This window comes from Echiichthys vipera (assembly GCF_963691815.1).
Source record: "Echiichthys vipera genome assembly, chromosome: 2".
Taxonomy (NCBI): domain Eukaryota; kingdom Metazoa; phylum Chordata; class Actinopteri; order Perciformes; family Trachinidae; genus Echiichthys; species Echiichthys vipera.
The window spans coordinates 23,122,838-23,176,598 of record NC_139827.1 but is presented as its reverse complement, the minus strand read 5'-3'; the positions used below and the strand labels follow the sequence as shown (position 1 = coordinate 23,176,598).

The 53,761-nt window shown below is 40.0% G+C and overlaps 1 protein-coding gene across 1 annotated transcript; it reads right to left on the bottom strand.

The window, feature by feature from the left end:
- Window positions 1-17,348: 17,348 nt before the first annotated feature.
- cxcl12b (chemokine (C-X-C motif) ligand 12b (stromal cell-derived factor 1)) lies at window positions 17,349-32,282 on the bottom strand. Its single transcript, XM_083935123.1, has 4 exons — window positions 32,170-32,282; window positions 28,825-28,942; window positions 23,522-23,605; window positions 17,349-21,040 (listed from the first exon to the last, which is right to left on the bottom strand). The coding sequence occupies exons 1-4, from the start codon at window positions 32,234-32,236 to the stop codon at window positions 21,001-21,003; spliced, it is 309 nt and encodes a 102-aa protein (XP_083791249.1). The 5' UTR covers window positions 32,237-32,282; the 3' UTR covers window positions 17,349-21,000.
- Window positions 32,283-53,761: the final 21,479 nt, after the last annotated feature.

Below are 53,761 nucleotides of genomic sequence, written 5' to 3'. Positions count from 1 at the left end.
GACCAAAAGTAAGTGGACACTCACAGCATTAAATGTTATTGCAGACAATGGGCTACAAAGTTTGAGGAAGATGAATCGGTCCTCAACCACTACGGCCAATGTTTTAAACATGGGAAACACATGATTAACATTATGAATTCAAACATAACTACATCATTAGGTGTAGGCAACAAAACCGCTTGGTTATGGTCAAGAAAATATCGTCAGTGGGGTTAAAATAAGTGCGTTTGTAACGTAATTACAATACGCATTTAACATGAACAGAACATGAACTGCGGCCTCCTGTGTTTGTTTGACCCATCCACGACCCTGACCGCTTCCCTACGTGGATTTGACGCTGAGCGTCTAACTATATGCCTGCTGCGTTCAGATGCAGGGGAGACCCACTCCTGTTTAACAATGACAATTCCCCTGAGCACAAAGCTTGGCCCAGTAAGAGATGGTTTTTCCAATTTGATTTGGAAGGCCTTGGCTGGCCTGCACAGAGCCCTATAATCAACCCCGCTCAACACAGTTAAAACGCCGACTGCAGCCAGGTCTTAGCGCCCAACATCAGTGCCTCACTAATCACACAAATGCTCTCGTGGTTGAGGTTCAGGCTCAACCAATTCCACATAATTGTGGAAAACTTTGCAGAAGAGTGGAGGCTGTTTTACCTGCAGATGGTTTTGGAATGAGAAGTTCAACAATCATATGTAGCTGTACCGTTCAGCTGTCCACATACTTTTGGCCACAAACCTACATGATCACTACACAGCAGGATTAATAACCTGTCTTCCATCCATCCATCTGTTCCATCTCTCCTAATGCAAACAGTGAGTATAAATGTCCTTTATCTCCCTCCACATCTCCCCCACTTTCTATCCTGTGACCCTCTGCTTTCCTCCTGTGGTGTTATTTGCTCAGCTGGCAGCAGACGCCTGGACTCTGAGCTAGGTAGACCCACACAAGTCCCTGCTGGCTTCATATGTTATGCTGATCGACATCTGAAAAGCCCCCCCCCCCCCCCCCCCCCCCCTTGTACTAAAGCATGTTTCATATTTTCTTTTACACCTTCAACACACTTTAGGCTCATTTAACTTCACTTAATGGCACTTGTTCTTTCATGTGTATATTAGGCGTGTCTAAATAAACAGTTCAAACTGTGAAGTCAGGCTGTTTTGGGGAAAATCATCCTAGAGGTGATTACTAACACTATAATAAACACTGTAGGGCATGAAGGTCTTTTCACTTTTTAATATAAGACCATTATTCATGGGTTTAAAAGCATCTGCATTGCATTGTCAACTGCAGGTAGCTAAGTCACATAAGGCATCGGCTTTGACTGTGAAATCCACCGTTTTCCAGCTGAGATCAAGTTCTTAACTAATGGCTGATGCCATCTGGTCCTGATGAAGAAAGGAAACACTACATTACTATTTGTTATTTCACCATTCATGGGGTATGAGTCAAACAGAGGCATGGTGTTAGTGAGAGATTCCAGTGATGATTAGGTGGTTTGTTTTTACGATGACATTAGCAATCTCCTGTTGATCTGAAAGCAGACACGAGCAGCGATGTGTCATCTTTTTGGAGGGCCTCTGGTCTTCAGTGGACATTACAGTAAGCTTACTTCCTAAACATTAACAGATTCTGATAATCCTCATTAATAGAATGTAAACAGCCATTGTCACACATTATTCACCCGAGGTAGAAAAGTGCTCAATGCAAAGTAAGTCAGGTGGAAAAGTGAATTTTCTAGAATCCCACTGTAAATGATAATATTGATTTCTGTTGCATTTAATAATGAATTCCACTCACACACATCATTTTTCATTCATGCCATATTGTAAAAAGTGAGATTTCCATGGCTTTCTTAAAAAAATATAAAGCAGGCTGTGGTGCTGTATAAATACTGAAAATATCACAACACTCACAGAGAAACGCACACAGCCTGAATCCAGAAACTGTGTCTTTAAACCAAGCCCCCACCACAGCAACTTCCTGGTTGATCCAAAGCAGAAGTGCCAAAAATTGCAGTCTGTTGAGTGTTCACTAGGGGCAGGTTTCATAATAGAGAAATTTCTCATTGACCCCCATGTTAAACAGGCTGTTTTTACAGCATAATTAAACATGTTTAAGGCCTGGTACAAAAAAACATTCTAGACTGTATGGTTAGGTCATATCTCCATGACAACACTGAGGGGGGTGAATTCTTTTGTACCAGACTAGTTTTCATTGTATTGGAGGTTAAAGTGTATGAATAATTAGGGGCGTGGCCTCATGTGTGACAGCTAGCTGCTGGCCTTCACTTCACAGCAGAGGTATCGGTCAACCAGAAAGACGTATCTCCCTCCCTCCAACATCACATCAATGCCCTTTTTTGGTAAGAGGAAATGAGGTGAAGCCAAAGTCTGACAAGATGAAAACTCCCGTAGACGAGGCAGGTTGGATCCCGTCTCCTCGACCATGCTTTAAATGAAAGTGCGTTCCGTCATTCTTTTTCTCATTCAACTGGTGCAGTGTTGGCGAGGGTGCAGATGCAGAAGACCTGGAAACACTGACCGATCAAGCTGATGTTTTGCAGGTATAATGTTGATTATGTTCTCATGAATGTCTGTATTTCATGGCAACCCACCTAGTTGTCAAGATATTTCACTCGAAAACTACAAATGTCAACCTGCCGATGGCCAAGAGAAAACGTCAGAGAGGATTCATCATCTGGGAATCATAAACGTCTCTATGAACTTTTGTGCCAATCCATCCAGATATTACACTGGATAAGTGAAAATTATCCCAGTTTCATTAGGACACAGCTAACAACAAAGGCGCAACTAACCGACATTGACATTCCTGACATCCAGCCCACACTTCATTAGCACTGGATTAAACATCCTATTATTTATCCTTTTCTTAGACCACTACCACCACAGGCCGGATATTGGCTGCTCTGATTGCAGATCTTTGTTGCTTCTGACAGTGAACAGGACATTTTCCTGAGGCCGTACACCCTCCAAACCTGAGCCTCAGGTGACCTTACATCAGTCAGCTCAATCAGAAGAAATCACAAATACATCTGACAGGAATGTACAATGATGAATCACTTACATGCTCACTCATTACACATAAAGACAAATATACATTTCTGCAGCGCATGTGTTACATCCTGTCAACAGAAGAACCCCACTTCCCATGAAAAGTCCTTGGAAGTTGCACTCTAATTTAATTTGTAACAGCTTGACCCTCTTTAGTCTTGAGATCTCTCCTTCAGTGTCCAGAATGGGCTGACGGGGACATGAACATGATGTATCTGCCGTCGGTGGATTTGAGCCTGCGTGTGAATAAAGTGGTTTCGCATTAACAGCAGGGTGCAGCACTCCTGGGGGGACGTAGAAACAAAGGCGGATGTGTAGGCAGGCTGTTTTTGTGAACCTGACTGTTTTCAGATCATGGAGTGGAAAGTTGGAAGTTGGCGCTCAAGATATTTTAGACTCATTTTAACGCACAATTTCACCGACCCTTCTATAAGATATTTCAAAATTAGATCCATTTAAGTTTGGGATTATATACTCATTCTGTTGCTCCCCAGTGTGCTGAAGGATGACATGACCATATAATATGGATCAAAGATGACTAACAAGGTTCCCAATCTCTGATCTAGTAGCACAGATTCGGTCTTTTTGTGTGTGTGTAGTGTTGCCACAATAAATTGTACAAATGGGGATAACAGCGCGCACTTTCAGACACTCCTTGATTGCATTCATGCTGCGCTGCAGTTTAAAAGAGTTGTATTAAAAATGAAAAGTTAAAACTCTGTGTATTAAACAATCCCACAAGCACTTTGTTCTTTGTTTTAATGTAAAGGACAGACTATCTGATGATGATGGCAGCCAAGAAGGAGATTGAAGTTACCATTTAAATTGTATATAGTGGAATTATTTTAATTGCCTTATGATATATTATAAAACATCAATCCCCTCAGGAGATTTGCTGCTGAGGGCACCAAAATGCCCAGAAACGGTGATGCTGCACTCAGCAGTGGTGGTCCGACTGAGAAAACTCTTCACATTATGTCAAAACTGAAGTTTACTCAGCAATTATCCCACTGCTCTGGCTCTCTTCGTACTTATATTTGATACCGCAAAAACATGTAATAACAACAAGAGAGCGAAGGAATGTGTTTAAACGTTTATCCATTCTTGTTTAATAATAATTTGATCATTTATCTTATCTTGTTAACATGTTAAGAGGTTTAAATTGGCTTCTTGAAATATTTATCTGAGTGCATATACTTTGGCACAGCAGCAACTCCTGTCAGCAAAAAAAATAGCAAAGAGTACACCAACTTGTCTTATGTCTTTTTCTCGACTTTACTGTGCTTTCAGTCATTCCGATACGTCGGTCACCAAATAATAGTCTTTGATTTCAAATGTTGTGGTTGATAAATACACAGCAATGTTAACTTTTAACTTGATTTGAGCTGTTACTTGTGAGCTGTGGCCAAATTAATGTAAATTAAAGATAAACTAAAGTAGACTGCAATCAATTTGCAGAGTAAGCGTCCGTCTTTCTTCGTGCCAGAGACATTTAGCCCTCCTGCACCTCCATTCATACTGCAGCGTGTCTCTTGAAAACAGACTTTGCTCTGTTTTTCAGGCTTAAAACTTGCAGCAGTTACCAGACCAGATGGCAGCTTTTGGTTCTGGTCATTTTAAAATGAATCATTTTGAAGATAGCTAATCAAGACTAATGACTTTTTAACACTGGATTTTCTCTTCAGAAGTGTTCCCTCCCTCCTCAGTCAACAGATAAAATGCGGCGTGAACGGTCATGCTGTGTTGACAGAGCTGTCGACAGAGACACCGAGCCCTGGGAAGACATCCAACGTATGGCTTAATGCCCTGTTATGCTGGTGGCAAAATGCTTAACACACACACACACACACACATACACACACACACACATGCATGTATAAATGTATAGGACACACATAGGAGAAGACATGAATCACTGGTTAATTGGCCTGGGAAGAAGTGTTGGACAAAACAGTGGGCGTTCAGTGATGAAAAAATTAAAATAAAAAATACAAATACTTGCTCAGCATGGTTCGGCATAATTTATCACCTTTGGTGGTAAAACAAAACAGAGTGTTATCTTTAAGATCCCTTTAACATATTTTACGATAACAGACTATTTTAATGTAAAACAAACTTTGGTGATAACGGGTATGTCACCCAGTTCACAAAAATCCAGGGTGTTTGGAGGGCCACAAAAGTCCTCTTTGTTGTCTTCTTCAAACTTCTGGCTGCAGAGAAGTCATTTGCTACCCAAGAAGTTAAGAGGCAAAATTACATAGAGAGCATGAACTAAAGCATTAATTACTAATGTGGAATTTCTTCAATCACATTTCACTATGACACCTCCAAAGAATAGTGATAACAATACGTTTGGTAATCCCTTAATTTTGTCATCTAGTGCCATCATCGGAACAAATTTGAATTGCTCCAAAACTTTGATTTATGACCACATACCTGCAAAGCTAATGACAGTCCCATCACCCTCATCTCTACTAGTATCGATTTTGAGCCAATTAGCAATTGTTATCATGTTAACGTGCAAAACAAAAAAGATATGAACATCAGCATGTAAGTATTGTCAACATGACAATGATAGCATGCTAACATTCACAGCTTGCTCAGCCTCACAGAGCCGCTAGCTGGCAGCATTTTGCGTTGTGATTCAGCTAATTTTTTTTTTTGTGAAAATCATGACAATGTTTTGTGTGTCTTTCTTTATTGCACAAAACAGGAATCAGCAGTGTTATTTAAGCACAAACAAAGCAAGAAGGGAAGCAACAGAGTTGTCTCTTGGGTCTGTCTGTTGGGTCTTTTTGTTATTGTGGATCTACATGAGGTGTCATGTTTGACAACTCCAGTACATTTACACAGTGATGTTTATCTACTCTTCACACAGCAGTCAAATTCACTATTAATCACAAAAAAACATTTAATTGATAATTATGCTGATATATTCAAAGAACCTCCCATTATAATGTAAAAATGTGGATAACTCAGACGTCCTGTTTCTCAGCACGCAGCTCTACCTTTGGCCAAAACAAACTGCCTCTGGACTTGTATCTGATGCTTCCCAGATACAATCCTCAACCACAGGCAACCCGGCAATTGAAAGACTGGTTCAATAATCTGGAAAGTATGTAAAATGTAATATAAGTTGAATTGGAAGCTAAAGATTTATGATTATAATCAAGTGAAGACAATAGTCTCATCTTGGAACAAATAACGGACAGGAATCACACACTTCCAGATCCCTGTCTTTGCTTACCACACATGACTCCGATGCATCTGCCGACTTCAAACGCCATTTTTTTCCAAACAAAGAATGCTCTGTTTCAGTGACTATGGCAGCCGTGACCCTAAATTCTCATTTCTCATTCAGATTCACATCTTCATTTGCTGTTCCCAACCTAATCTGCCCCCCCTGTCCCCCCCCCCCCCCCCCCCAATTTATCAAAATGCTTTGTGTGTGGCGGCAGCGGGCCACGACTATTGCTGTCTGTGTCTGGCCATTATGGATCTACCAGCTGTTTACAAACGGCTATCACACCATCTAGTAAAGACAGAACACGGTCTGAATGGTTGGGGAAAGCACCAACAGTCCTTTTTTTGGTTTAGTGGCCTCCTGTGGCCCCTCTGAAATCCCCTTTAGACCAACCTTACCCCGCCTGCAATCTCAATATCTGAAAGATTGTCTGGTTATGTCCTGTGTTCTCTAAAGTACTTGTTGTAAACCTGTGCTGTTGAAAGCACTTTAAAAATACGTCTGATGTGAATCACTTTATGTTCGCTTACACACGTACACGCATACAAATCATACAGATATGCATCACATACAAGAAGGTTGCCATTTGTAGCCTTATGTACAGTAAGCAGTAGATTTTGTGCTTGATGCATATTAGAATAACACAGGTCAGTCATTGTTATTGTTCACCAGATTATTTGTTACTGGGACTGAAATGAAAGATGCAAGACTTTTAATTGAACACAAAACATAAACAATACACTACTTTGATGTGGATTGGATATTTTTACTTCAAAGTTGCTTTACACCAAATTTAGTATGGAAAAATAGATTTTTAAAAATTCACACAGATTATCAATGAGATTCTCTTTTGAATTTCATGTAAACCTTTATGTTTCAGGCTTAACCAAAGCAATGTATTATTTTTGCAATGTCAATGAAACGCTTCAATGTGTTGTTGGCCATGGATCGTCTCTAATTGTCATATCAACTTGTTTTGGACGTAAAATGTAAAATTAAAGATGGCAAAGGATTTCTTCTTTGTTCATTAACTGAAGTGTTTCTCAGCAGATTGCCTATCACATTTTCAACATTTTTGCTGTGACAACATTTTCAAGCCAACACAGGAGTATGGACTGGCTGCATGAGTTAACTAATCCTATACTCCTATACTAATGCCTGACTATTTCAACAGTCTGGATTCTGACTGTGAAAGGTAGTATGACGGTCTGATCATCATCTGAACAGAAACAGAAAACTAAGTCGATCAGAAACCGGAATTTCTAACCACCTCAACCTTACCAGAGGTAATAAACACTTTTGTTCTTTATCAATATCCAATAAATCGAAAGAGAAGGAAAAAGAAGAGGAAGAGGACGAAGTATTTGATGTAAAAGTTTTGGAATTTTTAAAAAACTTTGTGTCCTAAAATGTATATCCTCAAAGTCTCCCATGATGACATGTGCCTAAAAAGCCCTTCTGGGCCGTGGTCTGTCCATCTGATCTATATACTCACCGTCTCTAACCAGCTCTTTCCCAGTGTACCCTGATATCTAACAGGGGAATAGTGTGTAGATTTGAAGTTGCACTGAGAGAACAACATGAGTTTGTCCCGGTTCACATCTATTATAAATCTCCTCATGGCTCCCTGTGGGAGGATTTTTCAGGGGAAAGCTAAACTCTGCCACCCAAGGTAGTTCCACAACCTCTGACCTCTGTGACATCCCTCTCTGGCTGTCAAATCATGTGACCTGTCGCTCCACAGGAGGTTGTCATGGCTCAGCTCTTTTTCACTGCAGCGTTTTATTGTATTTTCCCACTAATAGTGAGCGGTTATTTGCTTACTGTATATTTGTGAATGTTAATGCATGTTTGCGTACATAGCCTATATGTGAGTCAATGAATGGGTTCTTGTGGTCAACAAATGCTTCTGATGAGAAGAGGGACTTCCATGATATGAATCAAGTTTGACCAACATGGCAGACGGTCGATATATTTCACTCGTCATTTTTATGTCTGTAATATAAAGCTGTCAAGCCATCAGTTCTGAGAAATGTTCTCATGATTGATGGAGGGGAAAAAAGGTCTGTTCTTATTTATAGCTAGCATTTCTTGAATGCCATGTAAGGAGGTGCTCTACATTGTTGCTGCAAAGCTAAAAGCCAACAGAGAATGCCAGGGAATATTTAGATTTAGATTTTTCATTTAGTTTTAACCCCCCATGGCTGAACCCTGAAGCTAGAGAGCCCGATGACTGGCTGTGTAAGTATGGAGTGAAACGAAGATAAGATAGCAGCTGACTTTCCCACACTACAGAACTCCTTCCTAATCATCTGCTGATTCTAAGCTATGCTAGTGCTACTGCCAACAGGCCAATTACAAATACAAATCACTTTGCTGATTAAAATAAGCTTCATAGTCACTGACTATGGCATTCAATCAAAAGGCCATAACAATCATTTATTGACCTGGGCTGAAACTGTCACTCGACGACAACCGTTATATTATCAGGGATAGGGACAGGGTATTAGCTAGCTGCTAGCTAAGCTCAAATAGCTAATGTTAGCGTTGCTTGATCCTAGTGATAATGGCATCACTATGCCTCTTTTGTTTTCTTTTCGTCAACTTCCTTTTTCAGACTGCTTGATCTCTTCTTTATTAATATATAAGAAAAATGTTTTGATACTTTTTTCCGAATCTGACTCTTCTTCACCTGTTTGTTTTCCTGTACTGCATCTGTCTGCTAATGTGGGCATATCACGCCCACATTAGCAGACAGACGCACACACACCAGACAAACACTCCAATCTTTTAGTTCAAAGTGACTTGGCAAAACCACAATAACAAACACATTTCTCTTAAAACATGAAACAATACAGTCCTTAAATGCATTTAAAACAAAAAAGTTCATATCCAGATTTTTTTGTTCGCTTTTTCTTTACACAAATTATAAAAATGTGGGTAAAGGCGGATCTCCTTGCACAAGTACAAAACAAGCGTCCATTTTATTTTAACTTCTTCTTCTTGACAAATTTGGATTCGGAGCATGCACAGCCACGCTTGCAAAGTTATTAAAGTTATTTATCTAGGGAAATGTTTTCTTGTAATGCCTTCACCATCATTTTTCAGCACATGCACAACTACAAGCTGACCTTGACAACACACATATTGGCGGCTGACCAGCTCTTTTGTCATAGACGGGGGTTAGGAGTATTGTTGATGAGGGAATAGAGAAGTGTCAATGTGTTTCCCACCCACTTTTCTCAGCCAGTCTGGGGATTTAACTGACGACCTTACGGTTAACAAGCTTGCATCTCCTAACTCCATGCTACCGCTCCCCTGATCAGATGAAGTCAGAAGAGAGCAGTAATACCAGAGGAATCCATCCAATAGTTGCATTACAACCCTCACATTTGCATAATTATGGTTCACATAGGAATAATTCTTGGCAAATACACATTGTGACCCTGCCTCCTGTCTAAGCCATGAGAATTTCTGTACAGTGTCTACAACATCCCAAAATGACGTAAATCTAAGCCTATAACGCTGTGTTCAACGCTGAAGTACATGTGTTAACCTTTGATTTGACATGATTAAATAACCGTTGTACCGCCATGTCAGTTGTGTGCAATTTATCTTTAGTTACGTTTGGTGTTTGTGTCCCGCCCATGTGTCATCTACATCTACATCTACATCACACCTACAAAATGAGGCCATGGGAGACAGAAACTTATGAAACACATTATGAGGATTTCACTTTGCCCTTTTTCCAAGTAAAGAAAGTTCACGATCTGGACTCCATACTGGGTATGAGAAAAACGTAACCTCTCGAGGGTCAGCCAGGAAAGTCGTGTCCAATATAATCTGATGTCTTACTCCAATAACCACACTGAAGAGAAAATGTTGGGAGCTTGTTTGTGTTGTACTTTGGGCCAAAGAAACTACATGTGCAGTACAGACAGAGCTTGTCGTTACCTTGCTCAAATTGCTTGCTTTACAGGAACCGAGACTTTTGGTAACATTATCATTCTTTTACCTTGGCTGTTAACCAGATCTAACCCGAGATCAAACGACAGAAAGCTTTAACTTTGAAAAAGATTTCAAACTTGAGGGTTTTTTGAAGGATAATTCAGCGAAGTGAGTTTAAAGTTGTATTTAGTTTTGTACAGTTTTATAATTATCTTAAAACACCTACCCTTATGTTTCCAGAGTAGTTAAACTTTAGAAGAGTGAATATGGCGTAAAAATATTTTTGTAAATTCTAAAGGAAAATGACTTTAAAGGTGAAATACTTTGGTAGCATGGGCATTGTTATGTTAGTTCTCTCACAGCACCTCTGTGATGGAGAGCTTCCTAAAGCACCAAGGAGAATATTCACACCGTCTCTTCCGTCACCAGAAAGTGTTACAGATGTGTGAAAAAAAACTCAACAGATGACACACCAGACAGTAAAAGCAATAATACACTGAGAATGATGGTAAACAATGAGGAAGGTGAGAGAAAGCAGTGGCCGTAAAGTATGTTGTTTCAGACCTGGGGAGTAAATTACAATGTGCTTTAGAGAAATGCTGGCAGATACGCCTGAACTCTGCTTTCAGTGGTTCATCAGACTTCAGAGAAATGTCTCTTTCAAAGGCCCAGCTATTAAATTGCATAGAGCTACACTGTATATATATATATATATATATATATATATATATATATATAAATATTTTACAAAGTTGTTTTTATTGAATATTCAAACTTCAGTCACATTATCCGGTAGGCTTTAATTCCTAAAACAAGTAAAAAGTTCTCATTTTATGTAAAAACGTACTTCCAATATGCAGATAATGTGGTTATATCTTGAAAGCAAGCAGATCTTTATCATTGAATAAACAATTGAATTAATGGCAAACAGACAAATGGGGAAAAAGTACTTATCCCAAAGAAGTATGATTGTAAAAGTATATTAGGACTCTCATTGCTGATCAACCTGTGGCTCAGCAGTACTCAGGTCCTTTTTTAAGTAAAATTAGCAACAGTTCAATTCAAAGTATGCAACAGGTCCTGTATCAAAAACGTAAATAAAAGTATTACTAATATACATGTATTCTTTATTCAACCAGGTAAAAGTCTCATTGAGATTCAAAATGTGTTTTCCAAGAGTGACCTGGCCAAGAGAGAAGCAGAAACATTGCTACAACAATAAACATAAAGAATACAAACAGACAAATAAAACAGCCACACAACTCAGCAAGCGCAATATTCAGTTGAAATGCAATATAAAAAACTGTTAAAAGGCATACGGTACCATTTACCTTACCAATGTATTTGAAGTCTCAAAGGTAGGCTACTCATAATGCAGAAAATACATATTTACTATTATAAATCTTTTATTGGATTAATATTACTGACGCATAAATGAGCAAGTAACGTTTTAGTTGTTGGTCGAGGTGGAGCTAATTCCAACAATTTTATATATTATTGTGTAATTTTATCTCTAACAGTGCATCAACCTCATCCTATGTAAAATCTTAAGTAACTTGTAACTAAAGCCGTCACTTAAATGGAAATACTCAAGAAAATACAAATACAGCTTTCGAGTAAATGCGATTAATTATATTCAATATTTGGAAGTACAATGTATTTTCTGTTCCTTACATAATACTTTGATACTTTGTTCATTTTTCATGCTCAAAATATAAATGATCCTCTATTAAACTGAAATATCAAGATTCTTCTGGTCGCACTCTAAATAGTAAATGAATGGTGAAACTGTGTGCCACCTTTTACAGTGGAATCAGAGTGGTCCAGTACTTGCCTGCAGGGCATGTCTGCCTTACAAAAGGACATAGCTGGGAAGTCAACTCTGCACTAAGTTAACGATGCTTGTCTGTTAAATGTCAACAGAGGAGTCTGATAGCAACAAAGACACAGTCCGCTTGGTCCTGCATCACAGTAGAATGACTCATTTAATGGGGATCATTGCAAGCCTTTTGTACGTGACGTCTTCCAAAATGAGCCGTGAATGATGACACGTCTTGTTTTCCCTCTCGCAAACTTTTTTTTCTTTTTGCAGAAAATGCTAATAAACAAAGATGGATTACATTCTTTTCTCCGGTATGGAAGAATTGGGGCTCGTTGCTGATAAATGACGATATTAATCAACCTGTTTCCAATAGCGTTACCCATGACCCCTTTCTCTGCTGTAAGGTCAGGGATACATTGAATGCTCGGCCACGATGGATCTGAGGACATTCCAAAACCTCCCCCAGAGCTGTTTACGCTAACAGCTGTCGGTTTGATAGAGAAGAAGTGTCTTGTGGGATATGTGGTTTCTGTGAATGGTGAACTCTTCATCCTTATTTCTCTCCCTCGACAACGGCACTGCTTTTGACCCTCTCCTCTTTCATACCAAAAAGAGTGATCACTGAAGGCGGCTCAAACCTCGTCTGTCTTTTTGAGCCTGTGTTTGTTGATGCCGATTGTTGATATTGTGTGTTTAAGCCTGGAGCTGAACTTCTCGTGAGGCGGGGGGGACAACCGCGGCTTGCATTTATGTGGAGGGGTCACCACACAGTCAGAGAGATGAGGGAATCACAGAGCGGTCAAACTCCTGGGTAAGGTTAATCAGGTGTGCTGTCTTTTGCGGCTTCTTAAACTTCAGTGTGTATTTACATTTACACTTTTGCTCTTGTCTTTGTGGTTCTGCAAAGGCTAAAGATAGACGTGACCCTGCACACTATTTAAATGCAGAGCATTGCTCAGTCTCATGCACAGCATTTTAACATGAGGAGAAATCCAAAGCTTGACAGGCCTGCCATGCCTAGTTACGGTTGCTAAGCTAAGATTGGACAGCTGCTGTTTGGGGTAGAGAGGTTTAGCGAAAGTATAAAAGCATTGCCTCAGGCCTGTTGATTGTGTTACGGTTTCTACCAGAGGTTCATAAAGGCACAGAAATGTGCATCTTCTTTTTTTGAGAGTCACAACTATTTGTACTGTATTGTTCTTCCTCGTGATGGTGCATGCTTCCCTCTGCATGCATGTTAACACTTTCCTTTTCACTCATTATCCATACTGAATGGTTGGGATCACATTCCTGTATACTTTTGAAGGTGTTTAGTCTTTCTTCAGAGTGTGTGTGTGTGTGTGTGTGTATCCACTTGACCTTTTTGAATCAGGTCCATGTTCACATATCCTGAGCAGGAAACATCATGTTACCGTCTCCTTCTCTTAGTTTCTTTTAATTCTGCAACTTTTTTCAGGAAACTAAAGGAATTACATTCAGATTGTGAACTCACACACACACACACACACACACACACACACACACACACACACACACACACACACACACACACACACACACACACACACACACACACACACACACACACACACACACACACACCCTTGTGTGGTTTTGACACAAGTTAAGCCAACATGTTTCCAATTAACTTCCATTCAGCCGGCTGGTATTAGGTTGTTCAAAGATGTACAGTCGAGAGCCTTAAATCACACCGGATTAGCCACAACCTCCAAAACCAAATCAGCCGGGCAATTTGTTGTCCGACCTGGTTATGTTCTCTGTCTCAGGTGATTTGAGTTGAAGGTTGCTGTGTGCTGAGTGAAGCAGTGTTGTTTTCATGTGGTTACTTTTTAAAGATGAGAGGACATGCACAGAAAATATCTCTTTACGTTTTAGGTGTTTAGCTGACCATTACGTTCAGTGCAGGTGCACAGTAGGTACATTATAGGTGTAGTTAAGGCAAGCAGGTAGGATGAAGGGACATTTACTAGAGGCCATGGTGAGGAACAGGCCAGGCAGTAGTCTGAACAGTCTGACAAAGCCTAAAGGGGCAGGACTGGGGAACAGGTGAGGAGCAGGCAACAAGGAACAGGTATAGGCATAGACGGATTACCGCAAGTGGGCGTGTGCATTCAGAGGTTTTTTTTTTTCTTTTTCGGTACAATTTAAAAAAAAAAAAATTGGAATGAATGTTGTTTTGAAAACAAGTCTGCAGATTACCTCTGCTCTCCTCACAGTCACCACACAGGGGCTTGAGGCATTTCTAGTGTCCGAGGTTCGGTTTCGTTTGCAGCTCTTTTTCCAACTGCTGTTCATTTCCCATTTGAAACCAAAAGTCAATAATGACTTATTTTAACTTACAAACGCAACATACTTAACTTGCGTGACAAACATATTAATTTTAACCCAAACCATAATATTTTCTTCAACCTAACCAAGTAGTTTGAATTTGAAAACTATAGCACTACCCTGCATGTTGAAGCCCCCAACACAGCCAATTCCTGGTTGATCCCATACGGAAGTGCCAAAAAATGCAGTTCTCTGAGTGTCCACTAGGGGCAGGTCTCATAATAGAGCAGTTTCTCATTGACCCCCATGTTTAACAGGCCGTTTTCACAGCATAATTAAACCTGTTTAAGCCCTGGTACAAAAAAACATTCTAGTCTGCATGTTTAGGTCATATCTCCATGACAACACTGAAAGGGTTCATTTTTTTTGTACCAGGCTAATTTTTATTTCATTGGAGGTTAAAGTTGATGAATAACTAGGGGCGATGCCTCTTGAGTGACAGATAACCGCTGGCCCTCACTTCTCCCTGGAGGTATACGTCAGCCAGATGAACATGGACATCTCATCAATGCCCTTTTTTGGTAAGAGGAAATGAGGCGGAGTCCAAGTATGACAAGAAGGCGACTCCCGTAGGCAAGTGTGATTGGATCAAGTTGTGAGAGCGGACCTTGATGCAGAGGCTACGTCCATTTTTTATACAGTCCATGGTCCTGACCAAGCGTCTGTATGCAATGAGCTGGGAGTGAGAATGTGTTGGAGAATCAGGCGACTGGGACAGGTACGAAAAAGCATCCAGTGGATAGTTGGAGAAATGCCATTATTATGGCTAATGGTATTATTATGCCATTAGCCATAAAGGGTACTGGGGCAGTGAGAATGTCCCTTAAGCTGGGACGGAGAGGCAGAAACGCAGAATTACCCCTAATTTGATTTTAATGAAAAATAAATGAATGAAGAATGATGCATCATGTTACTGATCAGCCAGAGAGTTCCTGTATCACCTTCCCACCTTAATATGCTGACTAAAAGCACACACAGCATGACTTATATACTGTTATACACACACCTCATCATATATCCTTCACTGTCTCCATGAACTCTGTGTGAGGTCCTTCTTCATCTGTTGACATGACTCTTCATCAATCTGCTTTTATTGTTCTCCAACGGACAGCGCACGTCTGACTGACTCTAATTAGCCCGCCGCACTTATTTTATTATTCACAAGTGGCTTGTAATATTTGATCTAGTTTTATTAAGAATATTTCACACATTGAATCTAGGCCTCTCTCTTGTTGTAAAAATTTCTGCTGAGCTGGATCAGAGCAACGTGTCAGTAAAAATAAACACTGATAAACAGTGTGTGCATGTCAGCCACCTCCATCATGGCTGAGTCTCAGCTGAGTAAGCACAGTATAGAAATCCCATAATAAGTTCTGAATGTGCCCAAAAGGCCCAAATATGCCCTCTAAACGGCTTGGTCCACGTCCAAAACCATTTCTCAAGTTCCTCGTACACGTCTACACACAGGTTAGAGGTAACAGCTGTACCATGAAATTAATCGGCCCTACATGACTCTGACTTTATTGGAGCTGACAGCTTTATAAAGGTACATGGGCGCCCTGGTGCTATGGACGAGTAATGAACCTGCACAAATTAATACTTTTGAAACCTCATGTGTTAGATTATCACACAGCGATGGTAATGGCCATTACATGTGCCTTTCTTCTTTACTCCTTTACAGGAAAAAAAGACTATGCTGAATAGGTTTCAGTTCTAAGGTGGAAAATGTCAAGCGATAGTCCTGTTGAATTATTCATCTGGCCTCAAAGTGGGTTTTCCTCTGCAATGCAAGGCTGTTTGCATGAGGTTCTGGCCTGGTGATGCCTTTCTGTTTGAGCTGGATTACCTGCAGCAGGAAGTCTGGTCCCCTGTGTTTTACTTCTCTCTGTGGAATGAGAGGTTTCACGGTCTGTAGTACAACTTATCCAACCTGTCCTGAGGTGTTACAGTCAACATGACTACGTAACTCTTGATGACATTTCTTGAATGAGAGAAATGTATTCTGCTCTACATTTTCCACTTCGGAACTGCATCAAGTGATATTTAAGGTATTGCTATTAAACTAAACTAAACAACATATTGTATTGTGAAAGGGGTTGCTCATAGTGTTGACCCCACTAAGAGTCAACACTCGACTTTACAAATGTGCATCTCTTACCTGTTATAAGCCCATTATTTGATTTTTATGTATTTGATATTGAGCCTCCACATCCTGTAGTGACCTCAAATTACATTTATATACTACTTTATATACTAACCTCCGGAGCTGAAAATTAAAACCAACACGGAAGTGCCAAAAACTGCAGTTCCTTGAATGGCCACTTGAGGCTAGCTCAAAAAGTGAGTGAGTGAATTCCCAATAACATCCATTTGAAAATTACGGAAGCCCTTACAGGTAAGCACTTACAGGCTATATTGTAACATAAGTGGTCAAGTCAGGTTTGTTTGCGTGTGTTCGTGTGTGTGTGTGTGTGTGTGTGTGTGTGTGTGTGTGTGTGTGTGTGGGGGGGGGGGGGCACAGACAGGCCTTCAGCTTATTTTGTCCACACAGTCAACGTCAGTTGTCACAAATCAAAGACAATCTGACGATCTGATGAAAAGCTCAGATCGTTTTGGGTCAACATGTATTTAATTTGTGACTGACAGCTGATGCTGACTGTGGACAAAATAAGAATACAGTTCTGCTCATAACAGAATTACGCTTAGAGCCCCACTTTGGCCATGGGCGACACTGGTCATGGCTCTTACCAGTAGTTTTGAAAACTTTTTGACGGCACTTAAAGTAGATTTAAATCAATACAATATGCAAACATTTTTTTTACAGATAAAATACAGACATGTAAGTGATTTTATTTCATATGACTTTATTGAAAAGGGGCTTGAGTATCATAGCTAAAATACTGCCTCTTGGTTTACAAACAGTGACAATACAGAGAATAATAGTCTAGTACATCTCAGGTATATGAAGATTGTGTCAGAAGCTGCCTCAAAAGACATATTTCACATTGTCTCGGGGTCCAAAGTAGAACACACGCACCCACATTAATTACTAACACACTGTTGCCGATAAATGTGAACCTGAATGTGTGTTTGGTCCAAATAATACACACGGAAAAAAAAAACACATCTGTAAAAGCTCTGTTTGCACAATGATAAGGGAGTCTGTGTATTTTTTAACATTTAATCACACTAAATATTCTTTGCGGTGACACTTCAATGAGATTAAATGTTTTCACAGGAGCCACAGTACTAAACACAACAGATCTTAAAGTCTGATTAATAAAACAAATTACCTGCTATTACATACATATCTTATTAACATGAATCAGTAATGCAGTTTTTCCACACGTACTGCACGTTTTTCCTGTTATTGAGATTAATGGAGTATAATTTTCAATTATACCTTTCAAGAAATAACACAATCTTCTTTCTAAATGCAACTCTATAGTTAATAAAGTCATTTGGGAATAATTGGTGGTTTTGTAATGAAATTACACAATAAATGAATACAATTAGATGTTTATCATTGCATATCAGTGCAGATGGAAACAGGAACATTTCATTTTATTTAGCAACGTGTTTAAACAAGTTAGTACAATAATATAAAATAATGTCAATTAACTTGTATTATATTCATGGGAAATGAAATACACTTACAGCATTATTGCACCATGAGCTGCAAACTGATGTGAGTATCACCTGTGATCAGGCACTCAGCAAACAGACCGAGTAGAACAAAACAAAGACCATAGCAATGACCACAACCAACGTTACAGTTTCAGGGGGGAAAAATGTACGGCATCGAAAATGAAAAGAAAGCCCGTGGGGTGCGGGGGAGCGTCCAGATTGGAAGCACATGTTGGTCGCTCGGATCTCAACTCAAAGGTTTTGTTCTGTTTTGGCTCAGTTGCTCTATTGACACATCATACATTATACTCAGTCAAACTCTAAAAAATTGAATTGAGTGTTCGACGGGGGCGACTGGTGGGCGAATTGTTTCCTGACTCGTGTAACACAATGACAGCAGCTTTTGTTTCCAATCACTGTGTGTTGAACTGTTACATCGCAGACTGTTGATAAGGAAACAGTACGGAGAGAACAACAAACCAGGACGACGATATTTCATTGGTTCAGCCGATTTTTGAATCCACATTGTAAAAAAAAAGATAAAAAATAGTATTTTAGTAACAAACCATTACATACAGTATATTTATTACACAGCTTTGTTGAATACTCTGTTGGTCAGTTACGGCGTTCTTCAGTCTGTTGCTATGATCATAGACTCTGGATGACTGTTTTTAAATCAATAAAATCATTTTCAAACCAATATTTTGTGTCATATTAATGATTTCTTTAATAAGTAGCTGTGTAATACGCAGGATAATGTAGAGCGAGCCAGTCATTATTGCGAATTAAACCTCCACCGTTGAATATCGCATGAAACCTTGAAAATGAACCTTAATGATGTTTCTCACATTTTATTGACTAGCCTTCATTTAGTGGCCACTGCCTACTGTACATTGCATTAAAAAAGCATTTAGTAAGATTATACACATTATAAAAATAAAACAATTACATTTAAAAGACACATCTGATAATAAAGTGGCTCAAATATATATAAAAAGGAATACTCAATAATCTTTTTGCCACTGTGAACATTCCCTTTGTGACATTTATCATTCAGCGGTTTAGCTTTTCATTCCTACCAAGGAAAGGTGTTGGTATGAAAATTCTGCAGCTGAATGCTATACACTGTATTTATAATCCCTTTGACGAAGACTTATGATGATATTTTTCTCAATCTTTATCTAATAGATGAAATACAAAGTCATGCTTTTTGAGGTTTACAGGTTTCTACATGTTACATGTCTAATATTTGGTGTCTCTTTACTGATATGTTCAATCCACAAAAAAGCTGCATTGATAAGTGTTTCATTTCTTTATAGTGTTCATCAGTACAGTATATTCTTAGCATAACACCAGCTTTCCATTTCATTTTCCATATCAGACTCTAAAAACAGCGCTTTAAATATGGTGACTGGTAAAAAAAACATAAATGTGTTTCATATAAGACACAGAGGTCACAACATCTTATTGGAAATATTGCATAAAATAAACAGTGAAATATAATTATGTCAATGGCTCTGACCCTTACTGAATATATAGCACCACAAAATCAGTGCTGGTTTCTTCGCCTATCATTTATGCGCTCTGTGTGTGTTTGTGTGTGTGTGTGCACACGTGTGTTTTTGTGTGTCTGTGTGTGTATCCGTGTGTTCCTGTGCGCATATGTGTGTGTGTGTGCCTGTGCGTGTGTTTGTGTGTGTGTGTGTGTGAGCTTCCATCTGTTTTATTCCTGATGGTGGAGCAAAGCATGAAGACGATTCAAGGTACGTGGCCTGCCCTGATTGGTCACGGCTTTTGAAGGGTTAACCCCATTGGCCAGCCTCTGTTACTGACCCCTCAGTCATGGAGTAATGCCATTTTCACTTCTTATAAGAGGAAACATTTACATTTAAGTCTGTAACGCCTCCAACCAGAGTCCCTGTTTGATAACACTTTGTATTAATGTCCTTGAAATAAGATTCAATTAATATGTAACAATGGGCCTTATGAGTTCTTGTAAGACGTTTAATAACATTATAACATGTTAATACGACTACATAAGTGTTAAGAATAGCATCACAAACATGTGTATTTATTGCTTAAATAGTCGTAATAACACATACTATAATAATGTTAATAAGCATCTTTTGAGGACTTATACGACCCTTATACCTGTTAAGTGACACTTGTAACAAGGACCTTAATATGAAGCGTTACCAGCTTCTTCAGTTTTCAAAACTGCAGTTAATATAGAGGACATGACCAGTCAACAAAATCCCAAATGTAATTTCTACTAGGACGCTAATGTGAATATTCTTGTTCTGACATGAGATGAAGGCAGCATTACCCAGAAAGCTCAAATTGTTCTGTGGCTGTGTGAAGTAGGAAAACACTATATAAAGACACACAGAGCTAGTTTATATGTTGGACATTCAAACAACATACACACACACTCACACACACACACACACACACACACACACACACACACACACACACACACACACACACACACACACACACACACACACACACACACACACACACACACACACACACACACACATACACACACACACACACACACACACACACACACACTCTCTCTCTCTCTCTCTCTCTCTCTCTCTCTCTCTCTCTCTCTCTCTCTCTCTCTCTCTCGGGCCCAGCACTCACACACATGTATATATGACATTAGCATTTGTCCCGTCATTTTAAGGTATAATTGCACTTGGTGCTAATATGGTTAGTTGGAAGTGACTGCATGGGTGTCCAGAGGGATCAGTGTCGTGCTGGGGACAGCGCATTTTGGTGGTGAAGTGCTGGTTTTGCAAGCAGTCCAGCGAGGTGGACAGGTACATACAGCGTGTTTACATACATCCATAGCAGTGACTGGGAGGTATGCAAGTTCGACCCGGGGATGCCAGGCCTGATGACATACATGTCTTCCCTTGCGTTTAGTTTTTCTTGTTATTGCGTCTTCTAGATTTCTTCACCCTGGAGAGAGAGACAGAAGGATTAGTTGTTTTTTAGCTTGAACAGAGATCATTGTTTCTATCCTTTTGCTGAACTAGATGGGGAAATGTGTACAGGCAATTAGCACCAATAGATTCAGGGTTTCTACAACAACCTGTTTACATGCTTTATTGCTCAAAAAATACATTATTGTTCTTGTTGTCTGTCTGAATATACCTGTATTGAGCCTCTATTTGAAAAGCTTTATTTTAGTGCATGTCTCTTTAAGACCCCCTCCTGAAAAAGCCCAGTCTGCTCTGATTGGTCAGGGTTTCTGGGTCTTCCACATCCCTCCACGTCTCTTCACAGTCATTTCAGGCGGGGAATGACTGTAGCGGCACTATAGCGACACTTTCTAACTATATACAGTTTAGTTGTGACATCACAACTGTACAGAAGTCCTGATGGATTAAAAACAGTTAAAGTTTCTAAATACGGGCTATGGGCATTTCTCTGTGGATAGAGGGTTATGATACTTTCCCAGTATTTAAATAGCACCTCGACCTGCTTTATAATAAAAAAAAGGACCTGGAAATATAATCATTTACGAGGACCTTAAGGTAACCCCCCAATTTCCTCCCTATGATTCATGTGCAGTACATAAATGAAGCGCTTCCTACGCTAAAAATGTTACCAGGGTGTATAATCCAGAGAGTAACAATTATTCCTTTAAAAAAAGTATTCTGGGGGATAAAAATGTGTATCATAGAAATTGATTTTTACAGAGACAGAGTTGGTAATCTACATCTGTTCTATAGGAGATATGAACACGCAGCAGGGTGCTGTTTGTAATAGAGCAGACCCAGACTTGTTCAGGGCCTCAGGTGTTGGAGAACAGATTTGGGTGAACAACGCAGCATATAAATATCATTGATGTGTGACTGTAACCAAACATGAAAAAGGGTGACGTGGAGAAATAACACACATTCTCTTTTATCTAACAACATGGTTGGAACTCTGGACTTTAGTGTGAACAGTGCCGTTTTAAAGTGACTCTTCAAGTCCATTCATTCATGACTCCATAAATGAATGGAGTAAGAGTAACTTTAAAACTCGTGATCAGTGCGAGCACACTTACACGCAGCACATTTTAATTTGTTCTCACAAACAGGTCTGTACCAAATACTAAGAAAAATAATGCACAGAAATTTGTACGAAAAAACACGCAAAAACATGCTGACGGACTGCAGGACGAGATCGGAAGTCAAAATACCCTAAACAGGAAGTGCAACAATGCACAAAAAAACGTTACCTGACCGATTTTAGCCAACATAAGGTAACGTTAGGTAACGGTTAGGGTTAGGCATGGAAAACACTTGGTTAGGATTAAAAAAAGGCTGTAGATTTTTTGTACAGATGGGAACTGAACCCTGCTCCCCTGGCTTAAAGTCCAGTGTTTTAGGAGGAGGCAGTTGCCACCCCAACCTGACTCAATTGTGTAAAACATATGCATAACCTTTTGTAGTTATATGCATAAAAACATGCATGAGAACAGCCTAAACACTTCCAAAACTGAACTCTCTAAGTGCAGCTTTGGTCATTTTAACACGTTTGCTGTATGCTCCATCAATAGGCTTAAAATGCCTGTTGGACAGAAACAAGGCTGTTTCAGACACACTGGACACTTTGTGCTCAACAGTTGAGACACTCCACTCTCTACATTAAGAAGTCTATGTCAATCAATTCAATAAACTGTGATAACTTCCAGGATAAGGCTCCATTTTTAAAGCACTTCTGTATTCACGCAGGACTTTTGTTCTAACACAGTAAACAATCTTGTAAAACCTCTAGAAATTACTTTATAGTTTGTTTTCACGTCAGGCTTCAAGTGTTTATGGCGTTTTAAGATGCAGACATGCAGCCTGGAGATAATCACCACCAGACATGTTGGGAACTTTGTTTTTAATGAGGAATGCACACAGTTTAACTGCATAGCTTATAAAAAACTGAGTGAGCTGCTGCATTTTTTTTTTACTATGAATACTTTTTACCCACAATGCTGCACCCCAACCGAGACAACTCTGTCGCTGATGCGCACTTAGTGATGATAATTCTGTGGTAAAAATGCTTTTTAGGAATAAAAAAAAAAGTCAGTAAACGCATGATTTGGTACATTTGGTACATTTGGTGAGTGAGCTGGGCGGGTAAAGATGATGAACATTTGATTCACAGAAACATACTTATGAGGAAAAAAGGAAGCAGACATACCAGTGGCAGATTTATCACTATTCTTTCTTGATGCTAATTATTTCACAGATAATAATTCAGCTGCTTACATCAACCATGTCAGTGTTTTCAGGGAGTAACTGTCGGCAGGAAACTGAGAAATGGCCATTTGTAACAGTGGTTCATTTCTTCTTTGTCGGCTCTAAACTGAGCAGAGAAGAGAGCTGTATTTCATCTGTGTCTCTGTCAGCCTTGCTTGTGTCTGCACAGAGAGAGCAAGGAGGTTTCTTTTCTTACTTGTTAATGGCGTTCTTTAAGTACTGCTGCAGCCACTTGGTCTCTGGGTTGATGCAAACTTCCCTGTTGTTCTTCAGCTTGGCACTGTGGGAGAAAAAACAATAGAATTGATGGGATTAGATGCCACATTCTGAGCATTTCTGCTAAAATGTCTACACTAACACCGTTGTTCTCATGAAGAAGGAGCGGCAGAGGTAGAGAACAAGGAAATTATTTTTAATCCAAATTCGAATGTAATAAATCAGGTTCAAGGATGTCTACTGGAGAAAGTTTTCACCTCGGGGGCTTCTTTTGTAGCCAAACATGCAGCATTTTATTAGCAGTGTGGTCAACCAAAGTGTAACAAGACCTCTCAGTAACCTCAAGAAACATGACTGGCATTTTAATTATCTCGGCTCCTCAGAGAACCTCATTCAAGTTCCATTTTCTCCTCAGGACCACACAGGTGGTTTTGCACATTTTGCTCAGTAGCTACCAATCGAAAGTGTTAATAAAGATGATTATTATTCTAATAGTTTATATTGTAAATGCAGTAGGCTGGCTGTCCCTGTCAGCTCGTAGGCTTCTTCATTGGTGCACCTTCATTTATAAAGCAATAACTGGACTACTCCCTTCGTACCTCTGCACCTACCTCACTTTTAAATCAAATCCATCACACAGTTTGTGCTCTCTGGACATCCTATCTACCTCAGTCCCCAGAACTTGTACGGAGTTTGGGAAGAAGGCCTTCATGACCTCCCGCCGCTTGGAACAGTATTAAAAAAACACTAAGATCGCAGGAACTCATCACTATTAATGATTTTAAAACTAGGCTCACAAGTTTTTTAATGGCAAATTTTGGAGTGTGTAAATATTTTGCTGCATGGTATTTTTTTTTAATCATCGTCACATAATTATTGTTTTAGTGTGTATTGTGGTGCATTGTTGTGTTTTTTTTTTGTTTAACATGATCTCATCTCCCTCATCCTCCTTCTTCTTCACCACCTTCTGGACTGCTCTTTCTCATGTCTGTGCTTTTTTATCTTATATTTCGTTCCTTAATGCTGACATTTTGGCCACGCCTTGCTCAAAAAAAAGTTAATAAGATCTCAAGCAATTCTTGCCTGGTAAAATAAAGGTTAGATAAAATAAATAAATAAATAAGATTTACCATAGACTGTTTTCTAAAGCAAGATGTTTCAAAGTCTCCCACTGTAGGCCCCCCTCAGATACAATTAAGTCTGAAAACTGCAGTTTCCATAATGCTTTGGGAGATGTAAATAAGAAGTAAAATTTTGCCACAGAGACAGCTGTGGGCAAGGAAGAGCACCAATCTTTGAAGCAAACTTGACACGGTGGCTAAACAGTATAGCACTTTAACTATGGTAATGTGTGTTTCGGAGGTGATATTTTTCAAGCTGAACGGAAAATGCTCTAAAGATATGTCTAAACTCATCCTTTTTATGACTAGTAAATTTACATAATATGCTTGTTTTTTTATGAAAGCCCACTTCAAAAAAACTCAACTAAATCTCTAAAAACTACAGCACACATCCCTAAAACCCAAGGATTACTTCTTCTAACAAGCTGTCACCTTGGCTGCTTAATTTTGCATCACTTACCTTGCATTATTTTCTTTAACTATAAAAGGAACCCAGATTCCTTTGTTAGAGCATACCATAGCATAAAATAAAAATATCTGCTTTATTTACGGTCCGACTCCTGTCGGATAAAATCAAATAAATCAAAGGACCTTGATGTTGAAATGAGCAGAGTATGTCAGGATAATATCTGATATGGTTTACGAAGGCTGAGCTCAGAAACACCTCAGCTAAGCTCTAAAAACCTCAGCACATCCTACAACACATCCAAGCTGAAATGCGGAGGATTACTGCACATAACAGGCTGTCATCCTCCGGTCAGCGGTGAAAAATCACAGCTCTCTGTTTCCACTCAGGGACAGCTGGAGGGGAGGCTCACACTGCTGGTCACACTGCACTGCGTGGCTCGTAAAGCTGTTTCTATACTGCATAGCAAACACCTTAACTCCTAGTTTGATGTAGAGTTTGAAGGGAAGAGCATTTTGCTCAGGCTGGTTTGCTTTAAAATCCATGATTGATCTTGTCAATCGTTAATTAGGGGACGCACCTCACATTGAAAGAACCCACCCCAATTATTTTACGATCCTGGAAAGCAGAGAAAGCAGAGAAAAATAGCATAAATGAGGCTGGAAAACTTCAAAGTCTCCATTGGATTTATGATAAAAAATCCAAAAAGCATTTTATGTTCTCTGTTCTCTCTTTCTCTCTTGTTTAATTCTTATGTGTGGCATATTTGTCTGCCTGTCCTCTCCGGTGAATATTAACTAATGAATAAATGAATTCAATCAGTTTTATTTTTGGAAGTTTGCTATCACTTTTCTATATGAATAAGTAATATTAAAAAATGCTGAATTTGTCATGAACTTTTGAAATAATATTTCAAATGAGCAAGGGCTACAACTAGCATAGCCGTTACTTCCATTATTGATTAATCTGATTATTTTGTAGATTAATCAATCCATCAATTATTTGGTCTATGAAATGTCAGAAAATAATGAAAAAAATGTACATCCCAGTTTCTCAGAGGCCATGGTGATATCTTTAAATAGTGTGTTGTTTCTGTCCAAAACCAGAAGATATTCAGTTTAATACGATATAAAACAGAGAAAACCAGGAAATCTCTACATTTGAGAGGCTGAAAACAGCCTTTTCTGCCATTTTCAGGTAAAAGAAAAACAATTTAATGAAATATCAAATTATTATTGATTAATTTTATGTAGCTCTGCCTTGGTCAACTATTGTTGCAGCTCTAAAATGAGTGATTTCCTTTTGACTGCTTATGTGAAACAAAAACACATTTCAGACGCTGTATGATCTTCCAGTGAAAACATAAATCATTCTAAAACAATTGGGAATCACAACTTGTTGATGGATATTTACTCATCAGGCTGTAATTTGCAGCACTGAAGCCGGAGCTGCAGGGATTTCAGAAAGATTCTACTTCATGATTAACAGCTCTGTGGCATCAGAGAGTGTGTGTTCTTGTGAGCTGACGGGGAGCTGAGCCAAATATTTAGGAGAGGATTTGTTCTGTTATCAGACAGACTGCTGGGAGAATGTCACATCTGTCAGGGCGAACAGGGGACAGGCGGCGGGGTCCCCCCCCCCCCCAAAACACGTGGATCTCACACCTCGGTGGCAAAAGGTCGTGTATGAGAGTTAACGACTCGAGAGGTGTCTCGCCTCGCGGTTCCTCTTTCTCCTCCCTCCATCTCTCCATCACACGGCTCTGCAAATTAAACGCATTCCTCACTGCTCCCTCTTCACTGCTTTCTGATTCAATCTAAACCCGACACTCTCCTCCACCCCTTTAATTCGCCACCTCCCCTATTCCTCGCCCCCATTTAGATGCACACACGAGCAAATGAGCAAATGGCCCCTAAAGTTAAAAGAGGATTTCAGGAGCATCAATCCAGGCACCAGCGCCAAATCCCTCAAACTAACATGTGAATCAGGAGGCCAAACAGCTCCGTAACTGGATCTGTGTTTGCTCTTTCCTCCAGGGATGTCCCCTTCTTCCCCTCCTCTTTTATTTTATTAGGGGTGGCCGGCTCATCCGTTCAGGAGCTCTGTGCTGTTTTGATGTGTCTCCCTTCATCCTGTTTATCTGTCTGCTTGTCTGGATGACCAACTGAGAGCCTAAACCCTAATTGACTTGGCTGGAATTTGAGGGCCGGAGTTCCCCAAGCAGCAGGTAGTAATTACTTCACAGCAAGTTAATACCAACAGCATGCTGGGACGGGTGAGGGGGTAGGATGAGGGCGCACGGTGGGACACAGGGCGGAGGGGGGAGGGGAGAAGGGGGGGCAGAGGGTATAGTGTTACCGAATTTCTTTCATGTGCCTCAATAGAGATATCGGAGCAACTCTGCGGGCTCCTTGCCTGGATGACTTCTTGACTCCTCTGGCAGTCTTCTGGAGGGAGGTTACAGGGAGTTTGTGTCCCGGCCAGAGAGCTGTGTGTCCTCTCTGACCTTTTGCCATTTATTCACCCTTTCTAACAGTCATTATCTCACTCTCCTTTCTTTCTGGGAGAAGCCTTTTTAGCCTTTTGGCTGTGAGGCTTCTGCCGTCCCATTTTCTATAGCGAACGAATGAATGAGGCTTTTTGATTAATGTGTTCCAGACATTATACTCAATGTTTCTGGACAGTTTGAGGCGGGAAATAAAAAAGAAGGGACACACAGGGTCAGCAGGAATACAAAGGTAATCACTTTGACCCTTAATTATTGCTTCCTTTTCAAAACATAAATGGCCCCCTCAAGCTCCGGCCGTTACCGCTTTCCTCTTTCAGAGAGGAAAGTGTTGTTTTAAACTCAGGCCTCCCATTAGGGGAAGAATAGGAGGATATTAAGATCATGCACACACTCACTCTCAATCTATATACACTGCTTTTTGTCAAGTAATGCCTTTTCCTTATCGTACCAAATAATGATGGGTGAGGGAATTAAAAAGTAAAAAAAAACATCTTTAAATAAAATGAGAATAATGAATGATAAAGCACTGGGCCACTGGGCCTATTACATATAGCCAGAAGGATTACATTTCTTGTAACCTCAACACTGTGAATTTATCAATAACAATCTAATACAAATCAAAGATGGCTATTTTTTTCAGAACCTTTAATTTGCAACATTAAATGAATATCAGCACAATATTTGACCTTTCAGGACTCAATCAACTCGGATGAGAGCAGCTAAGTTACAGTTGCACTGTTGTAGTCAATAACATGTTTATTACTAGTTGGAATTACTGCCAAAATGTGACATAACAGCCTTCATCTTACTTCTCCTCAAATACTATTGAATCTCCAAATGAGCACTGTGCATGGACCCATCGACCAACAGCCACAAATCAGGTTGTCATAAAAAAAAAATCCAACTTTATGTATGTGTAACTGATACGTAGCATGAACCTCCAGTAACAACAAAGACGCTAAAGTCCCTAACAGTGTCAGAAAGTTTCGCCCAGAGTTGGAGAGCAGCCGTGGTCTTTGCTGTACAATGTTTTGGCAGAAAACTAGAAGCTTGAGTTCACTTTTCAAGGCAGCACTGATAGAACTCTGATCAACACAGCTATGAAAACTCACTCATACACCAACATTTAAAATAATTAACAAAAAGATCTAAAAAGAGACAGAATCCTTCAGACAATCATCAGTCGTTCACATGAGGAAATACATTTCTTCAAGCTGATGAACTTAAGTTTACATTCATTCACTTACATGACTTGGAAGGGGCAGTTGGGTGTGTGGAGGAACTTGAGCTCTTTGATGGAGCGTTGAGGAACCGTGTTGAGGGTGGAACGACACCAACACCGCTCTACCAGACTGATGGGCTTTGCTGCAGACACACAAGGAAAATGAAAAATTAGCATCACTGTTTTGTGAAGTGATTAAAGTACAAGACAAAAAATTGTGCAGTTAAAACAAACAGACTACAATCATACACTGAAAAAACATGAACTGTAAAAAACAAACAAACAGTAAAATGATTGGCAGCAGAGTTTCCAGACAGATACCTTGAAATTACAGTAAATAACCATATGAAATTACAATATATTTAATGTAATTTGACTGTTTTTAAGTTTAAAATGTGCTCTTTTTTTATAGTTTATTACATGTGATTCTGTGTTACGGTTATTAACTGTAATTGGACGGTATCCATTAGCAGACTTTTCTGCCAGTCGCTTTATTTTATTTTCACCTTTTTTTTTCCTTTTTACAGTGTAGGGCACTCATAGCTCATATGTAAAGTTTTAACTTCTTTTTTAAGATTACGGTTGAGGTAGGAAGTTTTGTATCTTTGGGCTAAAATTCCGTCACACCCTTCCATAGGGATTCAAGTAGTTCAAGAGAAACTTGACTTCTGCACCTCCTCTTGGCTTAATCTTCAGGCTTTAGAAAAATCTAGCCTGTGATGGTAGACTCTGGCCAATCACACTTCATTTTTAGAGAGCAAAGGCATTTTTATTGGCTGTTCTACAAATGCAAGATTCATGTTGGAAAATTCATGTTCAGATTCATGTTGCAGAAAAAGTTCCAGCATTGCAACTGCGTCTGCATTCTCATTATCACGATTGGGATAATTGAAATGAATGACTACCAGCGTTACTCCTACAGTTTACGAATGTTTTTTTTTGCCTTTACCTAGGGCAACCCCAGCATTACACAAATTATACAGATTTTCATATAAGCATTATGCATGCAGCTGTACTTTCCTTTACGTTTATGTCAAAACTGTGCAACACATTAGCAAAGTGTGGCAGAACTTTAAGTTAGATGTTTTGTCATCATAATATTTAGACACATTTTGCTCATGGTACATCACATGCATAAACTCTGTTCATAAGTAGATTAAGTGACTTTCTTTCTTTTAAACAAATACATTGTTCAATTGAGACAGAGGAGAGATCATTTTGGTTCATATGGAGATTTATATTTTCACATCCACTTAAATAACAATCCAAAGTCAAACACAGTAGCTTCTTCTTCTCTTCAGTTGTGATTTCATGCATCTCTTTCCTCAGTGGACACATTAAAAGCATGTTAATCTACTGTAACAAGCCTTTTCAAAGCTTGGGAACGTATGAGTTTACCTGCTATTGCTCTGAACAACATGTTCATTAAAAAGAGATTAGCCCTTTTCTGACCAGTCACACACACTCTCACTCACACACACTCACAGAATTTCAGCTTTTCACTCCCTAAGCATTCAGCCCGGCCTCTTCTAATGGAGAGGGGTCCTCCACATTCAATTTCCAATATTTGCCCCTTTTATGAAAGAGCACTCTGCGGCTCAGACGGCACCAACAGCCTCTGAGGAAATCACCTCAAGTACATTCTTAAAATGATTACAAATCACCCCTGGGCCTCCATGGAGGTTTGTGGGGGTCCAGAGGACCACAGATGCACATGAATAACTCGCAATTACAAAACTCACTCTAGTTTTGTACTTAATTTGTCTTTTTAAAATACAATTTATTATTAGAAATTAGGAATCAGTCAAGGCTCTGTGCTGTAAAGTGCTTTACTCCATTAATTACATATAAATGGTTTAAAAATGCTTCTTTGAGGCTGAAATTATATATAACCTTGGAAAAGTTCACAGAGCAGATGTTGATTCTGCAACACGTTTTGTATCGGCCATTTCCTGCCCAGATAAACACAAATCAACTAAACAAGTGCATCTTGTGTTACTAACAGACCTTTGTTCTGGGGTTCAGCATATTCCTAAAGAAACGCCAAATGTCCTGCCACAAATGGCTAAATCCTCAGTAATATCAGCCTAATGATTCACACCCATTCAGGGTCTTTTCTCATGCAAACTAAGGGATCATTATGTAGCATGCAGTGCCGGGGCCAGAGGCGAGGATCCACTGCTATCACCGCTGCATTGTTTATCCCTAATTAGAAACTAATTAAAAGAAAGCAAAGGGAAAGGACAAATACACACATTTAGAGCTAGCGCTTTAATATGCAATAAGGGTCTTGCTGGGGGCCGAAACAACAAGCTTAGCATAACGCAGGCCAGGCGACTCGACACCCTGGTTGTCTCCTACCAAGGTTAACATGTGGGAGATTAATGTGGGGTCACCGTGGAAACACCGTGGAAACACTTCTACATGAAGGATTTTGGTGCAAAATATGGAAAAACAATACCAGATGTATTTCTCATTTCAGTGAATAAATAATGAAAAAATGACAGTAGTGATGTAGATGATTACTGATTATTACAATACAATTACAATATTGTAATTTAACTTTGTGTACCATTGCATAAGGGCTGCAATTAAACAATTATTTCCATTGTTGATAAATCTGCTGATTACTTTATAAACTAATCCATTTGGCCTGTAAAATGTCACAACTCGGAATTTCCCAGAGCCCAGACTGAGATCTTTTTTTTTTCTGCAAACCAAAAGTCCATAGATATTCAATGTTCTGTCACAGAAAATGATATTAAAACAAGAAGAAAAAAACAGAAGAAGTGAGTATTCTGCACTTTTCTTTAAAAATGGTCTAAACAACCAATTGTTTCTTAAAATACATTTTCTGTTGACTGACTATTTGTTTCAACAATTCAGTAATCATTTAATCAGCACAGATACGGATAAATGGTGGATGAATAGTTGTGGAATAAAAGTCTACTCTCTGGATACTATTTTTCCATGAGATGTAACAAAACATAATAAAAGCAGGGTTTTAAAAGTGCTGAAATTAAACAGCCAAAGATGCAACAAGTTCAAACCATTCTTGTGTGAAAGCATCATATTCAGGCGAATAAACCCTGACAGAACTGAAAGTTTTTGATAATGAAAAATCTTAAAAGCGTGTACATTTTCATTTTAATTTAAGACATTCACCTGACTTTCTTATATAGACTCAATCCAGAAAAAAGCGCTTAGACCATCCAGATTACAATAATCCAAATGATAAAGCTTCAACATCTTGAAAACTAAAACATCCCACGTAGCAACATTCCTACTAAGAATCAGTGAAAACACTCAAAAATTATCAAACCCTCAATCTCTGCACCATTGCAGCCTCCCTTCCCTCTCCTGGACTCACCGTTGGAGGTTGGTACATGTGTGGCCACGGCCAGCAGAGCAGTCAGTGCCAGCAGTTTGACGTCCATGGTGGTGGGCTAACAGGCTGCAGGAGGGCTGCTCTCTCTCTGCTACAATCCAGGGCACAACTGTGACTGCCAGCTCTGCTCTGCACTGTGTTAAATCTTCAGATGGAAGAGAGAGAGGGAGAGTGAGGAGGGAGGGAGAGGGAGTCCCACTTTCTCAGGAGGGAGGGGGGGGGGGTCGTCCAAGCATTAGAGGGGAGGAGGTGAGTGGAGGGGAGGGGAGGAAAAGGAGGGCGCAGCAGCGAGTCAGTAGAGACTTCCTCGATTGTAAATGCGTTGGCTGGGAATCAAGGAGAAAGTCTGAGGGGATTTCTCTTTCTCTCTTTTTTACTGGTTTCTCTCCATTTTCCACTTGTTCTCCCCCTTTCATTCTTTCTTTGTTAGTATTGATCTTCTGTCTATTTCATCTCTGTTTCTTTGTCTTTATAGTCCTTTTGTTTTCTCCATCTCTTTCCTCCTTTTCCATTTTCTTCGCCTATTCTTTTCACCTGCCAAACACACACACACACACACACACACACACACACACACACACACACACACACACACACACACACACACACACACACACACACACACACACACACACACCCACACACACACACACCCACACACACACAGACATACACACACACACACACACACACACACACACACACACACACACACACACACAAACACACACACACACACACACACACACACACACACACACACACACACAGACATACACACACTATTTTCAGGCTCCCAGCTGTTGCACTATATTCTTGTATATTTTAGCTGACTGTTGTGTTTTTTTTGCAGGGACCCCCCCCCCCCTCCTCCCCTCTCTCTGGACTTTCTAACTGTGTCTCTCTTTCTCTTTTTTCCACTTGTTGACTCTCTGTTATGTGGCTCTGCTCCCATCCATGGCGCCTTGTTCATGTCTTTATTGGGCTCCTCTGGTTTTCACGTCCGTTTCACTGTCTGCTCTTTGATGAAATTATTAAATACGGTTAAGTCTTTTCAATCGTGTTATTAAAATGAGACTGGGAGAAGCTGTGATGATAAATTAATTTATATAATATCAAATCAGATTAAAAAGGATGAATATGACAAACAGTCCTCCAGTTTTAGTCATTTCTTTATGAAATAAATGATACATTTTTTAAACCTGTGTATTTCACCAGATGTGAGGATCTCTTTAAAGATGGTGTATATTTGATTTCCTCAGGTTTGCAACTAAAACTAAAGTTTTTCTAGCCACTGAGACAGTGTTTCAAGTCGATTTTTCCTTTTTTGTACCTAAACATTTCTGTACAATAAGACCTGACGTTCAGCAGAAAGGACAGCTTGTGGTTTCTTGACCCTGTGACAATGAATCTTAATGGACAGCCAAACAATTATATCTTTATATACAGTAAAGAAAGGCTTTGAATGCTAACATGTTATTGTTTTTTCTGTTTACAAGCATATTCTTACTAGCAAAATAAGCACAAAGTTCAACACCATTAAGCAGCAGCATATTATGGCTGGACAATTAAAAAAAAAATAAAAACATAAGAAATTATAAAGGCCTGGGATACAACATGAATTCCTCTGATTAATATTTCCCTTCTGCTTGTGAACATCTTTTCTAAATAACCCAACAAGTGAAGTGTTTTTTTTTAAAACATGCAGCCAAACTTCCACATATCCAAAAAAACGATCAAGTGAGTGAGTGAATGAATTAAAGAAAACGTTTTGGCATTTTCGGTAATACATGTTCATATTTAACTTGCAAAAGAAGTGCGGTATGAATAATAAACACATTCCTTGAAATATTGACCTATTCCTTTAAAACTTCCGATGTTAAAAAACAAAGTCCTCAAGTGTTTCTGAAGCATTTATTCTCACTGAATATCTGATGGAGAACCTCCAACTTCGGGGAGAAAATGGACTGAAACAGTGAGCAACAATGTAACGGGACACAGATGTGTTGTGCCGTTAGTCTCGTATGCATGTGTGTACATGTCTGTACGTGTGTGTGTTTGTGTGTGTGTCGCTAAACATGCATACAATTATGCACGTTTTTTTGTCTCCTTTCCCTCCGTTCTGCTGCATTGAATCCAGCAGCTGCTGAACTGAAACTGGTCTTCATGCCAGAACTTGACGCCTTCCCTGTCAGAGCTGTTGGAGGTGATTCACCCCCCCCCCTCCATCCACCTCATCTGCAGCCCCCTACCAACACCATCAACATAAAAACATACACTGCTAAAGACTGCCTGTCAATTCATACACTCAAACTCCTCCCCTGCAGTTTACTGGCCCTAACCATGGGGGCGTGCTGAGAGAGTACTTGCAGGTCTGAGTCCTGATGTAAGCTGTAAACCTGAGAGTGTTTACTCTCAGACAGTCATCTTAAAGAAAAGCCATTAACAGTGGGGAGATGAAACTGGCCCGTAAGGAGACAAACATCCAATTACCTCAGAGTAAGTAAAAACTACTGTCATAAAGACAGACGGCAGATTTTGTTACTTTCATGTGGGTGTGCTATTTTAATTATGTCAATTATAAAATACATATTTTATACTTATAAGTGGTATCTATCCATACAGGTAGTTGGTTTTTCTTATTTGTCCAGATTCATCAGCGACATTGCTTTTCAGAGACAGTTATTATGGATAATCCACAGACAACCCTGTGTACAGTTTTTGTCAAAACTACACAGAAATAGTCCCTATTAAAAAGCGCCAACTGTGTGTTCTGTGGATGATCCTGAGTAAAAGAACTGTGAGAGTTTCCTGAACCCAGGCTTGTCAAAAGCTACTGTAGTGTCCGTGCAGCCAAAATCAGCATTCCCATTTCCTACAAGAATTACCCACATACTCACAAAAAATCTGTTATCCACAGTAAGCAGGATGCTGTTTGCAAATACATTTTTCAAATGTAATTTTTTTAAACTGAGGACCACAGACCAAATGCCATTAAACTTCCATTAAGTTGAGGTCAATCTCTGAACCCATAACCTCATACTGGTCTGATGACAAAGGCCTACAAGTCAAAACTTTTGGGGTTCCGGTGTAGCCGGTGGATATCCAGGCCACGGCTTTCTCTTCTGTGCGGAGGTCACTGTTTACAGTACGAGTCGATACTTTTTGTAAGTGTTCGAGGTCCAGACGATTTTGACTCATTCCTATAGAGAGTTATCTGCATATGAATGCAGATAAAAATAATAAAAAAGCTTAATATTTTGTCAAACCTATAGACTTGTTCCGCCTCTTTTGTTTCCTCCTCGTCTGTTTACCTGCATGTTATCATTGCCGGTTCTAATGTGATTGGTCATCACTACTCAGACTTCAAACGGATTATACTAAAATCGTTTCCCTATGCCTAGGGATTCTGCATTCATTCAGATCTGTTCATAGAGATAACGTTGGGGGTGAAACAGAAATCTCAAAACCTGGACAAATAAAACCAAAACTATCTCATTGTAGGTTCCAATTTAAAAGTGTTTTGGATGAACTGACCCTTTAACGTAATCATTTGTATCAAAGATTATAGGGTTTAAAAAGGACCACAGTAGCCTACTAGTTTTTAAAGGCAGATGTGAAACAGATGTGGTCTCATAAGGTTTGATTTGATCTAACACAGTGCCTCACAATGAAGCTTAAACTTGCTTTTTTTGCCTCGACGCCTTCAACGTACAATGTTTGGATTTCGTTTGTATGACGAGGTGTTTGGCAGCGTGAAATGAGTCTGCATTATGTTTCATGCAAACGCAAACACTAACATTTACAAGTTAGCTCAAATAAACCCCAAATTCCCAAACTACCTAAACGCTGTCAATCTAATCATCACAGCACTGAGAGTTGTATTTACCGAGACACAAAAACAAATGTCACAAGTGTTTTAGCCGCTCCAGCGCTAACACGCCACAGCAGCACGGCTGCGACGGAGGCCCGGGAATGTGAATGGCACGTTTACCACTGACCTGTGGGACAACACTGCCACTTGTATCACACATGGGGTCAAAGGTTTTTGTTTCATGTCCTTGTATAGAGTTACAGGTTCTTTGTTCTTGACCAGTCCTGATAGACGAGCTTGCGCAAATGGCTGCAATGGTGAGGGACATGATGGAGAGCAGACGAGTAGTTGGTCTGGTTAGATGGTCTGCATCTGCATTTTATCTGAATTATGTAATTGCCCAAATAAAGTATATTATGAGCAATAAACTTAATTCTACTGTAAATGTGATTGTCAAATAAAACCCTGATCGCAACAGGACGTACAAGATTGTGGTCAAATAGAAATGGATTGTTTTTTTTAATGAGAGTAGAAAAACATCAAATTTTCTTCTTCTTTTTTTTAATCTCTGACAAACACCTGCCATTTTTCCAATCATAGTTTGTAGTGAATTTGCACAAATAGTCTTACTTAGAAGAAAAGAAACACAGAAGTCCAAAATATCTCTGAAATAATATACATACACACTCATGTTTACTGCCGTCTCAATGAAAGAGAATGCACGCACTTTGTCCACTTCAGTAATCATCTGTCATCAGCATGTTTGTCAGAGCACTTAAACCAAACCCACACAAACACATTTTTAATGTCTTCAACACCCCTCCACATAAAATTGAACCCAAATAAACACAGTCTGATCTTATAACTTCCCATGCGATGGCAGATCCTGACTTTCCTGTAGGGATCTCTGCGTGCAGATTGCTTTGTGGTCCAGAGTTTATTGTGTTTGTCCAGCAGTTTGAGTCTGGTGCTGAGTTTTATTTTATGGTGGCAGGGCAGATGAAAGGCTTCCATCCACTGGGCTTAGATAAACAGTAGTTCACAATCACAGCTGGGGCTGTATGAGAGGCTCAAAATGTGCCATGTAAACACATATTAATCAACATGTGGAAAAATTCTCAAGTGCACCAAATGTATCAGCTGCTAGATCATAAAAAGGGAAAGTGTTGAGTTAAAACTATGCCTTCTAATTCTACTTTAGACTGAGCTAAGTTATGGTTTATAAAGGATTTACAGTCTAAGGAGTCTGGATTTAAGAATAAGTGGGGGAAGAAAGTGTGTGTGTTTATGGTGGTGATTTGAAGCAGGGTTCTGTAAACAGGATAAACAGGAGGTTTTAGGGGTTTAAGGTTTGTGTGGCTGTTAGAAAGGGGGACATGTGTGTGTGATGTGTTTTTTGGGGGGTCCATGTTATCAGTTAACACGTTTTTCACTGAGCCTCAGCAGCTGGCCTCTCAACGGGAACACACAAACTTCTTTGTGAGGATTAGATTAGTGATCAAATATAATGATTTAAATATTCAGTGTAGCCCTTTTAACAATCAGATTAAATTATGATTAACATACTAAGTTACAGACCATCCTCACTACTTCACTGTGGGTATTTAAGTGTATTCAAGTAAATCAGTGATGCGTCCATCACAAAGCTTTCCAAAGATTTCCTTGTGACAGAAAAATAAAGCAATATTTTCCGGTATGGGCCACAACATTATAACTGCAGGCTCATATGCACTATCTTTAAATTAATGTAGTATTACTGATTTTGGAATGCATTCAAAGTGTATTTGAATACGTTAAGAGGTGAAGAAGCAGGGCCGTTTGACTCAGCAGGATGCTGTTCAAATGAGGACAATCTTAAATAAGAGAAGGCACCAAAACTAAGCTCCATGCACAGCTAATGTTTTAGCTTGGAATTAGGGATGGTATCGCAAAACAAAGGATTAAACAGCAGTGATTGTGCTCTAAGCAGCTAAACTTCATGCTGATGTATTTTATTTATTAGCCATGTTTGTGACTAGTGCTATACATTTCACCCATTTAAATAATTCAAAAAAGATCATGACTTCCTTTTGTCCCATACTGAGAATGGAGACTCAGTGTGCAGAGGTGGATTAATGCACAGGCTGGCCTAGGCTGCAGCTTAGCGGCCCCACATGTGCAGGAGCCCCGGATTGGCCAGACTATTTTTTTTTCTTTCCAAATTTTTTTTATTGATTTTTGCAGAACAGAACACAGAAACAGGTAAAACACATGTACAGTACATCTGCTTTTAGGTGAAAAAAAAGGAAAACCAAAGACAAAAACAGAAAAACCCCAACATGAATCCTGCTATCCCTCTCATCAACCCACGTCAGACATGGTCACAATAAAAAAAACAACAACAAGTAACTGAATAACACGTAACGAAAGTAGATAACGTAAGATAAAGTTAAAAAAAAATGTAAAAAAGGAAAAGAAAAGAGAGAAACAGCAGTGGGTCCCAGGTTTTGTGGACTGGTTCCAAGGATCCCCTCTGTGAAAACCTTGACCTCTCCAACCGGAGACATTGTAAAATTATCCAACTATTATGAGTCGGTGGAGAATGTTACATCTGGCGAGCAGGGTGGTAAAGGCAATGGCACATTGTGTAGTAATGGGCAGATTTTTAGATGGTGGAAGCCCAGAAAGATCCAGAGTCAGAGGATTTGGTTCCAAATTTGTTTTAGGAGCCTGTTTGAGGGTTTAAATTATATCGGACCAAAAGCAAGCTTCGGGCACGTCGAGATCATGTGTGACCATCTTAGCCAATTTAGCGTAGGTGAAATGGGCTCTATGGAGCACCTTCCACTGTAATAGGCCGTGCCTGGCACAAATCAAAGATGAGTGGACCAGTTTCAGAATATCCCTCCACTGGTCATCAGTAACGTCTACCCCCAAATCCTTTTCCTATGCATTTTTAGGTGAGGTAGTGGTGACTGGGCTCAGAAGAGCAATCTTATTATAAATGACAGATATCAGTCATTTGTGTTGTACGTTGAGAGACAGGAATTGGTCCATCTCAGCTTCAGGGGGGGCGGTTCGGAAAATGTGGGAATTGCTTTGGATAAAATGTCTCATTTGAAGGTAACGAAGAAAGTGGCTATTAGGCAGGTTCTTTTTGTCCGACATAGATGCAAAGGAGGAAAAAAACCCTTCCTCATACAGGTCATTAAAAGTTTTGAGGCCCTTATTCGACCATATGCGGAATGCAGGGTTGGTGCAGGAAGGGAGAAATGCATGATTATTCAAAACTGGGGCAAGGACCAAAGCCCTTTGCAAGCTGTACTGCTTCCTGAACTGGATCAAAATTTTAATGGCATTAATGACAACCGGATGGGATGAGACCTTGTGGGCAGTTATGGGGAGCTGTGAGCAAATTATAGGGTGCAAAGAGCAGGAGGAAGATGTTATCTCAGTATGAGCCCATGGCAGCCATAGGGAGGGGAAGAATATGCTTTTTTATACGGGCTGGTTTATTTTGCCAGATAAAGGCATTGAGTTGTTGGTCCAGGTTAGTGAAGAACGATTTGTTAAGACAAATTGGGAGGTGTTGAAAAAGGTACAGATACTTTGGTAAAATGACCATCTTAATAAGATTAGACAAGTCTGACTTGAATTTATCCAAAAGCGGCTGGAAGTTCTTTTGAAATAGGTCCCTAAAGGAGCTGGTGATAAACACCCCCAAATACTTGAACCCCTTGTCAGCTTTTTTGTAAAGGGGAATATGGATTGTGGGAGTGATCTCGCCAAATTGTTGACAAAGAATAACTCACTTTTCTGAATATTCAGTGTATACCCCGATAGGTGTCCAAACTGATTCAGGATTGATAAAACTGGGGGGAAGGAGCTTGTGGGGTTTGAAATAAATAAGAGAAGGTCATCGGTATATAAGGAGAGTTTGTGGACCAGGCCAAAACGAGTGATGCCTTCAAACTCATTCTGTGTTCTAAGCCAGAAGGCTAACGGCTCAATGGCTATGTTGAACAACAAGGGTGAGAGCGGACAGCCCTGCTGGGTCCCACATCTAAGAGGGAAACATGTTGAACAGACGCCGTTAGTTTTTACAGATGCAGAGGGGGTTACATACTGAAGCTTAACCCAAGAAATAAAATTAGAATCAAAGCCAAATTTCTCCAAAATAAAAAATAGGAAGCCCCACTCTACCCAGTCAAGGGCTTTCTCTGCATCTAGTGCCACTACGACCTCAGGAGTGTTTGATCCATGTGAGAATATGATGTTGAGCAGCCTTCTAGTGTTGAAGAATGGATGTCTCCCTAATATGAAGCCTGTCTGGTCTTGTGACATTATCGATGACCTCACACTTTGGAGGCGGAGGGTGAGGACCTTAGCAAAGATCTTACAATCTATGTTTAAAAGTGAGACCGGTCTGTAGCTGCCACATGAAGTAGGATCCCTCTGTTTCTTCGGGAGCAATGAAATAGATGCCTCATACAAGGTTGTTGGCAGTCTGCCCTCAGTAAAGGAGTCATTGAACATTCTCACAAGGATGGGAGCTAATAGCATCGAATACGCCTTAAAGAACTCGACTGTAAAACCGTTGGGACCAGGAGATTTCCTGTTCTGCATAGACTTGGACGCTTCGGGCACCTCTAGTAGAGAGATGGGTCTACCGAGTTCCCCAGAGATGTTTATATCAATCTGAGGGTACGTTAAGCAGTCTAAGGGGTTGGGGGTCGCTGCAGTAATTGGGCTGTATTCAGAAGTGTATAATGCGGTGTAAAAATCAGAAAAAGACTTGTTGATCATCACTGGATCAGAAGTGTGGCTACTGTCTGGTAGTCAAATTTTAGTCTGGAAGCACCTGCTGTTCAGGCCTGCTGCGCCAGGAGTCTCCCTGCCTTATCTCCCTGCTCAAAAAAGTTTGGTTTGGATTGTCGTAGCTGTCTCTCCACTACGTGTGTCATTAAGAGGCTGGGTTCTGAACGTAGTAGTAGCCGTTTCTTACTGTGGCAGGACGGTCTCATCTTTTCCCACATGCCCCCCCCCCCCCCCCTGCTCCATACACATTAGGTGTGGATTGACGCACTGATTTATGGGCGGCGCTGCACGCTTTATTTATACTGACCTGGCCACACCTGTGATCCCTTCCTCCTTTCCGGCTCTGTTCATCCTCTGTGGTGGCTGTGGCCCGGCGTGGCAGAGCTGGTGCAGGTGTTTGAGCCCAGTTTGGCGTAGCGGATCATCTTGGCGCACATTTCCTCTCGTTGCACCACAGGTATGCGCACCGCTGTCCTCCTTCCCACTTAGTGTGCCGCAGGGTGCATCGGTGTCACTGTATAGTGGCAGGCTGCTGTCACGGAGCATGAAAAAGAAAAGCAAAACGATTGAAAGAACAGGAGGGACCAAGATCTACTGAAGAAAATTTCTAAATTGACGGGACTAGTCTTCTATTCAAGTAGGGTTTTTTTCTGATAAAGCATGATTGATAATGCTGAGGGCCCAAACATACAGTAGCCTAGGGGCCCATGATCACCTTAATCCGGCACTGACTGTGTGTAACGATTTTTAGGAGATATGACAAATTTAAAAACACATACAAAAAATATGGACTTGGTGGGCAAAGGCATTTATTTTTTATCAATGGTCATCTGGTTTTTCTTGGGCAAGTACTTAGTCTTTCAGATCTTCGAACTCTTCATTTTGATCTCAACTAAACATCTCCATCATCTACTCTACTCTACTCTATCTCCATGGTTGCAACTGTAACCGTGATAAAATCGGGCCACTAATAAATATGTGTAAATATATACCTACAAAATACACAAAACGGCCTCTGTGGTAGTTCCCACTACAGTAGGTGTCCCCAGGACCACATTGAATTGTAAGTAAGTGCTGGTACGTATTTTGACTGCAACAACGTTCAGTCTGTATTGATGACGCAGCTTTAATAGCATTAAAAGACATTGACCACTTGCACCACTGAAAGTAAGAAACACTAACAGAGACATTGGCAGACACCAACACCCAAACACCCACCCGCCCACATACACACAAACACACACACACACACACACACACACAGTTTAAACAGAGTAAAGTATAATAATAGCGTTATATGAGCACTCAGAGGGTAGAAGTCCAATAGGAACAATGATTGAACACCAAAGAGGTCTTGACTGAACAAAGCCCTGAGAGAGCTCCTCATTCAGTTGGCCTGCTGACCATTTTAATCCTGCATTCCCCATTCACATGTACAGCACATACAGTCAGAAAGCTATGGAGGCCGGCAGAGAGTGATGATAAAGGCATTTCCATTTGAATAAGCGTCTGGTCTTTAGGTAGAAACTTCCTGAATGCGTTTGAAGTTTTCAGCTCTCCTTGGCTGTCATTTAAGGAAGAAAGGCCTCTCGGTGACTAATCCAGTTTACTTTGGGCATGTCTGTGGAGGAGAGCATCTGGCATGATACCAAATGCCACTCAATAGATGCTTCTCCTAACAAAAGCAAAAAAAATAAATGAAAAAAAAAATGGTAACCCTTCCTCTGCTCTCCTCCTCCTCGTTTCCTGCTTGACAAGCACATTGAATCCCTCTCGTCTTTCATATATTTGTCAAGAGCGTGGTTTCTGTCTGACCCTGTTGCCATGGTTTCAGCCCCTGTATGGGGCAGGACATGTGTTTACTGTATATATTATGGGATGCTGAGAACAGAGAGGGCGGACTGGAGTGCTGGTGCCCTTTGGTGCCGCATTCAAATGTGTGAGACTTTGTGTGTGTTTTAATGCTATAGGCAGTTGTCTGCTTCATTTCTCAGGGAAATGCTTAGAGCAGGAGGCCATATGAAGGGATGGCCATCCAAGCTCCAACTCTAATTGGATGGGATGTACCATGAGCGCTCAGTGACCACCGGCGTGCGGTCCAGCCCCACAAGTATTTCTGTAAATGACTGTGTGTCTGTTGTATGCAAAGGCAGCTGGATGAGAACAGGGGCTTGGGACAAAAAAAACACTTACAAATTCATCAAATACCCACAATTACTTTAATATTGAGGCAAAGGATGCCCTTGATGATTGTGGTATCCATCCTACTGATATCTTCTTAATTAAATGTAGCATTTTTTTACAATAAAGGTTGCATTTGTGGGAGCCCATGACCGAGGACAGGGGTTTTTACTCTGGAAGTAGTTAAGTAAACAGCATAAAACTGCAGAAAAATTTGGCCAGCTGTATGAGAAAATATTGACCTCAGACATCAACAGAAAAATATTACAACAATATAAAAAGAAGAAAAAGCAGAACACAGTTTCCAGTAATGCAGGAGAAGCATGAAATGTGGTACATTATTCAATATCAAGGATATGTTACTAATATAAATGGAATAGTCAGTTGCTGGTTTGCAGGGCATTTGTGTTATTTCACAGATCAATCATATTTTCTACAAGTGTGTGCAGATGCATGAGTGTGAACTGAGTGTGTTAGCACATACAAACATTTTGGGTGTTCTCATTTTGTGCCACTGCATACAGCATGTGACAGTTTTCATGACATCACCTCTAAGATTCTTGGTAGAAAAGACACACTAATGGCAGCTGTTGCTGCTTCAACAGTCCCATGGTGATGCGTGATTGAGGGGTCCGTTTCAAATTGACAAGTTTAATTTCCCAGAGTTTGCCAAATTTGACGGAGGCCAAGAGGACTCGGAGAGAAAGGGAGATAAATTGAAAACACCAGGTTACATGGCAGAGTTTTAAAGAACATATTCCTCGGCTGAGCTGTTCAGCCTTGGCACATTAAAGTCGATTTGGCTCGCACACATCTTCAAGCTCCAGCTTTGGTAGTAACAACTCTGCAAACAGCAGCGTTTTGTTGAGTTCACTCGTTGCTAAATCTGTAGTTTGTTCTGCTCTGAGGCAATTCACTGTGTAAAACCTGCAGTCAAACGAGAAAGGATGCTGTCTTTGTGATGTAAATTACTTATGGGTTCTGAAGGCTTAATAGGATGCATATCTGGCACATCAGGAACAAATCTGTTGGCTTTGGCACACACATACCTTTTATTTGAGCGCCACACACAGACACCACTGGCTTCTCAGCAACCTGTGTGATCGACGGACCAACAAGCAGAAAAGCACTGTGGAACGAGGCCAGAGCTGAGGCCAGACTGGGATGTGATCCTCAGAGTACTGGGACGGAGCTAAGGTCATGACCCCGGCAGATTGGACAGCCAGTATCAGTAAGTGTGAGTCCTCCTCACTGCTCCCAGTTTGGCCAGAAGTCACACTCTGGCAAGTGGGAGGCAAGCAGTACTTTCTCTTTTTAAACTATTGAAGTTGCAATAGTAGAGTGTTTGTGCTTTGACAGCCAATATAATCTAGTGTCAAACAGTAGAAGCCTGTTCCTGGATAGGTGTTTCATTACAGTCCACTTGCCAATCAGAATGTGGCTAAAATTAGACTGTTGCCATGGTAGAATATTAACAAAAGCCAACACTGACTGTGTTATTAAAGCTGAGATGCTAAATCAACGTCATAGTTCCTACTGGATCTATACCTGTGTATTGCAGAATAGTTCGATATGAATGTATTTTTGCAGCATAAGAGACTGGACCATTTATTCTGTCAGCACTAAAGTGGAACATTTAAATACTGAATAATCGAAATGATCTCATAATCAGTGTTGGGCAAGTTACTTGAAAAATGTTATCAATTATTCAATATGTATGTTGAAAACTTACAGTAAAATAAGTAATTTCTTAAATTGCTATTACATGCTACAGTAACTTGTTACTCAGCCCAGTTTTTCTCAGAGTCCTTTGAGTACCTTCGAACAACTCTAAAACCTCTACAACCACACTTCACTTTTGCTGTGGAATATATATAATTTATATAAATAATTTTATCATGTGATGCATTCGGGCCGCGGTCCAGATCAGTTCAAGTTATGTAAGTACAAACGGACCTGGGCCATGGGGAAGAGGAGGTGGGGGGCAGTTACTCTAAAGCAGGGGGCACAGTACGAATGGACAGTGTGAGTGCGCCCTTAGTTACAAATGTAATTTAATACACAAGTCGGATGATCGTGCTGTTTTTAACTTTAAACGTAAGTTGTCATTTGTTTCAATCACCCCACCTAGTCCGGACATTTGAAACAGATATGCGGTACGAATGAAACAGTATTTTTTTCAAAGAAAAACAAAAAATTTTACCTTACTCTTACTCTCACTGGTGTACTCGTTATTTCTAAAATTTCACATAATTTCTCATAATAATTTTTGTCCTGTCAAGATGCGCATTTTGATTAAACTCAACTTTCTTCTTTTATACCAGTTTGACGACTACGTTTTTATTTAATTTACTCTTTTCCCTCTCCCAAGTCATGTTTTATGATACACAGTTGTACATACTTTTTTTTCTCTTTGGTGATTAATCTGTTGATGCATGCAGTGGCGGATTAAGGTGGTCATTGGCCCCTAGGCTACTGTTTGTTTGGGCCCCTTCATTATTAATCCTGCTTTATCAGAAGAAAACCCCACTTAAACAGAAGAAGAGTCTGCAACCTTGAAAAATCCTGTCAATTTTGACATTTTCTTTAGTAGATCTTGGTCCCGTTGTTCTTTCAGTCGTTGTGCTTTTCTTTTTCGTGCTCCACTATCACATTTCCTTTCTGACATTTTTCAGCTGTACTGTCTAGTAACAGTGAGTTACGCATCATTTGACAACAAAACTGACCTTATGAACCAGACCACATGATGGCAGCTGATTGGGTAAATGTGTCCCATATCTATCCAATTAGTGACTTAATTAGGAGGCAAGTTTTTTTTCCCCAGTGAGGTAAATTAAAAAAAGTGGGGGCCCTAGGCTGCAGCCTAGGCCAGCCGGTGCATTAATCCGCCTCCGGATGCATGTTATAAACATGTTTTGTTCATTAAAAATATGTTATTCAAAGCAGTTGTCATTCATTGCAAAACATTTATGAATTTGTTTATTAATTAATTTATTAATTCTGTAACTTTTGCAGGTTTTATCACGCAATGTGACTGCAATGCCAGGATGTTTAACAACTGACATTTAAACCTTTCTTATCTTTAAACTTCAAAACTCTGACACTGCACACTTTAGGACATGTTTAAGTACTAATGCATCTGTTGCATGACCATATTATTAAAGCATGGAACGAATATCACAACTGTTTATTACAAAAAAAACACTGCACGAAAGATTTTACTTACCTCATTCAAAAACAGGTTTGCAGGGATAATTTGAACGGTTTGACGCCCTTACATGATAATTCACGGCTCTCCCGTACTGTGAGATACGATACGGTATACTTTATTGTCCCTCTAGAAAAATTTGTCCTGGACTGAACAAAACTTGGTGATGCTGATGATGGTGAATGCTAGTTTAAGAAAAGATTAGCAAGCGAGCCATAAATATACAACATGTGGAAGGTAACAGCTAGCTACCAAACCTCCAGACCCTTTGGTAAGATAATATGTCCCCACCAGTCTCTCTACTGAACACACAGGGATTCAAAAGATCAACCCTCCCATTTTACACTGACAACAAACAAGCTGACCTTCCTAAATGTAATGTAGTATTACTCAGATGACTTTAATGTAATAACTGGATTACAAATTGTGCTTCCTTGTTACTGTTAAAGTTGTAATCCTTAAGTTTTTCATCTATTTAATTGTCTTTTAAGTTACTATCTATCAAAGAGTGAGTTAAAACAATGGTGACTGACCATGCACTTCTACTTGTTTTTTGCTGAGTATTTCTATATCTTAGTGTCTGTGGTGACACTCCCGGGCTAGATGTCAATAGGCTGCCATGTTAGTGACGCTGCTGACAGCGGTTGGTCTGTCAGATGTAGCTCGGCACCAACGGTTATGCTGCATCACTTGCAATCGGAAATCAGGAACTTTCAACTTCTGAGTCAGACTTGTAATAAGTGTAATAGGAACAAGTGTGTGTGGATTTAAGAGGGTAACATATAGGGGACACACCTGAAGAAGAGAGAGGAATGTGTTCAATAAAGTTTACAAAAGAGAAAAAAAAAGTTTAACACACATAGTGACCGTGAACGTGACAAGATACTGCTAGTAACAAGGTATCTCAAATCTTACGGTTTATGACTTTAAGAGTAATCACATGATAAACATGTACATGTAAAACATGTAAGCAGCGTTGTCGTTAACATCTGACAATGCTCTTCATCAGTACCCCTTCACTACTTGTGACATAAATGTTTTATCATAAGATGCATTTCTTAACCTAAACCATCAACAAACAGGTGTCTTGGCACATTTGTCAAGATATGATGGTGGGAATTTTGTGGTGTATCACCAAAACCATCTTGAGTCCATTTGTGTCAGACATGTCACTCAGATAAATGTCAGGCTGCTAGCTTGAGACAGATTATTACATGAGACGTTCTGAATGGTCTCGTCTTATTTTTCCTGTTTCTGACAAACTGCTTCACTTCTCAGTTTCCACCAATTTAGTCTTTTTCCTTTTCTTCACTCTCACCCATCTTTTCTTTGAATGTTTCTTCTCCCTACGCTAATCTTTGCCTCTTCTAATGTTACCAGTGAATTATTCAGTCCATCTAAAAACGCAGTAGGCTTGTTTTCAGAGCATTAGAATCTGTTCTCCCCGCCAGCAGAGAAAACCCAGCAGGACGGGTCGATAGGATCTAGTGGAACTCAGCAGCCGTCCTGCCAACAAATTCAGGAGAGAGAAGTTTAAAGTGCACCCAGACTGGTTATCAGTACACACACACACACACACAAACACACACAGTTCTTCCACCAAAATCCTTGTTGCTGCTTGAATTCCTTAAGACCTGCCTCAAAGAGCACCACTTTCCACTGCATCTCAATATACATTATAACTTTTTGCAATAAATGGTCAATTTCTTGATTTAAAGCTATTCTTACCTTTCTTGTATGTTGCTTAGCACTTAGAACAAATTTGAACATTAACAACTTCACCTCCCTCCAAAGTCCCACCCTCTTCCCCCTGCCTGACCTCTGACACTCCGTCCTCTCCCAACGCATGCTTTTGAGAAAGTGAGCAGTTCTGGTGAAACCGCTGGTTTGTTTACACTTCCGGTGATGTTAGCACTGACGTTAGCGCTGACGCTGACGCTAACACTAATCTTACTTGCACAAATAACATAGTTTTACAGAACTATAGTTACTAATAACTGAAACTCTGTGACCATCTCACCCCTTTTTAGCTCCAGATAAAGCTGCACTAGTCTCCGCCATCGCTGGAAAGCAGAGACGATGTCGACTCACGTCCTGCCTCTCGACGCGTCAGTTCTCCGCCGATTCCATGCTATCTCTCACAGACCTCTCTCTCAGCAGAGTGGCGAGCGACTTGCACGCAGTGACAGCGGTAGGCAACTGGAAGGGACGCTGCGACGAGTGATGGGCAGGAAGCTCTGCAAATAATTTTATTTGGAGCGCATAAAATGATTGGTAAGACTTTTATCAAACATAAAGTATATGAGTAGTAATTAATTTTTGTCTCCAAACTTCATATGCTTCCAAATGTTGTTTTAGAAACTAGAGACATAATGAGATTGTACAGTAAATTCATTCTTGTTCTTTTAAAAAATAATGACTAAATAATCTGACAACATGGTCCAATTAGTAGTTGTTCTGGAGCTTTCGATCACATCACACAATCTTCCTTGGAAGGAAGAATTTGGTCTTGGAGTTTGGTTACGAATAAACAAACACGACAAACACTGTTTAATCCATTCCCTGTACTTTTGCTTTTGTGATTTTGGTTTTGGAAAGGTAAAAAAATGACCCCATGCGTCATAACATCACTCTTACTGTTATCTCATGCACCTTGCTCCATTGATAATTTGGTTTCTTAAATGATAGATGTTTAAGGGAGGTTTCCATTTTTCATTACCTGCATCTGCATTACATGACTAACTGAACATACTAAGAACAAATATTCAGTTTTTGAGGTGAGGACAAAACAAAGTCGTGCTGATTTCTGCTGATTGCTCATTTCAAACAAGCAGTGCTTCTCATGAGATATGCACCTCCGCGATGCTCTTTTATGATTAACTGTAGTAGTAATAGAATACCATATCACTGAAATGACCAACTATACATGTTCACATGCAAGCCATGTATATTTAGACTGTAGAAAGGAGAAAGAATAATGTGACAAAACTGGTTCCATTATAGCTAAGAGGTCCTGAACTTCAAAACAAGCCTTCAGTGAGAAATAAAAAGACCTTTGACTGTTAATCACGCTCTGTTTTAATGTTAACATCCCCCCTTTAATCCTACAGTTGATATTAATCACATTATCTGCTATCATAAATATTTTCATGTTGGGAATTGAGTGAAATTTCCTTTTAAAACTAAAAACTGGCGCCTACTCAAACCATTTTTGGATCCACTCAGCTTCTTTTTTTATAGAGACCCATTAACTGGTATTATGAGTCCTCTCCTCTCAGTGTCACCAATTTATAAGCCGTCTGTGAAAACATGACAGGACTTTCTCTCTCCTCCTCCTTGTCTCTAGATGGAGGGATAACAAGAGTCGAGCTGTACTCGCCCATTGAAGTCTCTGTGTGATGGTTCCCAGATGGGAAAGAGTTATAAATCTTCAAACTAAATGTGACGTGACAGATCAAAGTCCACATGTCGCTCTACTCTGAAACAGTGGCACAGGTTGGTCGTAGGTTTCTTCTTAATCCCTGTGCTGAATAACAACTATTCACTTATACTCTGTGAAAGTAAAACATGACGGGCATTAGAGAGGGTATTATTATAGATGTAGACATTGATTTTATATTTTACCAGTGGACACCGCCGCAGAGATTTATGTCTATATCTTAAACACAGACTGACAACTCTCAATGTATGCCATCACTATCACAAATTGTCACTTTGTCAAATATGTCAGCTGAGGAGGGAAGTGGGTATTCCCTGTGAGTCATTGAGCAGGTGGAGGTTTAACATTTGATATCTGTCTTTGTGCTGACACTATTCAAAGTTCCCCGCGTTAATGAGACAGATATTAGTATTATAGTATGGATCTCTCTGGGCGTTCTACAGAAATAACATTAAAAGAACCATGTGAAATAATTTGTCAAGTGCATCATAGACTGAGTGCATGCAGTTTTGGCAAGGAATCAAGCAAGTAATGTAGTAGAAGTGTCAGTTTTCAGTGTTTCATCATCTAAAATAGACATTAGGAGAATCCTGATGTACTGTTTATGTAGACTACCAGCTTATCAACAGGTGTTAAAGGTCCCACATTGTAAAAAAGTGAAATTTCCATTATAACTTAGGTTAAGGTGCTATATGAATACTGTGAAAGTATCAAAAGTTGTTCAACAAAAAAGCCAGATGTACATGGCTGCTCAGCACCAAACAGCAGACAGTCAGTTTTATTAGTTTGTGAACTAAGTGAAGCATTTAGAAGTGGAAGGGTCAGATATTCACATCAGAAGTTGTAAGACACCAGAAACTAAAAGAGAGTGAATATTTGATCCACAACTCCAAATAAATGATAATGCTCTATGACTGGATGTGTAAATAACTGTGATGTTTTCCAGCTTGTTTCCATTGTTACTGCAATCTTGAAAATGGGTAATAAATATATAATGTAGCTTCATTGGGAAGAAAAGCTAATTTTAGCATTAGTAAACAGCATCTTTATGGACTATTTTCAGCTGAGGATGGATACATATTTGACACTCTAAATAGTATTAATGGCAGCAGGATGGTCTATATACCCAATATGGCCAGAGAATGTTGAATCTTTATATCCCTCACCTTCGGTGCACACAGATGCAAAGTGAAATGAGGTTCATGAAATGAAGCATGGCAAAAGCTGTGGGAGTGTTTGGTCGTTCAAAGCTTTATCTCTGGAAACACTAGATTGGTCCACTGCTGAGCTATGAAGGAACACAAGAAAAGAAGAAAAAAACTTAAGTGTTTTACAGCTCAGCCACCCATAATGATCTCTCCTTTGGAAATCAATGAGAGTAAAGGCTAGTATTACTCCTGGGAGACGAGCAGACGTTAACACTTCTGGACTGTATGTATTGATCCAATGCTCATCTGTGCTGCTTTTAAGGATCTGATGCTCTTGTGTGTGAAATAATGATGGACAGATATGTGGATGTGAACAGACAAGGCTTTCACAGACACACACACACACACACACACACATACACACACACACACACACACACACACACACACACACACACACACATACACATCCCATCCTCCTCTCTCTCACCTCTCCATGCACCTAACACCCGTCTTGAAAGACGCCGACGGACTGGTCGCGGAGTAAGGTCTCAGTGTTTGATGTGTGTGTGGGGGTGTTGTCCGGCTGGATCATTGTCCACTGACACACACATGCTCTGACCTTCGGTGCCAGGCCCGGGGCCGAAGACCCTGCTGAATAGAAGAGCAGATGGTTGAGAGGTGGCTTCAATGGAAACTGAGAAAGAAAAGAAAGAGTGTAAGGAACACAAGATGCCTAAAGAGAGGTGTGTGTGAATGTGAGTGTGTGCAGGTTTGTTTCAAGTTTTTGTATTTTGAATGTGTCTGCTTTCAATAGTCGGTATCAATACTTTCCATCCCACAGCAGGCGAATAAAGCTTCACAAATGAAACTTAATACATCAGTGTTTATGCAGCATGCTTGAATTCCCAGAGATATGCCTAATACAGGCCACACACAAACCTCAACCAGATCTGTGTGTGTGTCACTCAACTCCCTATCGGGGAATACTGTGTATTTTTTATTGATTATCTGCAGCTGCTGCTCCACTAAATTGTGCAGGGTTTTTCTTCTAAATATTGGCCATGTTCAGCATTAGATTCTGTCTATTGGTGAATAGATTTGAGATTTAGTTTGAGATTTAGTAGCTGGCATTGCTGATTAAGTATGTGCTGTGTCACTTGACAAATGCCACCTTAATGAGTCTGTATGAGCACTGCACTTTCTTCCCTGCAAAAGATGGAAAACGTTTTAGCAGCTGTTTGCAGGCCAAAGGAGAAGTATTTTCAAACCCTCTCAATTATTTCTGTAATGATGTTTCATGTCAAAAAAGACATGATGACCATTCCCCTGCCCAATCTTTGCTTCTGTACTCAGCAGCTTCTATAAACAGATCCCCAAACCTAGTTTCCATTAGATTTGCAAATGTTAAGCCCCAGAGTGCAGAGCCTCAGATGATAAAATGTGCCTTAAATAGTGGCCATCACTGACCTTGAATCTGCCTATTGGTACAAAGTTTCCATGGCTTTGGCGATACTCGGGGGAAATCTAATGTTCCCAGATAATTCAGCTAAAAGCATGCACTTGAGTAATGCTGTTTGGCTGATTGTTATTTAGTGATGTGTCTAAAAAAGACCAACTGAGATTTGAAAGGTATCTGCCTGCTCAAATAAAAACAAGGAAGGAAGGCATTGTTCATCTACCTTTGAGGCTCCTTTACCTTTAACAACCTTGACACTACTCATGCTCACTGCTTTTTTGGTACCACCTCAGTTGAGGTTCCAAGCGAGCTGAACTGATATTAGATGCTGGGGTTAACAGACTGCAGGCCACTGATTGCTAAGAGAGAATTCCAACACGGGACATGCTGCGCAAATCTACAATTTTTAAATAGCCAAGCCACAATAGCAATTAAAATTTTTCATTCACTTTCCCTATATGTTAGAAAATGGCCGCACACAAATTTGCGTAGAAGGATGGAAGGATTCAGGGAGTCTTGTTGAAGATGATGTCATTACAGTTTCATGCGATGTGGCTATGGTGATTAGCTGAGAAATCCCGCCTTCATTGAGGGGGTACTATCCGCAGTGGAAATGAAAAGAGAAAAGGACTTGGAACCAAAAGTAATGCAGTGGAAATAAATTATTAATTAGATTTGTCACCAAAGGAAAGAAAGGTTGGAGAAGCAACAGGAGAGAAGGGAAGAGGAGGGGAGAGGAGGACATCTCGTTTGTTTACACATCTTTGAGCAAATCAACACTCACCGTGTGGGATCGGCCATCTGTTGACAGCTTGAGTCACCATAGTGGAGGCTGAGGTTACAAGGGTGAGAGGAGGAAGAAGGGTGAAGAGCTAATGTGAAATTGAGGTGCATGTGAGATTGTGTGTGTGTCTGTGTGTGTGTGTGTGTGTGTGTGTGTGTGTGTGTGTGTGTGTGTGTGTGTGTGTGTGTGTGTGTGTGTGTGATCCTTCATCAAGTCCTAACAGCACTATAAAAAATGGATTAAAATCTTATAGTATTGAGAGCAGGATATTAGCACAGTGAATTGCAGGGATACTAAGGCAAAGTGGAGGTTCAGGTCAGTAGCACAAACATTTACAGAAATTCAGGCTAATTGGGGGATGAGTTTGCTCCATGCAGCCTCCAAAATAAACACACCGGAAAACACTTGACATGTTTCAACATCTGCTTGTCAACATGTCCGCTGCGTGTTGACGAGGCTTCCTCCGCCATCTGAAAACATTCTGAAGCGTCAGTGAATCACTAAACTGTTTACTGTTGAAATTGAGAGCAAAGAGTTGCTGTGTACATTTGCGTGTGTCCTGAAATGCGTGCTGCAGCATGTATGCACAGCGTGTGTGACAGGAGGAGAATCTGGTAAACATTATCACCACTCAGCTTTGCCCACAATCAGGAGGCACTTAACCGCACAAGACAATCACTGCAGGGTTCGCGAGGTCACCAAATCAACCGTGCAGCAGAAAACAAAAGGAGAGCATGTCGGGGG

Bases quoted from the DNA above. Each gene is read 5' to 3' on its own strand.
- cxcl12b (XM_083935123.1), bottom strand. From the start codon at position 32,236: ATGGACGTCAAACTGCTGGCACTGACTGCTCTGCTGGCCGTGGCCACA. The intron at 28,943-32,169 runs GTGAGTCCAGGA...GTGTGTCTGCAG, and splicing joins ACATGTACCAACCTCCAACG to CAAAGCCCATCAGTCTGGTA. The intron at 21,041-23,521 runs GTAAGAAAAGAA...CTCTCTCTCCAG, and splicing joins TTAAAGAACGCCATTAACAA to GGTGAAGAAATCTAGAAGAC.